At 31.5% G+C, this 72089-nt stretch overlaps 4 protein-coding genes, 1 long non-coding RNA gene and 1 other non-coding gene across 9 annotated transcripts; 1 reads left to right on the top strand and 5 right to left on the bottom strand.

The window, feature by feature from the left end:
• Positions 1–21441: 21441 nt before the first annotated feature.
• Positions 21442–23918, bottom strand: LOC18601953 (cytochrome P450 71D9-like). The gene is made up of 2 exons (XM_018120397.2): positions 22893–23918; positions 21442–22268 (listed from the first exon to the last, which is right to left on the bottom strand). The coding sequence occupies exons 1-2, from the start codon at positions 23796–23798 to the stop codon at positions 21645–21647; spliced, it is 1530 nt and encodes a 509-aa protein (XP_017975886.1). The 5' UTR covers positions 23799–23918; the 3' UTR covers positions 21442–21644.
• Positions 23919–25946: 2028 nt separating this feature from the next.
• Positions 25947–26039, bottom strand: LOC148763241 (small nucleolar RNA snoR8a). Its single transcript, XR_016026091.1, has one exon. It is a non-coding gene; the product is annotated as a small nucleolar RNA snoR8a (small nucleolar RNA).
• A 15565-nt stretch (positions 26040–41604) lies between these two features.
• On the bottom strand, positions 41605–42066 carry LOC18601952 (uncharacterized). Its single transcript, XM_018119262.2, has 2 exons — positions 41964–42066; positions 41605–41879 (listed from the first exon to the last, which is right to left on the bottom strand). Exons 1-2 carry the CDS (start codon positions 42064–42066, stop codon positions 41605–41607), a joined length of 378 nt encoding a protein of 125 aa, XP_017974751.2.
• An 8771-nt stretch (positions 42067–50837) lies between these two features.
• On the bottom strand, positions 50838–51108 carry LOC148763240 (uncharacterized). Its single transcript, XR_016026003.1, has 2 exons — positions 51057–51108; positions 50838–50950 (listed from the first exon to the last, which is right to left on the bottom strand). It is a non-coding gene; the product is annotated as an uncharacterized LOC148763240 (long non-coding RNA).
• Positions 51109–55750: 4642 nt separating this feature from the next.
• LOC18601951 (eukaryotic translation initiation factor 5-like) lies at positions 55751–58714 on the top strand. Its single transcript, XM_007033058.3, has 2 exons — positions 55751–55880; positions 56734–58714. The coding sequence occupies exon 2, from the start codon at positions 57098–57100 to the stop codon at positions 58460–58462; it is 1365 nt and encodes a 454-aa protein (XP_007033120.2). The 5' UTR covers positions 55751–55880; positions 56734–57097; the 3' UTR covers positions 58463–58714.
• A 229-nt stretch (positions 58715–58943) lies between these two features.
• On the bottom strand, positions 58944–63190 carry LOC18601950 (uncharacterized). 4 transcript variants are annotated; one of them, XM_088805423.1, is made up of 9 exons: positions 62948–63190; positions 62075–62123; positions 61683–61938; positions 60786–60857; positions 60618–60685; positions 60374–60524; positions 59828–59908; positions 59657–59746; positions 58944–59558 (listed from the first exon to the last, which is right to left on the bottom strand). In XM_088805423.1, exons 3-9 carry the CDS (start codon positions 61935–61937, stop codon positions 59469–59471), a joined length of 807 nt encoding a protein of 268 aa, XP_088661549.1. In that variant the 5' UTR covers position 61938; positions 62075–62123; positions 62948–63190; the 3' UTR covers positions 58944–59468. The 4 variants fall into 4 exon arrangements, with proteins under 4 accessions (XP_088661549.1, XP_017975291.1, XP_017975294.1 ...); XM_018119802.2 differs by having other exon boundaries at positions 62075–62104; XM_018119805.2 differs by having other exon boundaries at positions 60374–60503; positions 62075–62104.
• Between the last annotated feature and the right edge of the window lie 8899 nt (positions 63191–72089).

The following is a 72089-nucleotide window of genomic DNA, read 5'->3' as shown; positions in this document are numbered from 1 at the left end:
CGGAGTAATACCCATTATCTTGGCTAGCTTACACCTATGCCCAGTCTTTTGTCCTCTCCAATATATTTTGTCCGAATTATCAAGATCAATTTATAGGAGAGCTTAATACTTTTCAATTGTCGGCACCATATCCACCTTATTAAACACAAAACATCTATACGACAGATCCCAGAATTGTACGATGGCCTTCAACGATTGATCATCAATCTAGACTTTATGAAGCTGGGCTATGTGGCCATATCTTTTATCGAAATTCGCTAAAGTCATGGCCTTTCACCTTTCTCATATATCAAGTAAGTCGGTAAAGTTGTTCTGTTTAAGATCAAGGTGGACCCTATTAGGTAATGATGAAATGTGACCTTTTGCCAAGCAATCTCCCTCGCTTTGTTGGGCGCTCGCCATGTGCTGAGTCACCTCATATATTCCTTCATAGCTTGAAGGTGGCCATGATGACTCCATGAATGCAATTGGATCTATTTTGTCAATGGCTATCAAGTGACAAAGACTTTTCCTATATACAAGATTATGATACAAATGTGCATATGCAAATAAAAAAATGACAACAAGCTCAAGTTAGTATAGTAAATAAAGATTTCAAGAGTAATTCTTATTAAAAGAAATGAATGATAATAATTAGTATCATGGGTATCCATAATGTCATTAGACGCTATCTACTCCACGATACCTTCATTATTTTATGGTGAAAATTTAGAATGGAGGGAATAAAAGGAATTCCTTCATGTGTTGCTAGTCAGAGGGTATACTCTCACGAGTAAGGCTTTACCTAAGAAAAGGTTACTCACGGTATTTTATATACTAAGTTCGGGTTGAAAATGGAATTAGAGGTTCCCAAATCTTTCCTCACTATCATCCATACAGACTAGTAAGGCACCCTGGTCCTCACCCATTACAAGCTTCAAACGGACTAAGTTCGATTTGAGTGAAAGTCTTCACTAGCCCATGCGAAGGTTATCACCTCACGAGAGCGTAGCTACTAAACTCCCTCCTAATAAAGGACATAGACCAGGTAGAAGGCTTATACATAAATGTAAGATGTGTCGTGTGTTTGAAGGAATATATTAACCTTGGACCAATAATCTCACATCCCTCTATCCTAAACTCCCCATAATTATTAAATGGCAATAACAATAATGAAATAATAAATGCAACAAATAATAATAAAGGTAAATGCTCGAGATTAAGAAAAACACTAAATTATTTAAGACTTAGGATAACTTATAATTAATTAATGGCTTGACTCTCTTATTTTTCCCCAGTGGAGTCGTCGACTGTCGTAACGTATGGGTCTGGGAACCCGACTGCTAGACGTGGGAGAATAAATTTGTTAGGAGTCACCACCATTCTTTTTTATCTAGGTGTGATTGGCCACCTATTAACTCGATTCTAATCGACGAAGTCCTAAATTAATTTTAAATCCATCGAAAGAACGAGAAACTGATCTATAATTTTCTTTAGAGTCGAGTTCAGGAATACGGTTTTGCACAATGAAGGATTAGCACCTCGGTAGCGCTCGTTCCACGAACGGTACCATTTAATCATATGTTATCCTATTGAAACCTAAACCATTGATGTTTCCTTAATCCTAGTTTATTAGTTAATTCTTTATTATATTAGTAAATTAAATCTTTTAGTTGGTTTTACGGGTGCACATAATGCAGTTGTAAAATGATGTCATGATTTATCAATTTTTAAATAATGAGAGCAACAACCTTGTATTGAAAAATCATTCGTAAACCATCCCAACACTTTAGTGAAGTCTCAAAGTTTTCCTCACCTAGGGATATTTTCGAAAAAACTTGTCTCTACAAGCTCTTTGAGGAAATCCCATCGTCGGAATTCCTGTCTCATTAACAAAATATACGTGATATGCTATGACAAGATAACATTATAAATGATGTCTACATGAACACGCTTAAACATAATTTAGTTAATTTATAATTTATAGAACAATGTATTTAATAATTTAGGGTAATTTACTACCTTATTTATCTATTTATTTTATTGTATATATCTCTTTTGGAAACATGCTATTTAAATCAATAACCTTTATTTAATATTATGGGCTAATATATTTTAATTAACTATACATTTCGTATTTAATAAATAATTAATTAATTTTTTTAATTTTAAATTTTAATTTAATTAATTTTATTTAGCGATAGTTGTTTAAGTTAATGAACTAATTGTGTCAATTTAAATTTAGATACAACATTATATAAATTTATTTCTTTAAACATTTAAAATGATTATTTGAGTTAATGAGTATTGGAATATAGAGTTTGAATTTATCCCGACTCTTCGGTGAAAATCTTCCTCGAATCCCGCAACTAAAAAATTCACCCCGAAAGAGGCAACTCTTTGCCCTTTCCGAGTGAAATTCCATCATCAGATTAACTCAAATTAACCATTCTATTTTTTATATTTGTAATTTAATATTATATCGTATATTCTATATATTTATAAATACCTAGATAAATTTTCTAATATAAATATTTCATTTTCTCTTGCCTTTACAACCTATTTCCATTTATGATAAATATATTTTATTTTCAATTTCTATTTCTTTTCATTTATAAAGGTCCATTTCTATCATTTATTTATTATATATATATATTTAAAAAACTAGGTATTTTCTATTCTTCAACTTAAATCTCTTTTATTTTTGCTGAACATTTATTTTTTTTCTATATTCTTACCTTTGCTAAATATATCCCCATAAAGATATTTTGTTTATAGATTTACTTTTTATTTATATATATACTCTACTTAGCGAAACCTCATTTTTTTTATAAACTAAATAGTCATCTAAATTTATATTTTTTATATCTATACATATCTTTTTTTCTTACTTGGATCTATTTTTACCAAATATGTAGCTGATTTTATATATATATATATATGTATATATAATATTTTAACCTAAATCTATCACTATCATTAGTTAGCCTTTCATTTCTTTATATATGCATATATTCTAACTCACTAAATCCACTCATTTATAACTAAACATTTATCAATGTTTCCATTTATAGCTTTATATATTTTTTATGTGCATATATTTAAGAAAAATGATAAAACTATTATATAGCTAATAAACAAAGAAAATAATAAAAGACCAATTCAAGAAGATCAAACCCAAATCAACTATTCAATGAACAGACTCATTACCTATTGAGCTGAAACAAACCCAAAACTCCAAATGGATTTAGGCTCAGTTGGGCTTCAAGGATCGTCGCCGGCCTGGTCTGGTTCCAGATGCTTAACTCCAAAATGCACCCTCTTGGGTGGGAAAGGAAAGGACTTCCCTCTTGCAGCTATGAGCGACGTCATTTAGGGACCCCCAATCCCAACTATATAAGCTATTTTTTATTGTCCCTCTCGCTTTTTCTTCTAGACTTGATAATTCGTATTTTTATATTATAAATATGTTAAACACGATTAGATATGAAATATTTTAAGATTAAATAAGAATACAACATGTTTAATATTCATATCTTAAATTTAAAATACGTACACGTATACGTTTAATAAACATGTAACAAGACACGATACGATTAACACGTTTATTAAATGTGTCAATATATGACACGACACAATTAATAATACGTTTAACACGATTAAATAAAAATATTTACAATCAAATATAATTTTATTATTTAAATTTAAAATTTATAATTATAAAAATAATTATAATAAAATAAAAATAATAGTAATACTATCAAATATAATAAAATTTAATATAAATAATATATATATAATTCATTATCATATAATATGATAAAATACATCATTAACATCTAACTTTCAAATAGTAATAATATAAAAAATTATTCATAATTTTTAGTCATAATAATTATATTATTACGTTTATAAAATTAAAAAATTTTATTAAATTAATTATTTAAAATTATTTGTATAAAGTTAAAATAATCTTTAATTATTAATTTTTAATAAGTTAATAAATGTGTCATGTATATACGTTTAAATATGATAACACGATTAAGTAAATGTGTTTAAACGTATTTTAAACGTGTTTATTGTGTCTGACATTTTTGTGTCTTAACATGTTAGACATGATTAGATACGAAACATGTTAATATTAAATCCAAAATCTATTTAATTCGTATTTTCTAGTATCATATTAATATATCATGTCTAAAATTATCAGATCTATTTTCTTTCTTTTTTTTCTCTCTCTTCTGCTGCTTGCTCTCCCTTCTCTATAAAAGGCTCCCATTTTTGGCTCTTTCACCAGCTCTCTCACACAACTAGCGGCACTAAACAACCTTTCCTCTTTCATCCTCACCGCCGCTTACTCTTCCTTTCCTCTAAAGAGCTCCCATTTTTGCTATCTCACTTGCTCTCTCTCTCTCTCTCTCACAATTTCAACCCCTAACCTTTCCTCTTTCACCCTCACCGCCGACGGCACTAAACCCTTGAACTTCACTGCCCCTTCCGATTCAATCCCCTTCCAAAAACCTCCAAATCTAACAACTCACCGTGAGATGAAAAAAAAAAAAAGAAATCCCTTCCCCCCCGGTTGCTTCTTACTTTCAGTAGCTTTTCGTTTTTCTTTTATGTTTACTGGCTGTTAGGTTTTTCTACGGTTTTTGATTTTTTTTTTTATCCTGCTGGGGGTTTTCAAAATTTGCTCTCTGTCTCTCTTCTTCTGATGAGTCGAATTATTTAGCAATATTTCTTACTATATTATATACAAATCAGTTGGGCAAATCTGCCATAATTAAGTAATAACAAGTGGCTTCATGGTAAAATATGGAGCTACTTCCTTGGATTCATTGATAAAGCTGAACAGCTGCCGCTAGCCAGGGTGGATTTAGTATTTGCCAAACAACAGGGGAATTTAGGCACTAGAATTTTGAAGCAATATTAAAACGTATATGAAATTATAGAGGAATTTGGGTTTTAAACGTAGTATTTATAAACTCTATTGTAATATCGATGGGTATCCATATTTTCATTGTAATTTGAATTCTGAATATTTGTTTTTTCCTAACTGATAGTCTGTATATGGCATTGGAATTCAAGAACTCCACAAGAAGGTTGATTTAACTGTCAAGCATCCATTCAATTACAATAAATAAATAAATATTTATAATATACATGATAACTATATATATTTATGTATATTTATGTATCTACTAATAACAATTTTAATTTAAACAACTTTTGAAAAAAACCCAAATTGAATTTAAATTTTCTCTCTCAAATGCATTTCTTCTCAAATTGAAAAAAAAAATACATAGTACTGAGCTTTAATGACATTTTCATGGCTCAAGTGAGAATTAATACAGCATTAACGATGTTTTTTTTATCCAAATTCAGTCAAGCTCGAAGAAGATGGAACTTAGAAGTAACGTAGAGCCCAGCTTGACTTCAAATTATGCATAAATAAAAAGTTAATAAAAATTATATTTTCATATTATATAATCTAATATATATATATATATACACGAGTAAAATTTTAATTAAAGAATTGACCAAACGTACTTTATATGTGTACACATGTACACATTCCATATGTGATAGGTAATCTTTATATTCTTAATTTTTATGGCATCTGAACAGTTGAAAACTCAATCATTTAATTAGAGAAGTTGTCATTAATTTTTTTTTATTTAGGTGCGATTAATCATCTAATTAAATTTATCTTTTCTAATGAGATCTTATACTTAATTTAGGTATATTAAAAAAGATAGATTCTGATCTATAAAACAGATTTAGATTCGAATATATGATTAATATGATATGTGTGAGGAAAGTATTAGCATATATATATTAAAATTTTGATTTAGGAGCTGACCCATTGTAGTTCACATCTGTACACATGTAGACACTCCATATGTGATAAGCAATCTCCTTATTCTTAATTTTCATGGTATAAAAGCTGTCATAACTTTTGAGCTTGAAAACCCAACTATTTGACATGAAGAGTTGCCATCAATTTTTATTATTTAGGGATGATTGACCGCCTAATTGAATCAATCTTTAATGAGATCTTATTCTTGATTTAAGTTCATTAAAAAGGATAGGATTTTGATCTATAAAACAAATTTAGGTTTGGGAATACGAATATGTGTGAGGAAGGTATTAGCACCTCATAACTTCCATTCAAAAAATGGTACCAACTAATCATGTATTCTCTTAATTTTAATCTTGATAAATAAGCTTTCATTTCATGTTTAATTTTATGTTACTCAATTATTTTTTATTTTTGTTTTATTATTATTTTTATATTGAAAACTTTTCTTAAATTTTTTTACCACTCAAGTGAAAACTAAGAATTTTAATTATTAATTTTTTTGTTAGAAACTTGTTTTGAGTTTTTCCAATACTTTGATGAAAATTAAGAGATTCCATTGTTGTTGTTATTTTTTTTTTAAACTTTTTTTTAGGTTTTTCCACCACTTTGGCCATAACCAAGAGTTTTTATTATTTATTAGAAACTTCTCTTGAGTTTGTCCATCAATTTGTTTTTATTGTTACTGTTTTGGAAACTTTTCTTGAGTGTTCCCACCACTTTGGAGAAAACTAAGAATTATTATTATTATTATTATCCTTTTACATTGAAATTTTCTTTTTTTGTTTTGAATACTCCAACACTTTTGACAGAATTCAAAAAAAAATCTCTTACTTAGGAATTTCTTGGAAATTATCACTTACAACTTTTCTTAAAATTCCATCATCAGGGATTTTTGTTTATTTCTATTTTTTGTATTTTTTATTTTCTTTCTTTATTTTTTTTATTTTATATTATTTTTTTAAAAAATGCAAATACTTTATATTAGAATTTTTCTAAATTTTATAACACTTTTGGTAGAAGTTTAGAAAACTTCCTCACATAGAAATATCTTCCGAAACTTTCTTGAAATTCCATCGTTGAAAGATTTTCATATATTTATTTAATTTAAATTAAACGCTTATGATGCAAGCACATAAATATCATAATGTGATTTCTAATTTACACAAAATGTTAACTTTGTTAGTCTTAAAATGATTATAGTTTTGAAACAATAAAAATTATCAAAATTGCTTGAGTGATTTTTGAACTTATTTGAATGATTTTTAAAGTTGTTTTAAATGACTTTTGAACTTAATTTATACATGATAAAAACTCCTATAAATTTGCTTTTGAAAAACCTAAGTGTTTTTATGTGAAAAATGATTTAAAACAAATTGTTTATGAAAAAAATAAGATATAGGATACCATTCAAAGAATGCCCAAGTCCTTACTACAGTGTAGGGATCCATCCCTAGGTTCTAGAACTAGTTGTTAAACATGAAATTCAAAGGAAAATTTAATGTCTAGTTTCTTCACTAAATTATTTCCAAAGATAAAAAAGAAGAGAAAAACATCAAATCATCAAGAATCAAATCTTCAAAAAAAGAAGAAGAAGAAAAAAAGAAAGATAAAGAGAAACCAAGTTAGAGTAAGCAAATTACATTCTTTCACTTAGTTTTTAAGTTATTTTTGAACTTCAAATTTTTATACTTTCATTTTTATTCATTGTATACATCTTTGCACCAATAATACTTTTCCAACATTTTACTTACTTAGCAAACTCACCGTTTAAAGGTATCTTTGCTTTATCTTCTAAAAAAGAGGAAAAAAAGTTTCAAACTTAACCTTTGAAAAGTAGTATGTAAAGGTGTTGCCAAATATCCTTGTGAAGGCAAGGTTGTGCTTGATGCTTGAATAATATAAAAGTTCTAATTTAATTTTGAAAAGTTAAAGAGGTTATGTTGTATTCTTAAAAAGACAAAGTTGTACTTGAACCTTTAAAAAGCATTATATTGATTTATTCAATAGTGGATTTAAACTCTTTAACTTGTTAAGGGAGAGAATGTAAGCACCTAAAGAGAGGGCCTAACCTCTATAATAAATCATTTGTGCAATTTTTCTCTTTACTCTTCACTATTTACACTTGTACATTTTACTTTTTAGAGTTAGGAAATCTTGTTTTTAACTTGCTTTTTCATTGATTTCTTTATCAAGTTATTTTTGGCATGTTTTAAAGTAAAAACAAATTTGAGAAATTTGTGCTCAAGTTTACTTTCATTGAAAATTTGATTTTGTTAAAAAGAATTTTTAGAACTTCAATTCAATCCCTCTCTTAAATATTTCCACATTATTATTGAGCTAATATATTTAACAATTTATTATTTTTATATTTTAATAATTATTTAAAAATAAAACTTCTAATAAAAATAATATTTTTAGCTAACCCCAACACTTTTGGCAAGTTTTCATAATTATTGTCATTTTGAAAAATTTAAGAAAATTACCACTATCCTTAAAATTCTATTTTTTAAAACTTTTATTCTAAATAATTATAATTTTTTATTTAATTAAATTTTTTAACTTTCATTTCCTAATTTGCATTTTTTGAAATAATTCCATGGGTTTAAATAGGCACATAAAAAATTAAGAAAGAAATGAAGAAATGATTAAAATTTATTTTTATATATTTTTGTTATTCATAGCTTTTTTTATAATTTTTTCAAGTTTAGGTATGTGCACGAAAGAAAGAAAATAAATAAATAAAATAAATATAAATGGAAACCCCAAACCCCAAAGAAAAAATATTAAAAAAATAAAATTAAATAACCCAAAAAAATGTGTCAAAGGCATACTTAGATGGGTTTAAAACCCAAATCAAATGGAACCCCAATCTGTTGGGCTTGGTTTGGACCGTTCCCATCCTTTTTTTCCTTTTTTCTCCCTACCCCAAACTCCTTCAGACCTTCACCCCAAGCATGTTTGGTAGCAATTCCCCCCTTATTCTCCTTCCACCTTTTTATATTTCGGTTTGGAAAAATCTTGGTTTAACCAAACCCAACTCTCCCATGGTATTAGGATGGAATAGCCTCTAAAATTTATAAGACTAAGATGCCCCTTACCTATTTTTGAAAATTACAAAATTAGACTTTTAAATCTTTTCTTTTCTTCTCATTTTTCCCCTTATCTTTCTCTCTCTTCCAATTCTTGCCTCTTTCCTTCTCTCTCTAAATTCCACTTTTTTATTTTCTCTAAACTCTATATAGTTTTATTATAAAATTTTAATATTTTAATTATAAATAAAATATTTAATATTTTAACAATGTTAATATTTAAATTATAAATAAAAATATAATATTTTAAAATATTAATATTTAAATGATAAATTTATCATAATAATGTTTAAATTATAAATAAAATATTAACGTCTAAAATTTAAATACAATAATCATATTAATATTTAAATTATATATTATTAATATTTTAAATAAATATACATAATAATTTTTTAAAAATAAAAAATTTAAGAAAAATAATCATATGAAATTTTTATTAATATTTTTATAAATTATAAAAAATATATTTTAAATGAAAAATAAAATGCTATAATTTATTATTTATTCATTGATTATTCCAAACCTATTCTTACCGACCAAATAATAAAATAAGTCTTAATAGTAGACCTGATAATTTTAGATACAACACGTTAATACGACACAAGAAGATACAGGGTTAAACAAGTTTGAGTTTAATCTTAACGTGTTTTATGTATAATCTTATCTGATACGATTAAAACATAAAAAAATTTGTGTCTTAACGTATCAGACACGAGTAACACATTTAAACATGTTTAATTAGTCATGCTAATCATGTTTAAATGTATAAACGTGTTTAATCGTATTTAAACGAGTATACATAACACGTTTATCAACTTGTTAAAAATTAATAGTCAAAGACTGTTTTAACCTTACTTAAATAGTTTTAAATAATTATTTTAATAAAATTTTTAAATTTTATAAGGATAATAATGTAATTATGTCATGCCCAAACCCTAATTTTAAATTTTATTTTGTTATATTTGATGTATTATTTTGTTTTGTTATAATTATTTTTATAATTATTGGTTTTAAATTTAAATAATAAAATAATATTTAAATATAATATTTTTATTTAATCGTGTTATTAATCGTATTGTGTCATATTTTGACACGTTTAACAAACATGTTAAACGTGTTATGTCGTATTATACGATTATTAAACTTATACGTGTATGTGTATGTGTTTCAAATTTAAAACACGAATAGTATTCATGTCGTATTCGTGTTTAACCTGAACGTATTTTATATCTAATTGTATCTGATACGTTTAAGATACGAAAACACGAATTGCTAATTCTACCTAATAGCAATTATCACCTTATTTCATTTCATAAACCAACCATTCTTATTTTGTTCATTTTTTCATCAAAAAACTATTTTATTATATTCCGAATTAAATGTGCAATAAAAACTAAACAATAAAAGCAACTTCTCATTTTTCGGTCCCTCTTTCTCTCTCTACCTCCTTTTTTTAGCCCATTCCCTCAAACCATATCCCTAAAGTACCATTTTTCTTTTTCTTTATTTTTTTATATTTTTTAACAAAATATCCCGAATAAAATGAAACGTCTACAAAAGTTGAAAGCCACTACCTCTATTGATTGTTGATATAAATTTCAATCAAACTTAGTATATATGGTATAGATATTGAAATATATCTAGGGATCATTTAGTTTTAAATAAACCTGGACCCATACGAAAATAAAGAAAGACCCTACAAGAAGGAGACCTCGAAGGTAGCTGATTTGGATCCAAAACTTTTTCAGATCATCTTTTTCTTCTACTAAAGAAAATTGATTTAAAAAATTGAAAATTTGATTAAACAATCAATATTAAATTTTAAAAAGTAAATTAATCCAATTTTTCTAATAAATTATAAAATCATTCAAAGTTTATAGCATCCACTATGTAGACATCTAGTTATGCTAACTAACAAAACATGAAAGTTGAAAGAAAACAAGATATTGGAAATGTCCATAATTACGCTAACGAAGAAAAGTTGAAAACCATGTAAAAAAATTGGCAAAGCCTTAATTTTTATAAAGGCACTAACTTAATTTTTATGGCATCCAAACAGTCAAAAGCTCAACCATTTGATTAGAGGAGTTGTCATTAATTTTTTTTATTTAGGTGTAATTGATCGTCTAATTAAATTTATTTTTCTTAATGAGATCCTCTACTTGATTTAGGTACGTTAAAAAGATAGATTTTGATCTATAAAACAGATTTAGATTCGAATATATAATTAATATTACTATGTGCGAGGAAAGTATTAACATAAATATATATATATATATATATATATATATATATATATATATATATATATATATATATATATATTAAAATTTTGGTTTAGGCGCTGACCCAATGCACTTCACATGTGTACTCATGTAGACACTCCATATGTGATAAAAAAATCTCCATATTCCTAATTTTCATGGTATAAGAGTTGTCTTAACTTTTGAGCTTGAAAACCCAACCATTTGATGTGAGGAATCGCCATCAATTTTTATTGTTTAGGGGTGATTAGCTGCCTAATTGAATCAATCTTCAATGAGATCTTATTCTTGATTTAATTTCATTAAAAAGGATAGGATTTCAATCTACAAAACAAATTTAAGTTTGGAAATACAATTATGTGTGAGGAAGGTATTAGCAACTCACAACTTCTATTCAAAAAATTGTACCAACTAATCATGTATTCTCTTAATTTTAATCTTGATAAATAAGCTTTAGTTTTATATTTAATTTTATGTTACTCAATTATTTTTTATTTTTGGTTTATTATTATTTTTATAATAAAAAAATTTCTTAAATTTTTTTACCAATTAGGTGCAAACTAAGAATTTTAATTATTAATTTTTTTGTTGGGAACTTGTTTTAAGTTTTTCCAACACTTTGACGAAAACTAAGAGATTCCACTATTATTGTTGTTGTTATTATTATTATTATTATTTTTTGGAACTTTTCCTAAGTTTTTCCACCACTTTGGCGATAACTAAGAGTTTTACTTTTCTTGATTTTTTCCACCAATTTGGGGAAAATTAAAAGTTTTTTTATTGTTATTTTTTGGAATCTTTTCTTGAGTCTTCCCACCACTTTGGAGAAAATTAAGAATTATTATTATAGTAATAATAAAATCCTTTGATATTGAAATGTTTTTTTTAATATTCCAACACTTTTGACAGAAATCGAGAAAAAATCTCTTACTTAGGAATTTCCAAGAAAATTATCACTTACAACTTTTCTTAAGATTCCATCATTGGGGATTTTTGTTTATTTCTATGTTTTATATTTTTTATTTTTCTTTCTTTATTTTATATTTTTTTTAAAAAATGCAATTACTGCATATTAGAATTTTTTCTAAATTTTACAACACTTTTGGTAGAAGTTTAGAAAACTTCCTCACATAGAAATATCTTCCAACACTTTCGTGAAATTCCATTGTTGAAAGATTTACATATATTTATTTAATTCAAATTAAACGCTTATGATGCAAGCACATAAATATCATAATGTGATTTTTAATTTACACAAATTTTAACTTTGTTAGCTTTAAAATGATTATAGTTTTGAAATAATATTGCTTGAGTGATTTTGAACTTATTTGAATGATTTTTGAAGTTGTTTAAAATGAGAACTGAATTCTTGGATTAATTGAGAATCAGTTACATTTATTTATACAATGCCTAAAACCCACTGTAACGTATATAAATAAAAGAAGACTTATTACAAGAGGATAAATACTTTGTCTATTTACAAACTAAACACGTGTAAGCTGATACTTGTGTAACCACTATATTTAACACTCCCTCTCAAGATGAGTATTATGAGCATGAATGTTCAAAATACTTATCTTGCTGAGTAAAAATTGAAATTGTCCTAGTAAAAGCAATTTAGTAAACAAGTCAACTAGCTGATGAGAAGTTTGTATATAACTTGGTTTAATGAGTCTTGAAATCACCTTTTCTCTTACAAAATGACAATCAACTTCTATATGCTCTGTTCTCTCATGAAAGACATGATTCTTGCATATGTTCAAGGTAGATTGATTATCACAGTACAATTCGACTACTCTTGAATGAACAATTCCATAATTTGTCAACAAGAATAGTAGCCAAACAATCTCACTGCTTATTATAAACATTGACCTATATTCTGCTTCAGTAGAACTTTTCGCTACAACACTCTGTTTCTTTGACTTCTAACTTACGAAAAAGTCACCAATGAAAATAGAATAACTAGTCGCTGATTTTCTTATAGTCAAACAACCAGCTGAATCACTATCACAATAAGCCCTCAGTTTCAGTTGTGAATAAGCATACGTTAGAATTCCCTAACCAGGAGAACCTTTCAAATATCTAAGAATTCTAAAAGCTGTCTACAAATGTACATTCCCTGGTTTATCCATAAATTGTGTTAGAACTTATACCCCATACACAATATCTAGCCTAGTAAAAGTTAGATTTATTAGTTTACCAATGAGCTGCCTATACACAGTACCATTAGCTAACAAATCATTTTTATCAATAGCAGCTATCTTATGATTATATTCCATTGGGGTTAAAGCTGGCTTATAACTTAATAAACCATGTTCAGTAATAAGATCGAGTGCATACTTTCTTTGACACAACAGACTTCCCTTAGGAGATCTAACTGTCTTAATACCTAAGAAATACTTAGGTGAACCAAGATCTTTCAGCTTGAATTTAGACCTCAAATACTATTTCACTTCAGTTTCAACTTGTGCAGTGGAACTAGCTATCAAAATATCATTTACATATACACGCAAAGCCACAAACTCACCATTATCATACTTATTTGTAAGAATAATCAGCCTTCGATTGCACAAACCCATATTGAATTAAAGTCTGTAAATTTGGCATTCCACTATCTTAAGGCTTGTTTAAGACCATATAACGATTTATGGAGTTTACAAACAAACTTAGCCCTTGGTAGACACTCCCTTTGAATGACAAATCCCTGAAGCAGCTCCATATACACATCCTCAACAAGGTCACCATTAAAAAAAGCATTATTGATATCTAATTGGGATAAAGACCAATTATGAATAGATGCTAAAGTAAGAAAAACCCTTACAATTGTCTACTTAGCAACAGAGCTAAAAGTGTTTTGATAATCAAAACCTCCCCGTTGGTTAGTTATAGCCTTTGGCTACTAACCTAACTTTGAACTTGTCAATACTACCATCAGCAAGGAGTTGAAGTTTGTATACCCACTTGCAACCAATTACTAGAAAATCAGAAGGAATAGCAACTATTTCCCAAGTTTTGTTCTCAACTAAAGCATTCAATTCATCTTGCATAGCATTTCTCCACTGACCATGATGAACAGTTTGTGCATATGTGGTAGGCTCGGGAATAAAAGATAAACTAGTAGTGAAAGCCTTGTGTGTGGGAGAAAGTGCGCTAGTTGACAAGTAATTACTAATGGGGTATGTTGTAACATTAAATGTTAGTGAAGGTAAATCATAATGATAAAACTTTAGGTATTTAGGTGATGATCTAATGCGACTACTTTTCCTAGGAATAACAGAAGTTTCTGGTTGTGAGGAAATAAAATCTGGCTGAGCATTAAAATTAGATGAAAAATCTGAAAGAAAGAAAAAGAATCTGGTTGTGAAGTAATATTTGAAGGTGAAACAAAAGAATTTGGTTGAGTATCGGAATCAATAGATGTAGGAAAGAAAATTGGATCATCAAAGGAATATGATGAAGGCAAAAGGAATATAGGAAGAAAAATCTTTGTTACCTGAACATTTAAAAGGAAAAATAGACTCATGAAACACAATATTCTTAGAAATCAAACACTCATGACTTTCTAGATCATATAGCTTGTAACCCTTGACACCAAATGAATAACCAATGAAAATGCATTGTTTAGCTCTAAAATAAAATTTAGTTTTGTTACTTTGTAAAGTACTAGCAAAACATAAAGAGTCAAAGACCTTGAAATGAGAATATGACGGAGATTTGTGATATAACATTTCAAAAGGGGTTTTGTTATGAAGTACTGAAGAAGGTATTCAATTGATAATATTCGTGGTTGTAAGAATAGAATCTCCCTAAAATTTAATAAGGAGGAAAGCTTGAAAAAGAAGAGCCCTAGCAACATTCAACAAATATTGATGTTTTCTATTTACAATGCCATTTTGCTGTGGAGTTTCCACATAAGACATACGATGCACAATTCCAGTTTTAGAATAAAACTCCACTAATCCAAACTTTGGTGCATTATTTGTTCTTAAAACTTGGACTGATGTATGAAATTAGGTGTCTATCATTTGACAAACTGTAGGAACTATGACACTGACATCAAACTTAACTCTCATCAAGTACAACCAAGTAAATCGAGAATAGTCATCAACAATTGTTAAAAAATAATGATGTCCTAATAAAGATGGTGTACAATAAGGCCCCCATATGTCTGCATGAATCAATTCAAAAGGTTTTGTAGTTGACTGTGTATGTAAGGGAAAGGGCAATTTGTGTTGTTTAGCTAAAGGACATATATTGCATTGAAAATCATCTTTACAAATCACATATGAGAAACATTTATGAATCTACTTTATTCTTTGTGGTGACACATGACCTAGCCTATAGTGCCACATATCAATATCATGACTCAAAGAATTACGAACAACCTTTGAACAATCATCTTGTGTCAAATCTGACTTAACAAACTCTGTATTAGCAAACTAAAGACTATGAATACTAGATTTAGGAGAAATAGAAATAGAACCATTATTAACAGAAATTAATTCTAAGAACTATGCATTCAACTATCTTTGCATGATATAGAGTCTAGCAACGACTCTAACATGCCCAATCGTTGTCCACGTAAGAAGATTCTGAATAAGACAATTATTGTCAGCAAAAAATAAGCATTTGCTTTTATCTTTGGTAAGCTTACTAATCGAAACTAAATTGAATCTGAATGAAGGAACTAGAAGAATATTTTCTAGTGTTAAGTTTTGAGAAAGTTGAACTGTTCCTAAATGTGTCACAACAACTTTAACTTTATTTGGTAGCTCAACAAACATGTTATGAACAGGTCTAGAGAAAATGAAATGATGCAAGGAACATGCAATGTTATTTGTAGCCCTTGTGTCTAAAATCCAAGTGTTATGATTCAATGCTGGCAACATATGTACGGCAGAATTTACTAAAGGATTAAGTGATGAAATCATACCTGGCAGTACAGAATTTATAAGAGAAGGCTTGTTCCATTGAAGATTTGTCACCGAGTGATTTTCTTTTGCACTTGCTGCATCACTTTGTTCAAAGATTAATGTCATAAGCTTTTGAATTTGTGCTTTAGTCAAGGACAGTTGTGAAATCTAATTGGTTGTTATTCATCATATTCATCTTGCTCAGAACTATCAACTACACTATTAATTGATGAACCTCTCTTCATAATGTTCCCTTTTGACTTTGTGAACTTAAAGTTCTTTGGAAATCCTATAATGTGATAGCATTTTTCTTTAGAGTGCCCTTTCTTATCACAATGTGAGCATACCATATTAGTATTTTTCCTTTTCCTTTCAGTTACAACATCTACCATAGTTGAGTTTTCAATAGGAAATTGTAAAACCAAAAACCTATGTGACTATTCCCGAATCACTAAACTATAAGCTTGGCCAATACTGAGAAATGGTTTAAGCATCAAAATATGTGATCTCAGACCAGATAATGAGTCAATTAAACCATTTAAAAAAAAAACAAAATGCAACATCTTTATTCTGTTGATCAATATACTTTTGATAACAATTATTTTTGCAACCTCTATAATCACATTAGGGTAGGGGCCTAAAGTTCTTTAATTCTTGTGAAATTAAGTTCAATTCTGTAAAATAAGCATTCACTGACCTTGTTCCTTGCAAGATATCCAATTAAAATTGAAGATTGCAGATCCTAGTCCCGTCTAGTTGAGAAAATTAGTTCTTCAATGTCTCCTAGATTTCTCTAGCTAAGTCCATGTAAAAGACATTTGATGTAATTTCAAGTGTTAATGATTCAAGCAACCAGGTGACTATCAAACTCTTGCATCTGGACCAGTGTTTAAACAATGAATCTGCCTCATTTGGTTCTTTGATTGTTCCATCTATAAATCCCTTTTTCTTGAGAATTGAGAGTGTAAGCAAGAAAGCTCGACTCCATGACATGTAATTTGTAACAGTGAGTTTAGGATTTATCACCACCAATCCATGAAGATCGGAGCGATGAATATTGTCACGACTCGAAACTCCTATTGGGCCCGTGACAATCGCCGCGACGTTCCGATAAGCACTCATTACCCTGAATGCCGATCGAAACCCCGCAAGGCTTAGCATCAACTTTCGCATCTCCCTAGTGAGCGATAGTTATTAAATCTTGCATTTCAAGAAATCATAAGTTGTTTCCAACTCAAAATAATAAAATATTATTTTCTAGCTCACAAAGGCATTTTTGTCATTTTTTTTTGAAATTTTGAAATCCGTAAAAATGTAATTCAGTCTACCGAGACCAATCCAAAACTGTTCATATATTTCATGCCAACCTCAAAAATTTAGCCATCATGCTACCATAGTGTCATAAGCCTCAATTTCAATAACATATAAAATCATAAATTCAACACAGTCTCCATATACTCAATTTTTCCAAAACAATATTTGATTTTAAAACCAGTATAAATCTCATTTTTATTAAAAAACATTTTAATTGAAAAGCATAATATTTTATAATTTAAGCTCACCATTCAATAAAAGCATCAAACAAGTATAATAATTCTAGATATTTAAGACGATAAGTTGTCCACTCACAGTTCTAGGAGTCGATGTACTCCTAATCCCAGTCTTCAAGCACAATCTCTGTACTTTTATCAGTGTAATTTGCTCACCACCTATCCACAATGTACAATACATAATTCACCACATTAATGCTTGACCATTATAAAATCAATTCAGGCTCGGTGTATATGCATGATATGACATGCAACTTATCCGACTACAGCTTAAATGTGGTGCTGACCTAATTCGGCCTATTATCTCCAATTTAACTCCAAATCAATTCTTCTCACTTTTCACACTCCAATTATACTTAAATTACCTTAGTGACTGTGAATGTGGTCCAATTTATCAGTTCGGATCACAAATTATGCTTTTACCCCTAGTGGGTAAAAGTTTTAATTTTTTTACACCAAAAATTCCATTTAATTTTCAACCTCATAATTCATCATTTTTCCATCTAATTCTCTTAAAATAAAGTCAACCTCATCCTCACACACCATTGGCTAGATTCGACCTAGAGATATTCATGGAGAAAATGAATATTTTTCTTGTTGTTTTACTCATAAACATGCTAAACTAACACTAAACACTAACATAGTTTGAAATCAAATTAATCTAACAACATTCTCTCTCTAAACCCATATGATCAGATTTGAATCCATCATCAAAACACATAATTTAACCATGGAAAATAAGGAGAAATGCATGAAAATGATAAATCTTAAGCTAAGCTTGAAAAATCATACCTTTAAACACTTGATTCCTTGAAAAATCACACTTTTTCTTTGAATTTTCTCACTCTAGGGTTTGTTCTTATTTCTCTCTCTCTCCTGCTGGTTTTGGCTGACCCTCCCAATGAAGAATTCTGGAATTTTCAAGCCTTTTAATAGGCTTAATAAAATATTATTATTTTATTTATCTTTTGAATATTTTATTATTTTATTTTTTTCTAGCCATTTTTTTGACTTTCTTTTTCTACCACTCAATCCTCTTCACTTATCCATGTCTTCCATGAAATTTCTAGATTTTTCCAAAGTTTTGGTGGAGTAAATTTTTAAAAATTACACTTTTACCCCCGTAAAGTGAAAAATTACATTTTTACCCTAAAAACTGAAAAATTGCCCATAGATATATTTTTCATCCCTTATACTCATACCATTCTCCAATTTGTCAAATGTGATCTAAATTCTCTCAAAATATCAAATTTTGTCCGCGGATGGAAAAATTATAATTTTACCCCTAGATAGTGAAAATTTCGATTTGACTCTGAATTGATCCTCGAACTCCTAATTACCATTTTGAGTCATCCCTGAACTGTAAAACTCTTAATTTCACCTTAAAATTCCTATTTGAATTAGTTCGAGGCTTAATCGACTCAATGGTAGCATTAGGGGTAATATCGTCTTTTAACGATTTTTCGAACTTCTTAAATATACAAACATTCCATCGAGCATGTGAATGACATTATAATTATTTTACAAAGCAGGGTTTGACAAATATAGTATGGTGAGAGGATTTTCTACAAGTGAAATTTGAGATTTTGTTGATGAATATGCCATTTTAGGGTTTCGATTAAACAAGAAAAGAAACAATAGATAAAGCATAAATTGTAAAAGAAAATGAAAGAAATGAGGAACACCAAACGAACTAATCAAGAAATTGAAATCTCAATGATGTGAACCTCGATTCTAGCTTCGAGATGGCTTTGATACCATTTTCATTTATCTGGAATAGTAAGCTAGAAAAGAAGAATTCTATAGAAGAACAAAAAAAAGTACCAGAAAGGGAGTAAAATGAGAACTAAATTCTTGGATTAATTGAGAATCAGTTACATTTATTTATACAATGCTTAAAACCCATTGTAATGTATAAAAAAAAAAACTTATTACAAGAGAATAAATACTCTATCTATTTACAAACTAAACACACATAAACTGATACACATGTAACCACTATGTTTAGCAAGAAGTAAGGTAGAGCCCAGCTTGACTTCAAATTATGCATAAATAAAAAGTTAATAATAGTTATATTTTCATATTATATAATCTTAGATATATATATATATATATATATATATATATATATATAGATATATAAGAGTAAAATTTTAATTTAGGAATTGACCAAATGTACTTCATATATGTACACATGTATGCATTCCATATGTGATAGGCAATCTCTATATTTTTAATTTTCATGGTATTAGAGCAGTTGAAAACTCAACCATTTGATTTGAGGAGTTGTCATCAATTTCTTTTATTTAGGTGTGATTAGCCCTCTAATTAAATTTATCTTTCCTAGTGAGATTTTATACTTGATTTAGGTACATTAAAAAGGATAGATTCTGATCTATAAAACAGATTTAGATTTGAAAATCCGATTATGTGTGAGGAAAGTATTAGCATTTGATAAATTAATAATCTTGATTAAATAATATTTTGGATCGATTCCGACTTGGGACCAACTTGGTAAATTAATAATTTGCTAAATTTATAAGATAATACATTTAAAAGAAACACATAGGTCTCACTTGATATATAAATTAATAATCTCTTTATACATCAAAATTATATATGTACATGACTCAATTAGGATGCTTTTGTAAAATATAACTCCAATGTTACTTGTTTCTTCTCAAAATTGATGTCTCTTTGGATTTTATCTCTAACTTTTTTTAGTGCATTAACTTTTATCCATCGTTATTGATTTCTTTACACCTTTGAGATAGAGAATCATTATATTTAATTTTACCGTTTATGATACTATATGTTCTTTGTTATGAATGTTTTTACTTGACTTAATGTTCATGAAGTATATTAATGAAGTATTCATTGAATATAATTTTAGTTTGTTGCAAAAATGGATAACTTCATGACTTTTAATAAAACTAATTACACTCATGAACTCATTTCAGTTAAACAATACATAGTATAATGATAATTTGTAATTCGGTAATTAAGTAATTTTCATATAATTACAATACAAAATACATGTATTAAGTTAAATGTTTTGAGGAAAAAAAATAAAAATACCTTGATAAATTAATTTTTAATTAATTAATGTATAAATTAATAAATTATTAATTTATCGATTAAATAATATTTCAATTAATTAATAAATTTCATGATTTCGAGAATATTAATTTATAGAGGTTTTTTAGTACAGAGTGAAATTTTAATTTAGGAGCTGACCCGATGTATTTCACATGTGTACACATGTAGACATTCCATATGTGATAATCAATCTGCATATTCCTAGTTTTCATGGCATAAGAGCTTGCATAACTTTTGAGCTTGAAAACCCAATCATTTGATGTGAGGAGACACCGTCAATCTTTGTTGTTTAGGGGTGATTAGCTATCTAATTGAATCAATCTTTTCTAATGAGATCTTATTCTTGATTTAAGTTCATTGAAAAGGATAGGCTTTTTATCTACAAAACAAATGTAGGTTCGGAAATACGATTACTTGTGAGGAAGGTATTAGCAACCCACAACTTCCATTCAAAAAATGGTACCAACTAATCATGTATTCTCTTATTTTTAATCTTGATAAATAAGCTTTAGTTTCATATTTAATTTTACATTCCTCAATTATTTTTGTCCAATATGGATCGATCTCTTATCTTTTGGGATTGATCCTGAAGCTCCCCTGCTGGCTTTTGGCTGTTGTTGGTGTTGTCTGATGCTGGTGCTTTCATACATTCCCTTCATAACGTAGTTGTAATACTAAATATTTGCGCAAACTTAATAGTATAATTTAAATTGAAAATTGTTGCAACATATAGCTTGGTAAAAAGTCTAGCTTGGACTTACAGCTTGACTTCTTAGTCTTGAGTATACAATACATGGCATTGAACTTGCTTATTGTTGCTTACAATATAAATTCTGTAACTAAGAATAAAAGATAAAAGGTAGCGAGAATTTGTTTAGCACAGTTTACTCGCTAGGCAAAGGATGGTAAGGAATGGGAATTAAGAAGAGATCATTCTTTCTTCTTACAGTTATGCCAAAACATTCAGTCATGTCCAAGTCTTCACAATTGCTTCCGTTTGGGAGCTTCCAATCAAAATGGTATAGCAATTGTGCAAGGGGTAGCTCAATGTTGGGGAGTGCAAATGATATGCCTGGACATATCCTCCTTCCAGCACCAAATGGAATATATTCGAAATGTGTGCCCCTAAAATCAATAGGACTGTCCAAGAACCTCTCTGGGTTAAAGTTTTCAGCATCTTTCCAATACCTAGAATCTCTTCCTATGGCCCATGCATTAACTATGACTTTACTCTTTGCAAGTATATCATATCCACTAATTACACAATTTTCATCACACTCTCTTGGTACTAGAAGAGGTGCAGCAGGATGTAACCTCAAAGTTTCTTTAACTATTGATCTCAAGAATTTCAATTCATGAATACCAGCTTCATCCACGTTACCTTTTCTATCAAAAACCTGTCTCACCTCGGCTTGTGCTTGTTTCATCACTCTTGGATTTTTTAGCATTTCTGACATTGCCCACTCCATTGTTGTTGATGAAGTGTCACCCCCAGCCACCAGAATGTCCTGCAAGATGATACATTATCATTAACTTTTTTTGATGTTTATGTTATCACGAATTTTGTATAAACATATTGTAATTTTCTGATAGAAACTTAATTTGAGTTGGAATAGACAGATTGTCAACTTCACTTCATTGTGCGTACAATTTTTGATAAGCCAAAAATATTTCATTAAAGATGGGTTACTTTAACTTCGTAACCCTTCAAAAGTTTACACGTCACCCTATAAACCTGCACAGATCACCCTGATCACCTTGGACCCTGCACTATAAACCTATATTCTTCCTTCACAAAAACAAACGCCAAAACCCTACTCAAGCCCATACACAGCCGCGGCCATCAGCTCAGAGCCATTCCAAAGACATGTTAAGCTCATTGTGCGTACAATTGAAAAGATGATTTTACTTCAATCCATATAGGCAATTGTTCTGAGTGGTGCATCACCATTAATTTATAGACTATAAAAGATAATTCAACAAAAATAAATAAACATTTCAAGTGATCAAGTTTGTTCTTAGATAGCTTCTCAAAAAACGAAAAAGGGGTTGTTCTTAGATAGCTTATGGCTACTAAAGAAGTTATGATAAAAGTTGATCTGTATAAATACATGAGAGAAAATGATACTAACCAAGATAATTGCTTTTATTTTGTCATTCGTCAGAGGAATTTCAAGATCAGAACTCTGTTGAAGTTTAAGAAGAACATCAAGAAGATCTTCCTCTTCTTGTTGATTGCCCGTTTCTGATGTCCTGTTTGTTTTCTCTTTGTGCTCGTTAACTATGTCTTCAAGTATCCGATCAGAAGCCAGTTGCAGCTTCTCAAGTTTAAGCCTCACTCCACTGATCAGTTTAAGCAGCTCATTAGAAGGATACATATCAGCTAAGCAGAAACCACCTGCGAGCTTTATAGCTTCCATCATAATTCTTATGAATTCTTCTTGGTCTTTGCTTTTCTTACCAAAGGCTGCCCTTGATGTTATCCCATATGTCATTGAGAAAATTTTCTCACTGAGATTAACTGGGGATCCTTCAATCAAAGATATGGTTTTGATGAGAGCAGAAACTTCTTCTTCCCTAATGAATCGAAATGACAGAACGCGACTTGGACTCAAAAGCTCCATCGTGCTGATTTTCCTCAACTGTCTCCAATAGTTTCCATAGGGTGAAAACACAATGTTTGTAGAATCATATGACATTATCTTAGAAGCAAGAAGATAAGGCCTTTGAGCAAAGATGGTTGCGTGGTCTTTCAAAACCTCTTTTGCAGTTTCCGGAGAAGATATTACAATGGTGGGAACTTCACCAAGTTGTAGATGCATCAAAGGCCCATGTTTCTTGGCCAAATCTCTGAGGGTATGATGGGGCAGAGAGCTAATGAGCTGATGCATGTTACCTATGAGAGGAAGTTTTCGTGGTCCTGGAGGAAGCCTTGCTTGGGGGTTTTTGGCTTTCCATCCTTTCAGAACTTTTACTACCATGAACACAAAAAGAAAGGTGAGGAGTGGGGTGGTGAAGGAGGGAAATTGAAACTCCATGATGCTCAAGGAAAACAGAAGAAACGCCACTGCTTCTTTTCCCCCCTTGGAAAGAAAGACAAAAATATGAGGTTCTCTCTCGCTGAATTGTAATTACTTGATATCATTACAAGTCTTTGAATATTCGAATTGATGAAGGTGGAATTATACATGCAAATCAGGACATTTCTTAAGAGGTGAATTTTTTATTAAGCAAACAAAAATCTTTTCCAATTAAAATAAAGAAATAGGTTTGAAACCTAACAAGCTATCACATTATTGCATTTGTGATTTGGACTCTTTTTCTACCAGGGAGGGCAAGGCTCTTGATAAAGACAAAAAAAACCACCTTGAAATGAAACTCTTAGTAAACCACCTTGAATTATTTGTTCAATGTACACCCACACTTTTGAATTTTTTTGTAATTGTACTTTTTCTCAAAACCCTTACCATTTCTTTATGTCATGAAAAGTCTTTTATAGATCATGTTAGAAACTTGATGATGGTATAATGATAAAGAAAACGAATAAAATCAATTAATGCCTTTCAAAAAAAGAATTGTGCAGGGAATCGCCTAAAAAAGTATAAAAAAATAAGGCTTTAAAAAACTAGAAGTATGCCCATGCGTGAGCTTTTCAAAACGTTCCAGAAGGAACAGCATCCATAATCCAAACAAACCCTATGCATCATATAATTTAACCAGCATTGGAATTCAGAGGCACCGACTCCAGTCTAATCGAACATCTGAACAAAATCAGACTGGCTTGACACTTTTGACTTGAATTATTATCTCTTTATGTTGAATTTAATTTCAATGTCCCCAGTTGCTTTCGCAATCAATGTGGACTGCTTTGTTTTTTCTTTTAATGAAATTAAATGTGACAGGGAGGGGAGGGCAGGGCCGATGGCATCCCATTTGTTTTTCAGGATTCTATAAGTTGGTACGTGTATTTCTCTTTCTCAGCTGTAAATCAAAGTAGTTAAAATCCTATTTTTTATTACTTTTATATTGTTCTTTAAGACAAAATTTCTGCTTTGGGTAAAATAAAAAAAATTATATTAGGCGGAAAATTCATTTTCGTGATAGAGATGTGCAACTGCGTTTGTAACAATGACAATAATGAAAGATGTTAGCAATTCAAATACGTAAATGCCTTTTTCCAGCCTTTCATTTGACATCTGACTCCAAGTGATGTGTCACTTTTGGTGACATGATATATCACATAGCACCGACTGATGATATAGTAATACCATGTGACATTATATAAAGATGTTGTAGTATTAGCGTGACATTAACATATTAACATGTCAATATCACATGATAAATTCAAAAATTTTTCAAAAAAAAATTCTGTCATATTATAAGGGTTAAAGTGAATAAAGATATATAATACAAGATTTAAATTGAACAAAATTTAGATGTTGAGAGACTAAATTGAAAAAATATTTGAAAAATATAAAGTTTTAAGTAGATTATTGATATGCTTATTAATAAGCTAAATATTTAAGTGTAAAAGATTTATGATATTAAAAAAATATATATTTTCTTAATTATTTGATTTTAGAATTTGTAAATTAATTTATTTTTTTTACAAAAATTAAGTTTGAATTCTCCTTCTATAAAAAAATTTTTGAAAAAACTTCATACTTAAAGTCAAATTTAGATAAATAACTTGCATTACATTAAAATAAAATAATATAACATGACTAAATAAGTTGATTTGGTTACAACTTTCATAATTTACAAATACATATTCTTTGAAAATTATTCAACTCTTACCCAATTTACCTTTTATTTCAATTTGTTTAAATTAGCAAAATATGTTGATTTAGTTACAACTTTTACAATTTACAAATACACATTCTTTTGAAATTATTCAACACTTACCCAATTTACCTTTTATTTAAATTTACTCAAAATTTCTTATAAAATGATTTTTTTTAAATTCAAATACCACAATCAAATTTTGCTAAATTTAAATTTAAATTATTAACTAGAATCTATAAAAAAATTATTAATAAAATAAGATGGTACAAATATTTACAATTATACTTAACTTTAGCAATCATAAATATAATCTTTAATCTAAGAAATTTCAACTTAAAAAATATAACTTAAAATATTAAACAAAATAAAAACATAAAAAATAAATAAATAATTGAAAGGATGGAGTTCAGATTCTATGGTTGTAATAAGATGTTTGTCATATCCAAATTAAGCAAATGAAAACGAGGAATTACTTTTATAATCGTCGCTAACTTTATATCTCCGTTCTTCATTTTTTTTAAAAGAAAAAACTAAATTAACATATTTTGCTTATTTGACTTTAGCTTAAGTTAAAAACTAACTTAAATAAATTTCAAATTTTTATACTATTATAAATAGAAAAAAATTTATTCAGTCATTTTATATTATTTTATTTTAACACAATACAAGTTATTTATCTAAATTTGACTTCAGGTATGAAAGTTTTTCAAATTTTTTTTTATAGAAGAAGAATTCAAACTTAATTTTTGTAAAAAGGATAAATTAATTTACATATTCTAGAATCAAATAATCAAGTAAAAAAATATTTATACATATATTTTAACACCATAAATCTTTTACACTTAAATATTTGGTTTATTAATAAGTATATCAATAATCTACTTGAAGATTCATATTTTTTAAATATTTTTTTTAATTTAGTCTCTCAACATCTCAATTTTGTTCAATTTAGTCCCTGTATTATATATTTTTGTTCACTTTAGTTCCTATGATGTAGCAAATTTTTTTTTTTGAAATTTTTTTTGATCTGTCACGTGGCATTGACATGTCAGCATGTTATTGCCATGTCAATACTACCACATCACTGTATAGTACCACATGACATTGTCATGTCATCACTTTGGTGCCACGTGACACGCCACGTCATCATCTCAACGCTACATAATCAAAAAGTGACATGTCATCGATGATGTCATCGCTGACGTCAATGATGATGTCATCTTTTTAATGGCAAAATTGGATACCGTTTAGGGGTAGAGACTAAATTTATGCAATTCTCAAAATCAAAAAATTAAATTGCTTTGATTTTAAATAGAAAGATTAAATTGAACAAAATTAAAGAGTACAGAGACTGAATAAGTCTTTTAACCATATAATATTTAATTTTTAAGTATTTATTTAAGGAGTTCTTTTTATAAATGGGCTTCACGCATAAAGCGTTTCTACAAATAAACTTATCTATAATTTTAACTGTTTTTAGCCAAGAAAATTAAAATTTGTACAAAATTGCCTTTAGTGAAAACGATTAATTTGTTTGGCTCTGCGTCTCAACCCGAAACCTATTAATGGGTCAAGTATGTTTAGGTCTGTTCTTCAAACCGACTCATATTCTGTGAGCTTTCCTCGCCAAACCATTCATCTTTAGAGTATTTCTTACCAAAAAGAAAAACGTTTAAGCATTTTGAGCATTTTGGAGTAGTTTTGATACATAAAGAAAACCTTTAAGTGTTTTGAGTATTTTTAAGTTTGAAGTGATTTTTGATATATGAAGAAAACTTTTGAACATTTTGAGCATTCTTTGTCAAGTAGACATATTCGTTAATTATGTTGTTAAATAGAATATGGTGCATCGTTTGAAGTTGTTGATCTTGTTAAATGGAATTCAATAGTTTTGGTGGTTTTTAGGCATTGCGTAATCGATTTTTGGACATTATGTGACTAGTTTTTAGACATTGCGTGACTAACTTTAGGCATTACGTGATTAGTTTGTAAGCATTGCATGACTAATTTTTAAGTATTGCATAACTGATTTTTAGATATTGCATGACTGGTTGATATGGCATTGCGTGACTAGTTAGTAAAGCATTGCGTGACTTGTAAGTAAGGCATTGCGTGACTAGTTAGTAAAGCATTGCATAACTAGTTAGTAAGGCATTGTGTGACTTAGGCATTGCATAAAAATCAATCACACAATACCTAAAAACCAATTATGCAATGATTAAGTTATGTAATGTCTAAAAATTAGTCTCATAATACTTAAAAATCAGTCTAATCAGTTTCAACTTTTCAACTTTGGGATCCTATGAATAAACCAATAAACCCAAGAATCTAAAACAAATATATATATATATATATATATATATATATATATATATATATATATTTGCTAAGCCATGAAATTGTGCATTTTATAAAAGAGAGGTTATAAAACTCTAGCCTTGCTCACTCCCTTTATGCAAAAACAAAATATTCCTTAAACAATTTCAACTCAAAATCCCATAAAAAGAATCAAAATTCCCAGCAAACATGCTTAACAATCATCCTAATCTCAAAAACAATAAAACCATGAACCACCATAAAACCCATCAAACATACTTTAGTTGTTCCTTCTCCCTGAACCCATCATCTTAACCAATCCGATCCAACTCATCAACATAGGCATCTCCATCATAGCACACGTTTCAAAGGAAGGCATCACTAGAAAACATTTAGTTATCACATTCATCATGCTGGTTGCAATTACCATTAAAGAGCAAAATCGTTGTTCATTGCCCTTGAAAACCCCAAGATCCACTATCCAAAAAAATAAAACAAAATAAGAAATAGTTTGATGTCATCTCTGCTTTTTCAATGGCGAGATAGACAATATTTGACCAAAGAGAGAAATCAAGATTTAATTTTGAAATTTTTGTCTGGATGGCAGGATATAAAAAACTAAAACCTTTTTAATTGGTCTGAAACTATTTAAAGGGTACTATTGTCAAGTCATGTCAAAAATTGATTAAAAATAGTTAAAATTATAAAAAATGATATTTTTAAATTGAGTTTATGAAGAGGGTTATCTTTCACAATTTTTTCTTTATTTAATATGTTTATTATATCACTTACTCTTTGTAGAGTTATATAGTTATCTAAATATTTGATATTTTAGTAAAGTTTTTATAAATTTGTTATAAATTGAGTTTAATATATGTTTATTTTCAATATAACTTTTCATGTACAAGCACTATATCGACATCAATTTTATGGAAACAACAAAGATTTCAAATATAACCAAACTTGCAGCGTACAAGTTGGACAAGAACGTTTGAGACATAGACTACGTTCCATTTCATGTTAAAATGGTAATACTAATAAGAATAGCTTCTTAATTTTCCATAATCACTAAAGTTTATCTTTTAAGAAAAAAACAAGTACATTATCTTTTTCGTCATTTGATTTTTCAAAATTTTTATTTTCATCATTCATTTTTAAAAATATGATTTTGATTATAAATATTTATAAACATTTCGTTACTCAACTGTTAAAAAATAATAAACCTAGCTATCACTTGATAATCCACATCATCAACTTTGTTCAAGTTATATGCCCCTTTGTCATCTGTATATATCCATATCAATTGCTTTGTTCAAGTTATATTTCAATCAGTGAAAAGGTTGAGGAAGTGGAGAGAAAAATGAAAACTGGTTTTTTAGGTGAAAATGAGAAGCGGTCGACAGTAGATCTAGACTTTTTTTTAAGGGGAATTTTTTTTTAGCCTTTAAAAATAACGTGTTTTGGAAATAAGCCTGTAGATAATTTTAACTATTTTTAGCCACCAGAATAGATTTTGGGACAAAAATGCCCTAATGAGCCAACTTCGTTGAGGCTCACTCTCAAACAGTCGAAAAATGGGAAAATAAATATGTAAAGAATTTGTGAACATTTAATTTTGTGCAAAACATCCATTTTTTCACAAAGCTTATGCAAAACAAAATAATGTTGCATGAGATGGATTTTTAGAGATTTCAGACATGGCATTCAGATAATAGAAGAAGAGTGATATTAAACCGAACTAAAAACTAGTCGTGATGAATCGAAAGCTTAGAGAATGATGTGAAACCAGAGATCCCTGATACAATGGTGAATCAAAAGAAGAAAGATGTGAATCCAAAGCATGAAATGATTGTGCTACAACAGGCCATATGTGATAGGGTTGTGGTAGGGCAGGGTTTAGAGTTTGTGAAACAGCATGTTGGGAATGTATGACACTACATGGTGGGATTGTGTGACACGACTTGACACTGCAGGGTTTAGAGTTTGTGACATGTCATAGAGGGAATCTGTGAAAAGGCAGGGTTCAGAGTTTATGACACGCCATGGAGGGAATTTGTGACAAGTCAGCATTCAGAGTTTGTGACACGACATGGAGAGAATCTATGACAAGCTAGTGTTTAGAGTTTGTGACACGCCATAGAGGGAATCTGTGACACGACAAGGTTCAAAGTTTGTGACACGCCATTGAGGGAATCTGTGACACGGCAACGTTCAGAGTTTATGACACGGCATAGAGGAAATCTATGACATACCAGCGTTCAAAGTTTGTGACACTCCATGGAGGGAATCTATGACACGGTAGGTTTAGAGTTTGTCAGACTGCATGGAAATCTGTGACATGGTAGGGTTTAGAGTGTGTGACATGACATGGCAATTTATGGGTGACACGACATGGTTAGAAAAAGGAAAAAAAAAGCTGGAAAATAACGAGGACACCGATTGGACTTCCATTGATGAATTCAATGAATAAGTGAATATTTATAGAGAAAATTGTGAGGCAATTTCATTTTAATTAAATATTTTCCAAAAATCGCAAACGTCTGTGTGAACGAACTCAAAAACAATGTCAGTTATCAATGAAGAGGTCAGTCAGTTTGAAAATAAAACTTTTAAAACTTTCTTCTATTCGTTAATTTTTTGTTGGGTTTGTGTGATATGTTCGTGTTTTTTCAATCTTTTTCAATTGTTATGTTTAAACTATTTTCTTCCTGGTTTTATGGTCGTACCAAAGTTTTGAACTATAACAGATATGACGTGTAGTAGGTTAACTGTTTTTTAGGATTTTTAGCGTTTCACGACATTGGTTATTTTAAGGCAGTTCGTGTAACGAGTTAATAATTACATTGATTGGCGTGTCACACGCCAGGGGTATTTTGGACCAGTTCGTGTACGAACACATTAATTATGGTGATTAACGTGTCAGCGTTGGCGTGTTACAACATTTGACTTGATACACATGGTGTATTACAATATTTTACGTTATATGCATGGGGTGTTACAACATTTTACGTTATATGCATGGTGTGTTACAATATTTTACGTTATATGCGTGGCGTGTTACAACATTTGACGTTATATGCATGGCGTGTTACAACATTTGACGTTATATGTATGGCGTGTTATAACATTTAAAGTTATATACATGGCGTGTTACAACATTTTACATTATATGCATGGCATGTACAACATTTGACGTTACATGCATGGCGTGTACAATATTTTACTGTATATGCATAGCGTGTTACAATATTTTACATTATAGCATGGCATGTTACAACATTATGGGTTAACTCACTCGTACATGCGTGCCATGCTTTGCAGATGCAGTCCAGACAGTATGAGGATCTTGACAGTTTACTTATTGTGCTGAGGGAGAAGTGGGCGTTCAATGTCGCTATTAACACTCTCAGTAAGTGGTCGCAACTACATTACATTAACAAGACTCTCCAAGAGAAAGGGGAGTATGATGCAATGAAGCGTACGTGCTTCAAAATGCTGTTGGACATATATCCATAAGACTACTTCTTCACTGATCTCCTGCATAACATCATGATTCGTCGAATCATTGTGACAGATTCAATGGAGCATGAACTATGGTTTGTCATTGGCAAAAGCAAGCCGCGCATATCAAAGCAGGAGTTCTACCTTATCACCAGACTGAAGTTTGGTCGAATGCCCGATGTGTTCACATGACCGTACGAGGTTGTTGCGAAGGAATTCATGGGCAAAAATGGAACGGGCAGCAAAGCGTTAAGTTGCAAGCATTGCTTGATACGTTTCGTAGAGGCAACTTTCAACGACTAGGAGACACAACCAATATGGTACTCATCTTAATCGCGAATAACATTTTATTTGGTCAAGACTACCATAGACAAGTGACACCTTGGCTCTTGTCATTGGTGAAGGAGATCAACGCTTGGAATGTCTTCCTATAGGATCACTATGTTTGGAGGCTGACCTTTGACTTCCTTTTGAAGGGGTTCGAAGTGCCTGCCTCAAAGTACAGAAAGATCATTTATGGTACAACATTTACAGATTCGCGTGGGTGATACAGGTACTGTCACGTAACATTTTTCATTTTCCTTTTGACATAATAATTTATGGTTGCAATCATTTATCATTTATGGTCTGATAATGGTTACATTTCACTTGCAGTTCTGGGCAATGGAGGCAATTTCGGCCTTATGAAAGATAGATGCCCCCTCTACTCTGAAAGACAACGTCTACCCACGCATGTACAAATGGCAATGCAACTAGAAGCCAAAAGACTTCAATAAGGCAGTTGAGATGTTGGAGTCATCTTAAAAGGTGAGTGAATAGCTATTAATTTCTACTATGAATTTTTATAATAATTTTTCTCAAAATTTAATCACAATCACTATTTTGCAGTTGTGGGCAGTGGAGACCTTGGAGCCCACCCCGGATAAGGCCAGCTGGGATTATTTTATGGATATTGATGTCCCGTTATTTGAGGGCCACCAATACATGCCAATAAGGCACATGGAGGATCAGGAGGACTAAGGCTTAGGTGCGAGGGAAAAGAGTAGAAACTTGAAGCACAAAAGAGCCAATGGTTCCATGAAGCGGAGGCGCACTGTCGCTGCTGTCGTTGATGAGCTGTCAGTCCTTGAGTTGATGAAGGAAGGTGACGACCATGGCAATGGCAGTGGAGAGCCGGTAAAGATGGTTCTAACGGTTTGTGCTCAGCAATTTCATATGTAATTATCGATTAACATATCTTTGTTTACAGTTGGACCATGCGATGACAGCTCCACAACCACCGATAGGTCATTCTCAGACTCACAATGCTAACGAGGAGTCGGTAAGGACAGTTATAACGGTTTGTGTTCAACAATTCCATATGTGATTATTGAATAATATATCTGTGTTTGCAGTTAGACCATGCGACGACAACTCCTCAATCACTGAGAGGTCCTCCTCAGACGCACAGTGCTAACGACCCATCGGTAAGATTGGTTCTAACGGTTTGTGTTCAATATTTCCACATATGTTTATCGAGTAACACATTAATTTCTATTATTACAATTGAGAGAAGCAACGACAGCTCCTCAACCACCGATTGGTCCTGCTCAATCGCAAAGTGGTAACGAGCCGCCGGTAAGGATATTAAAGTTCTAACGGGTAATGTTCAATAATTTCATATATGATTATTGAATAACACAGTAATATATGTTATTGCAGTTGACCCATTTGACAATAGTCAATGACGGAGTAGTCATGAAGCATCAGTTACGACAGATCATGCACCGGTATAAAAAAGAAATGTCGAAGCTGAAGGCTTCAATTCAGTCGTTGACTTGGTGATGTAGACGTTTGAAGACTGTGTCATTGCTCGAATTCTAGACAGTCTGAAATCACAGGTATGTTATTCTATCTTTGCTCATATATTGGTCATTTACATTAATAGGTGTAGTTCTATTTTTGTTCTCGATTTATGTTTTGTGGTATTATATGAGCTAACGGATTTTCCCATTTGTCTCGTTCTGTAAGGCAATCCTTCATCTCACGGTGCTGGTGAAGACCACGATGATGCTGATGATGAGTACCATGATGAACCTGGTGTGCACATTCACGATGACATTACTTGTGCTAACGGAGACCCTATTCTTGAGGTCGATCCAGTTATCAATGCATCTGGGGAGGGGAGGGGGACCTTTACTTAGTCGTGGCTGAAGGAGAGCATCTTCCTTAGGTCGATGCATTAGTCGAGGTAGCAGCTGAAAGTGACCATCTTCCTCAGAGCACTCCTGAAGCTAGCGGCTCACGGTTGTCGTCACTAGAGTCATCTGATGTCCATCATTGTGCAGCACAAATTTTAGACCCAACTAAGTAGGCACGGGTGAAAATGGTGAGCAAATACAAGGCAAGCCTATATGTCAATCGCTCATTGAGTCGTCGAGATGTAAAAAGCACAACAGTTGAAGCGTACGAAGCTTTCAAGAAAAATGAATGTGCGAGGTAAGCTCATAAATAACATTACAAATATTGTTTTTTACAGAAACATTAATCCACCAAGGCTTTTCAAACTCATTCTGTTACATATGCAAGCATAACATTGGGATCTTAGGAGATCAAGGGGCTGACTTTTTCACAATATTCGAGGATCCCAAAGAAGAAATGACTAGTGAACATGTAGATGCATGCCTCAACGTACTTTATAAGCGAATGATAAAGCCGAAGTCGAAGCTATACACTACCCATGCATGCGTGGTTGACACGATATTCTTCGTAAGTTTATTTGAAAATTTTTAAATTCTGAAAATACTAAGTTTTTTATTGCATTAAGTGTAAGCTAATGTATATATGCTTCACAGAACACCATCCATATGCTACACACTGTATTTCCAACTGAAGATGTCTGATTGACTATGAAAATTCCAAATAAGTTGTGGTGGTATATGGAAGGTGAGAAGTCGATATACGGCAAAAAAGGAAAGATGTCGATTTCATCCTCGCGCTTTGCAATGTGGGTGGGCATTGGGTGGTAGCGAAGATCGACTTGGCGAAGTGGACGATTAAGGTGGTGGACTCCTCAAGAACTTCGAATGCTAATAATAACGGAGTGCGTACGGCTCAGATGACATCTCATACCACAATTATGCCAATCATCTACCACCAAGTCGGTTATTTCAACAAAACATGCTAGAAGACACAGGATTTAATGCCGATGCCATTGGAAATTCATTTGCCAAAAACTAAAGTGCATCGGCAAAAATTATAATATCAGCTGCAGTATGTTCATGATAGGGTACATTGATGGTATTTTGTAATCGAAATCGATAAGAGTTAAGCATAATATGATTGCAAATATGCGTCGCCAATACGCTCTAGAAATTTTTTCCAACAGTTGTGAGAGTAAACCCTGAACATATCGACCCTTGTCTATATATTTTTTTTGTATATACAATTAATTTTATTAATTTTAATATTCGTACATTTTATACATTACTGGTACCAAGTGGCGTGTCATCCCATTGGGGCATGGAGTGTCACCCCTGAATACTGGAACAAGTCAGCATGTCACGCCAAGTATCTGCTTTCACTCAACGTGTCATCACAATTAGGGCGTGCCGTGTCACCCCACAATACTGCAAGAAGTTAGCTTGTCACCACCAAAATCTGTAGGCACTCAACGTGTCACGCCAAGTATCTACTTCCACTCAACATGTCACCACAATTAGGGCATGCTGTGTCACCCCATAATACTGCAAGAAGTCAACATGTCACCACCAAAATCTGCAGGCACTCAACGTGTCATGCCAAGTATCTGCTTCCACTCAGCATGTCACCATCGAAATCTGCAGGAACTTAGCGTGTCATACCAAATATCTGCTTCCACTCAGCGTGTCACCACAATTGGGGCGTGCCATGTCACCCCACAATACTGAAAGAAGTCAGCATGTCACCACAAAAATCTGCATGCACTTAGCGTGTCACGCCAAGTATCTACTTCCACTCAGCGTGTCTCTACAAGATGTCATTGACATCTACCAATTACATCATAATCTCAACTCTCACACCAGATAATAAAAAATGCCATGTGGCATTTCTTTTATTAGCTTAGCATAATAAATTTTTTCCTTCATATTTGTCCTTATATTTCAATTTTATTTTTAAAATTTTTTAATTTAATAAAAAATAATTATGATGATTCATAGATGAAATTTGATTGGATGATCCATCCATTTTTTTAAATTTGTTTGGTCAAGTCATATGTTTTAATCTTAAATTTCATATGATATGTTTTTCATTAGTCAAAAATTTTCTCTTTCTATACTTGCATCCTTTGAAGTAAACTCTTTTGTACAATATTATTATTTTTTGTTAAGTGATTGGCTTAAAGTTTTATATGGAGGTATTAATAAGATAAAATAAATGTTGTAATTGAAAAATTACAAAAACAAATTGAATATTAGGATTTAGAAAGCTACTAAAGTTAGATGAATTAATTTTATATCTCTTAAAAGATTTGATTGTAAGAACATAAAAAGTTAAATCAAATGAAATAGAAAGGAATTAAATTAAAATCATGAATTGTTTAATACAAGTCATAATAAAATGTGAGAAATGGGGTAACAGTTTAGGGACTTTGCAAGTCTATTCAGTATTCAAAACTACAGACAAAATTAAATGAATAATCAAATAATGTATCTATAAAATTAATAAAAAAAAATAAAGACTCATCTACAAGAGGAAACTAACAAACACAAAATCCAAATATGAATGAATGTAAGATACTACAAGAGCAAATTGTGACAAAGGTATTACACATGGGTTACACATTTAGTTAGGCTAATAAGCTGTCTTCATCCACAAGACACCCTAGGTCTTCTCGCTTGGCCTCGCCAAGATCCTTCGTATTGAACAGTTGTTGCGTGTGTGACTGGTTTGTCTGCAACTTGAATATGCTTTCGGTCGACGCACTCGTGGAGGTGCCAATTGACTTGGAGATGGTGTCGGATTTATGGATGGAACTGCAAATGGGGATAGGCCTGTACCTCTTGCATTGCAAACATCTTCATACTCGACTGCCTTCATCAGTCGACGGAATCCTTCTCCTCCTAAGTCTTATCACTTCGCCTTGCAAAGATGGTAGCAAGACAACAATTTGTTTCACATGAGGGGAGATGTCCCACTCACTAAGATGCCCTATCGGACGAATGGACCCCGCATAACCCTCCACCAAAATGGTTGTCTTGTAGTAGTCAGCACAAAATTCAATGGCTTCACGTTTGCATTTACTAAAAAATACAATGAACTCAATGTTCAAGCACAATGTAAATACTATGTCAATTAGGGTTCAAATAAGAAATAAAGATATTCTGACCTTATTGCTGCAATGGCATGGTTGCATGGCAGTAAATCTATTTGGAACTCACAACATGAACACGTCTTCACAGACAGGTTTACAAGTTCGTCCATCTTCTCGTCTTTAACTTTGAACTCTACTCGATTGATAGGTTTAACCACAAAGCGATGTGCATCATTGAACCCTTTGCTCAACTACCTAGCAACCTAAGGGCTGAGGGGCATGGTCACCTTGATGACCTCCTCGTACTGGTCATGGAACCAGCGCTGGAACATGTCTCAAATGAACTCAATCAAAACAGTGATTGGCATTTGTCTTGCATGCTTCAAGCATGAGTTAACACATTCCACAATGTTTGATATCATCATTTGGTATCACTTTGTCGGTGAACAAGCACGTGCTCATCTCTTAGGCCCTATTCTCATAAGGTCAGCATGAGCTCCCTCATGAATCTGCTTGAGCTGATTTATATGTTTGTTGAAATTGGAAACCTTATAGCAATCTCGAGTAGGGGTGAAAATCATAGAAACGTCGTTGCACTTGAACTTGTTTTTAAAGTTTTTCTTCAAGTGGTACTCGCATAAATTGTGGTGCGTTTCTAGGTATGCATTTTAGATTGCTTTCTTAATGCTGAGATGCTGATAAAAAATGAACATAGTGTTTTCAGGACAACCAACCGCATCACGCAACTTGTTAAGAAACCACGTCCATGAGTCTTCGTCCTCAACATGGCCGATGCCAAATGCAACTGGATATACGCACTCGTTCTCATTTTTGCATACAGCGACAAACGAAACACCCTTGAACCTGCCTTTCAGATATGTCGCATCAATTGCAACCTTAGGACACATTACATCCCTAAACCCCCGAATACAAGCCCCATGTGCCCAAAAATAATATTTGAATCTTTCTGCCTCATCAGTAGCCACTATAGTGACTGTGCCAAGATTTTCTTGTTCCAACATATAAAAATACAAGGGTAGTAGTTGAAATGACTTCTCCAGGGGACCGAAAACAAGCCTCTTCGCATCCTCATTCACTTACCAGGCCTTACCATACAGGCATTCCAATCCCCACTGAATCTTCATCTCACCAATTATGTCCTTAGGTCTCAATGCTACTCCATTAGCTTGAAGCTTGTGTGACATAAGCTCACCAATTATCTTCGTACTCGTAGTTGCAAATCGCCTTTGCAAATAATTGACAGTACACGTGTGTACTTTGTGGAACGTCCGAACTTGCCAATATTCTCCTCCTTCAGGTAACTTCGTTGCACGCACACTGAACTTGCATGCCATGTCCTTACAACCAACCTCATAACAAGCTTTACATGACTTTTTTACTTTTATCCCAAATTACTCTTTTAGAGCCAACATGTTCAAAGCTCATTTCAACTCGACCTTCGAGAAAAATATTCTTCCTTTGTATAAGCGATCATCGGCATATGTCGACTCTTCAGTTGTAATTGTTTGGAAAGAAAACCTTTTTGCACTTAGAATTACCCACATACGAGATATTCCTGCATTTCCCCTTTCTTGATTACTGTCATGGAGCAATGTACCAAGAGAACGAATCCCGTTCTCATCAGCGATGGGATTATTGTATATGGGGTCATCACACTGAACATCTCCTACATCAACACCTTCAACAGGTTCTGTTTCACCTTTAACATTATTGCAAATTAGAATGTCACTATCATAAAACCAATCATCATCTGAACTCTCATCATGCCATTCATTAGGCCCATCATCTGAATTGTCATCAAATCTATCTTCACCGACAAGGAACGAATCCTCATTTCCCTTATCAGATGTAATATTATCCTCAACCGTTGTAGGGTCACCCTCCAATGTCGCAATGTTGTCCTCAAGTGTTGCATTCTCATTTGAAAATGCCATTACACCCTGTATAGTTTCACTCGATCGTTGTATTGTTGGACACAAGTAACTAATTGGTTCAATACACATCCTGATTAGAATTGTGCAACCAATTGTTCTGTGAATGTCGTGTGTCTACCAGGCTGCACAAACTCTTGTGCATACGTCAATTACCATTGTTGTGGGTTACGGACCGAATGCTGTAGTATATGTGAAGCATTGTATATCTCATTTTGATTGAGCTGATTACCATGTTGTTCAACTTCTTTATGTGACATAACATTTGTTTGGCATCCCTTAATATTGACATACACAGTCGGAACATTCCTCTGTTCTAGCAGAATTAAAGCAACATCTTCTATTCTAGTAGAATTAATGCAACATCCTCATCGTCCTTGATAATTGGCCGTGATAGCTCTCCGGGTGTACTGATCAATGCATGTAACTTAATCTCGTCAATTTTTGAGTTTACCCGAACAACATCTTCAACCAGCTTCATCAATCCCACAAACGACAAATCACTCCTAATCCCCCGCATTCATGACTCACCACCCTTGTAAATGTCATCCACCAACTTACCACTGTGTCTTATCACAAGTTGCACAATTTAAACCCCACTGAAATTTTGAAAACAACAATAATTTGTCTATCATTTAACACATTACATGACATGCCGTGTTCTAGAATTTGTCAATCATTTGCCATTGTTGTGGGTTACGGACCGAATGCTGTAGTATATGTGAAACATTGTATATCTCATTTTGATTGAGTTGATTACCATGTTGTTCAACTTCTTTATGTGACATAACATTTGTTTGGCATCCCTTAATATTGACATACACAGTCGAAACATTTCTCTGTTCTAGCAGAATTAAAGCAACATCCTCTATTCTAGCAGAATTAATGCAACATCCTCATCGTCCTTGATAATTGACCGTGATAGCTCTCCGGGTGTACTGATCAATGCATGTAACTTAATCTCGTCAATTTTTGAGTTTACCCGAACAACATCTTCAACCAGCTTCATCAATCCCACAAACGACAAATCACTCCTAATCCCCTGCATTCATGACTCACCACCCTTGTAAATGCCATCCACCAACTACCACTGTGTCTTATCACAAGTTGCACAATTTAAACCCCACTGAAATTTTGAAAACAACAATAATTTGTCAATCATTTAACACATTACATGACATGCCGTGTTCTAGAATTTGTCAATCATGTTGTAACACACCATGCATATAACGTAAAATGTTATAACACGCCATGCATATAACGTAAAATGTTATAGCACGCCAACTCTGACACGCCAATCACTATAATTATTGTGTCCTTACATGAACTGGCCTAAAATACCCATGGCATATAACACGTCAATTAGTGTAACTACTAACTCATTACACGAACTGTCCTAAAATAACCAATGTCGTAACATGCTAAAATAACACTAACACATGTTATAGATGCATGGCGTGTAACAACTCTGGGCAATGTTTCTAATCCATGTTTTAATTTACACCAAATGTTTCAGAAATTTAAGTGTTGCAGCAATAAACCCAATAACATACCTTGATGTCATCTTTGCTATAGGGTCTGTTAATCTACAATAATATGGCCAGATGTCGAGAGATAGACCACAGCCAAATGATGATAGTGCTCAATAGAGAGTTGACATAGCTCATATAGTTCAGAGAGCTGAGAGAGCTGATGACGATGGTGCTTAACAGAGACTTGACAAAGTTGAGACAGTTCAGAGTGTTGAGAGAGAAAGATGAGCGAGCTCAAACAGTTGAACATTTATTTATTTCTATTTTCTCTTTGGTGGGAGGGAGATATCGAGACCTTAATTTAAAACGATGTTTTTAAGGGCATTTTGGTCTGCTCATGCTTCTTTTTGGCTAGAAACAGATAACTTGATATGGGTGGTTATTTTTTAAATCACCTTATCAAAAGGTCCATTTATCACAATTTTTTCTTTTTTTAATCTCCTATTTTTAGATCTAAGAGAAAACGAAAAGTTTTTTTTTTTTAAAACAAGTAATCCCATCAAAAGATAAGAGAGATCGAGAGGAATTTTTGTTGATTTTAGCTAAATTTTCTAACACAGGTGAGCAACGGCCAGCTACGAAGGAGACGGTGACCCCTAGTCAAAATCTGGGATGGTAAGGGTGGCTAATTTTTTTAGTGAGAAGAGCAAAGAAGGAAAGAAGAAAAAAGAAAGATAAAGGAAGGTGGGCTGCCCAAAGGTGAAGCCTAGAAAGGAAAAGTATGGGATAGCCAAGAGGAAAGAGCTTAATGAAAAAGAAGAAAGTGAAAGAGGTCTAGCAGAAAACAAAAAAGGAAGTGGAAAAGGGTCCAAACTTGTGGAGGTCTAATAATTTGAAAAATAGTAGACTAAAAATGAGTTTATTGGGGCTTTTTTCTTTTTATTTTTAGTGCATTTCATTTTATAATGTTTCATTAAAATAGTTAGCATGAAATTAATGAATTAAATGTATTTATTTGAATTAAATCAATCATGGAATTTTTCACTTAAAATGTAAAGAGTCACAATTTCGAGTTAATTTTCCTAAATGAGAAATTTGATTAGAACTTCACCGAAATGATGAGAGAGTCTTAATTTTATGTTTCAATGTTCCTTAATTCAAGTAATTGTACTTTAAGTAAATAAATTTTTCTAAAATAAAAAATATGACTATTTAAAAGAAGATAAAACATGTAGAATTATTAAATTTAAATTAAATAATAATTTTTGAAAATAAAATGAATACTTAAAAATAACAACGAATAAATATTTTACTCATTATGCATCATCAACATTTATTTATGAATTGCATTCATTTTGGATGGATATTTTTACAAACGATTAAAACTCTGATGATTGGACTTCCTTAGGAAACTTGTAAAAATAAGTTTTCTTGAGGAACTCCTTAGATGAGAAAACCATTCTTTCAAACAGCAATTTACTTTGATAAACTAGATGACTTTCCTTTATTTCAGATGAGTCATTATTTATGCCATTTTTGATCAAGGTTAAAACCCTTGATTCAAATGAACAAAAAAAGAAACAAGGTAAAGGAAAAGTGTGCCACTAAAGAAGGTGAAGCCAAGAGTTGCTGCCACCAAACTTACAAGCCCAAAGAATTCCGATATCTCCAAGCCTCTCTTGAGTTTATACTTATACCCTGGTGTATAATTCCAACCATACTTGCATCTGCAACATCTCTCTAGTTTCTCCTTGATCTTAACCTGGTCTATCCCTTCTCTAAGGACACCCAGATTCGCATCGACATTGTTGCTTAATCTACCTGCCGTTACAGAAGCATAAAATCTAAGTAACGTGAAATGTAAATTACCTTAAAATCTCTGCTTTGGTATGAACAAGTCACTACCTTCATCTCCACGGCTTTCAGCTCTGACCTGCAATGCCTGAGGTCCAGTATAGTGCTTGAAAGATGGTCTTATTATGGCATAAGAAGGTAAAAAAGAAGCCATTTTGCTTCCCACTATACTCTTCATTTTCAATCATCTGCAACAAATTTGAACCAAGGTAACAGAGAAATTCACGAAGCAGAACGTTATACCAAAAGCATTATTGATTTAGGCTTTCAATTTCCATTTAAGTCGTGTTGACAAGAAGGTGAGCCTGCGTGGTTTGGCAGCTTGGCTAAAAGTAAAAGGATACCTTTATATGAGAAACAGATGACTGTCATGATAAGTAGTTTCTATATATAGTTAATTCATGACAAAATTTAAAAAAATGTATGATTAAATTGAATGGTAAATTAGAGATTGATCGTTATTTTAATTAATATACTTGCTTAAAGGGGGTCCAATCCTAGTATCAACATATTGATGAGAATTTTGTAATGACTTTGTTGGACCTAAAGAAGATTCAAGCTGTCAGGCACAAGTTCTCACCTATAGATTAGTTCTGGACAAAATATAATAAAAATTTGCACGAGTTAATGGTGAGAAATATGGGTGAATTAAGAAGAAAACATGTATATTTTGTTAATGAGATTTTTCACCCCACACCTTTTTTCTTTTTTAGATATTCTAAAATTATTCTTTCTTCTGTTGAACACTTGATACTTTTATTTTTTATATATATTTTTCATGATTTATTTTATTTTTTCCATTAGAAAACATGAAACATCACTTTTATCAGAAAGTTTAAAATTTTAATATAAAATATACCAAAGTTAAACTTTCTTCTCAAATCTTATTCAAGTCAACCCTCCCAAAAAATGTAAATTCGAATTAAATATTTATTATTGGAATTTGTACTATTTATAAATAATATTATTATTTCTGTCTCTCTTCTTCTGATGAGTCGAATTATTTAGCAATATTTCTTACTATATTATATACAAATCAGTTGGGCAAATCTGCCATAATTAAGTAATAACAAATGGCTCCATGGTAAAATTTGGAGCTACTTCCTTGGATTCATTGATAAAGCTGAACAGCTGCCGCTAGCCAGGGGTGGATTTAGTATTTGGAAAACAACAGGGGAATTTAGCCACTAGATTTTGAAGCAATATTAAAACGTATATGAAATTATAGAGGAATTTGGGTTTTAAACGTAGTATTTATAAACTCTATTGTAATATTGATGGGTATCCATAGCTTCATTGTAATTTGAATTCTGAATGCATGTTTTTTCCTAACTGATAGTCTGTATACGGCATTGGAATTCAAGAACTCCACAAGAAGTTTAATTTAACTGTCAAGCATCCATTCAATTACAATAAATAAGTAAATATTTATAATATATATGATAATTATATATATTTATGTATCTATTAATAAAAATTTTATTTTAAACAACTTTTGAAAAAAACCCAAATTGAATTTAAATTTTCTCTCTCAAATGCATTTCTTCTCAAATTAAAAAAAAAATATAGTACTAAGCTTTAATGACATTTGCATTGCCCAAGTGAGAATTAATACAGCATTAACGATGTTTTTTTATCCAAATTCAGTCAAGCTCGAAGAAGATGGAACTTAGAAGTAACGTAGAGCCCAGCTTGACTTCAAATTATGCACAACTAAATAGTTAATAAAAATTATATTTTCATATTATATAATCTAATATATATATACGAGTAAAATTTTAATTAAAGAATTGACCAAATGTACTTTATATGTGTACACATGTACACATTCCATATGTGATAGGTAATCTTTATATTCTTAATTTTTATGGCATCCGAACAGTTGAAAACTCAATCATTTGATTAGAGAAGTTGTCATTAATTTTTTTTAGTTGAAAACTCAATCATTTGATTAGAGAAGTTGTCATTAATTTTTTTTATTTAGATGTGATTAATAGTCTAATTAAATTTATCTTTTCTAATGAGATCCTATACTTAATTTAGGTATATTAAAAAAGATAGATTCTGATCTATAAAACAGATTTAGATTTGAATATATGATTAATATGATTATGTGTGAGGAAAGTATTAGCATATATATATATATTAAAATTTTGATTTAGGAGCTGACCCAATGTACTTCACATGTGTACACATGTAGACACTCCATATGTGATAAGCAATCTCCTTATTCCTAATTTTCATGGTATAAAAGCGGCCATAACTTTTGAGCTTGAAAACCCAACTATTTGACATGAAGAGTCGCATTGTTTAGGGGTGATTGGTCGTCTAATTGAATCAATCTTTAATGAGATCTTATTCTTGATTTAAGTTCATTAAAAAGGATAGGATTTCGATCTATAAAACAAATTTAGGTTTGGAAATATGAATATGTGTGAGGAAGGTATTAGCACCTCATAACTTCCATTCAAAAAATGGTACCAACTAATCATGTATTCTCTTAACTTTAATCTTGATAAATAAGCTTTCATTTGATGTTTAATTTTATGTTACTCAATTATTTTTTATTTTTGTTTTATTATTATTTTTATATTAAAAACTTTTCTTAAATTTTTTTACCACTCAAGCGAAAACTAAGAATTTTAATTATTAATTTTTTTGTTGGAAACTTGTTTTGAGTTTTTCCAATACTTTGATGAAAATTAAGAAATTCCATTGTTGTTGTTGTTGTTATTTTTTAAAAAAACTTTTCTTAGGTTTTTCCACCACTTTGGTGATAACCAAGAGTTTTTATTATTTATTAGAAACTTCTCTTGAGTTTTTCCACCAATTTGGCGAAAATTAAAATTTTTTTATTGTTATTTTTTTGGAAACTTTTCTTGAGTGTTCCCACCACTTTGGAGAAAACTAAGAATTATTATTATTATTATATAAAATCCTTTTACATTGAAATTTTCTTTTCTTGTTTTGAATATTCCAACACTTTTGATAGAATTCAAAAAAAAAATCTCTTACTTAGGAATTTCTAGGAAATTATCACTTACAACTTTTCTTAAAATTCCATCATCAGGGATTTTTGTTTATTTCTATTTTTTTATTTTTTATTTTTCTTTCTTTATTTTTTTATTATTTTATATTATTTTTTAAAAAAATGCAAATACTTTATAATAGAAGAAAAAAACATCAAATCATCAAGAATCAAATCTTAAAAAAAAACCAAAGAAGAAGAAAAAAACATCAAATCATCAAGAATCAAATCTTAAAAAAAAACCAAAGAAGAAGAAAAAAAGAAATAGAAAGAGAAACCAAGTTAGCGTAAGCAAATTACATTCTTTCACTTAGTTTTTAAGTTATTTTTGAGCTTCAAATTCTTGTGCTTTCATTCTTATTCTTTATATACATCTTTGTACCAATCATACTTTTCCAACATTTTACTTACTTAGTAAAACTCACCGTTTAGAGGTATCTTTGCTTTTTCTTGTAAAAAAGAGGGGAAAAAAGTTCTAAACTTAACCTTTAAAAGGCAGTATGTAAAGTTGTGCCAAATATCCTTGTAAAGGCAAGGTTGTGCTTGATGTTGAATAACATAGAAGTTCTAATTTAGCTTTAAAAAGTTAGGGAGATTATGTCATGTCCTTAAAAAGGCAAGGTTGTACTTGAACCTTTCAAAAGCATTATGTTGATTTATTCAATAATGGATTTAAACACTTTAACTAGTTAAGGGAGAGAATGTAAGCACCTAAAGAGAGGGCTTAACCTTTATAATAAATCGTTTGTGCAATTTTTCTTTTTACTCTTCACTATTTGCACTCGTACATTTTACTTTTTAGAGTTAGGAAATCTTGTTTTTAATTTGCTTTTTCACTGATTTCTTTATGAAGTTACTTTTGGCATGTTTTAAAGTAAAAACAAATTTGAGAAATTTGTCCTCAAGTTTACTTTCATTGAAAATTTGATTTTGTTAAAAAGAATTTTTAGAACTTCAATGCAATCCCTCTCTTAAATATTTTCGCATTATTATTGAGCTAATATATTTAATAATTTATTATTTTTATATTTTAATAATTATTTAAAAATGAGACTTCTAATAAAAATACTTTTTTGAGCTAACCTCCAACACTTTTGGCAAGTTTTCATAATTATTGTCATTTTGAAAAATTTAAGAAATTTACCACTATCCTTAAAATTCTATTTTTTAAAACTTTTATTCTAAATAATTATAATTTTTTATTTAACTAAATTTTTTTATCTTTCATTTCCTAATTTACATTTTTTGAAATAATTCCATGGGTTTAAATAGCCACATAAAAAATAAAGAAAGAAATGAAGAAATGATTAAAAATTTATTTTTATATATTTTTGTTATTCATAGCTTTTTGCATAATCTTTTTAAGTTTAGATATGTGCACAAAAGAAAGAAAATAAATAAATAAATAAAATAATTATAAATGGAAATAGAAACAAAGAAAAAATATTAAAAAAATCAAATTAAATAACCCAAAAAAATGGGTCAAAGGCATACTCAGATGGGTTTAAACCCAAATCAAATGGGACCCAAATCTGTTGGGCTTGGTTTGGACCGTTCCCTTCTTTTGTCACATTGTTTCTCCCTCACCCCAAACTCCTTCAGACCTTCACCCCAAGCATGTTTGGTAGCTATTCCCCCCTTATTCTCCTTCCACTTTTTTATTCTTTGGTTTGAAAAAATCTTGGTTTAACCAAATCCAACTCTCTCGTGATATTGGCTATTCCATGAGGGAATAGCCTTTAAAATTTATAAAACTAAAATGCCCCTACCTATCTTTTGAAAATTACAAAATTAGACTTTTAAATCTTTTCTTTTCTTCTCATATTTCCCCTTTTCTTTCTCTCTCTTTCCATTCTTGCCTCTTTCCTTCTCTCTCTAAGTTCCACATTTTTATTTTCTCTAAACTCTATCTAGTTTTATTATACAATTTTAATATTTTAATTATAATAATGTTTAAATTATAAATAAAAATATAATATTTTAAAATATTAATATTTAAATGATAAATTTATCATAATAATGTTTAAATTACAAATAAAATATTAACATCTAAAAATAAAATAAAATAATCATATTAATATTTAAATAAATTATACATAATAATTTTTTAAAAATAAAAATTTAAGATAAATAATCATATTAAAATTTTGTTAATATTTTTATAAATTATAAAAAATATATTTTAAATGAAAAAAATGTTATAATTTATTATTTATTCATTGATTTTTCCAAACCTATTCTTACCAACCAAGTAATAAAATGAGTCCTAATAGTAGACCTGGCTATTTTAATCACAACATGTTAACACGACATGGGAAGATACGAGGTTAAGCAGGTTTGGATTTTAACCTTAACGTATTTCGTATATAATCATGTTTGATACGTTTAAGATATGAAAATTTTTGTATCTTAATGTGTCATATACAAGTAACACGTTTAAATACTTTTAAATACGTTTAATTAATTGTGTTAATCGTGTTTAAACGTATAAACATGTTTAATCGTGTTATTATGTTTAAATGTAGATACATGACACATTTATCAACTTTTTAAAAATTAATAATCAAAAACTGTTTTAACCTTATTTAAATAATTTTAAATAATTATGTTAATAAGATTTTTAAATTTTATAAAGATAATAATGTAATTATGTCATACCCAAATCCTAATTTTAAATTTGTTTTGTTATATTTGATGTATTATTTTGTTTTGCTATAATTGTTTTTATAATTATTGATTTTAAATTTAAATAATAAAATTATATTTAATTGTAAATATTTTTATTTAATCATGTTAAACGTGTTAATCGTATTATTAATCATATTGTGTCATATTTTGACGCGTTTAACAAACGTGTTAAACGTGTAGAGTTGTATTACACGGTTATTAAACTTATACGTGTATGTGTACATGTTTCAGATTTAAGACAAATAATATTCGTGTCGTGTTTGTATTTAACCTTAACGTGTTTCGTGTCTAATCATGTTTGACACATTTATGACACGAAAGCACGAATTGCTAGATCTACATAATAGCAATTATCACCTTGTTTCATTCCATAAACCAACCATTCCTGCTTTATTTTTTTTTTCATCAAATAATTATTCTATTATATTCTGAATTAAATACGTAATAAAAACTAAACAATAAAAGCAACTTCTTCTCATTTTTTGTAAGGATGTCAATGGGTCGGGTACCTTATAATTTTGAGATACCGAACCCTAACCCTATAAAAAATCAACTACCCTAACCCTATTAATTATCCGAATAATTTTAAAAGTTATTACCCTAACCCTAACCCTATTACATTTTCACTATCTTGTAATTACCCTAACTCGTTTAAAAACCAGATTAGATTAAAAAATTATTAAATTTTTGTTATGGGTATCCAATTACTCGAACTCGTATACATATATAATAATATTTCTTTACGTATTTCATAAAATTAACTACTAATTAAATTAATAAAAATAAAAATATAATTATATTCTTTTATAATATGATATGATATTCATATTATTTAAACATAGTTAGTAATCTAATAATTTTTTATTTATATTTATTCATATAATTACATTAGTTATTTAACTAACTATATTTTAAATATATTATTTTGTCAATATACAACAAAGGAAATTGCTTGTCCAGATAGTGGAGACAGTGAGTGCTTTCTTGCATGGATTGGGTTAGAGTTATGATGCAGCAATTTTATTCAACTATTATAAACGGGTATCCAAAGTGCGATACTCGAACTCAATCTGAATTCGATTCGGGTAGTAAAATCACTACCCGAACCCGTTTCCAATCCGTTTATTGGGTATCCTAAATCAGTATAACCAAGTCGGATACCAACGGGTACCCTAATAAGGTATCCATTGACATCTCTAATTTTTTTATCCCTCTTTTTCTCTCTACCTCCTTTTTTTAGTCTCTTCCTTCCGACCATATTCCAAAAGTACCATTTTTTTAAATATTTTTTAACAAAATATCCCGAATAAAATGAAACGTCGACAAAAGTTGAAAGCCACTACCTCTATTTGTTAGGATAGTGTTGAATTGTGATTTAATTAGGATTGTTTAATTCTAATTAAATTAGTATACCTTATAAAATAGTCTTTAAATCTAGTTAGACTAGAATAACAATTCCTAATTATATTAGGATAAGATTCCTAATTATATTAGGATAAGGTTATTGTATTTGACACTATAAAAGGACCCTATGGGTTAAAGAATAATGATCACCTAAATTTAGAGAGAGTGATTTAGGTGTACGTGGGATAAGGGTTATGAGTTTGAGACTGTTCTTGTAATCTCTTGATTTTTCTCTTAGTGGATTTTTCTCTGTTGCTGTGCTCGTGGACGTAGGTCATCAAAAGACCGAACCACGTAAATTCTTGTGTTCTTGTGGGTGTGCTTGATTTCTTTCTTTCTTTATTCTATTGATTGGGTTAGATCTTGGGCAATTCTTTAGAGATAATTCCGCAATTTCCCAACAAACTGGTATCAGAGCTTCAAGGTCTTGAGTCAATCTGAATCTCGGTATGGCAACTTCGTCTACCAAGTATGAGATTGAAAAGTTTAATGGAAGAAACGATTTCAACCTGTGGCGTGTTAAGATGCGTGCATTGCTAGTGCAACAAGGACTGTTGAAGGCACTAAAGGGGAAAAGAGCATCTTCCCTCGAATTTATCTGATGGTGATAAAGATGACCTTATGGAAAAAGTACATAGTGCTATTCTTCTTGCTTTGTTTGATGAGGTGCTAAGAGAAGTCACGGATGAAGAATCTGCTGCTGTTGTGTGGTTTAAACTCGAAAGTATTTATATGACCAAGTCCTTGATGAATCGGCTTTATATGAAGCAACGATTGTATACTCTCAAGATGAGTGAAGGTACGTCCGTTAATACCCACATGGATGAATTTAATAGAGTTATTCTTGATTTAAAGAATATCGATGTTAAAATTGAGGATAAAGACTTAGCCCTAATTCTTTTATGTTCTTTGCCTCCATCGTATGAAAACTTCGTGGATATTATACTATACGGCCGAGACACTCTCACTTTCGAGGATGTAAGGGCATCTTTAAATTCCAAGAAATTAAATAAGAAAGTTGGTGGTATTCGGAATGAAAATCAAGCAGAAGGTTTGGTTGTAAATAGAGGTAGAGGTAAAGAGAAAGGCTTAGACAGAAAAGGTAAATCTAGATCCAAATCTAGATCAAGAGGAAAGACTTGTTGGAACTATGGTAAAAAAGGTCACTTTCGTCAAGACTGTACTAAATTCAAGGGTGATGAAAAGATCAATAAGTCTGAAAATACTGCAAACGTAGTTGAAGATGATTTTGATACTTTTAAGGAAGCTGATAGTGTTCTTGCAGTTACTAATGGTAACCTCAAGGACACATGGATCTTAAATTCGGCCTGTTGCTTCCACATATGTCCTAGGCGTGATTGGTTTATAACTTATCAATCTGTTGATATGGGCACTGTATAATTAGGAGATGATTTCTCTCTTTCAGTTGTTGGGATTGACACAATTCGAATCAAGATGTTTAATGGTATAGTAAGGGCACTTGAGGTGAAACATGTACCTAAAATGAAAAAGAATTTGATATCCTTGAGTTTGTTAGATAAGAAGGGTTGCAAATATAGTGGCCAAGATGGTGTCTTGAAGGTATCTAAAGGAGCTTTAACTATCATGAAAGGTAAGTTATCCGGTGGCCTTTATCGTCTAGTGGGAAGTACGATTATTGGAACTGCTTCTGTAGTCTCATCCCATGATTCTGATGATGATGTTACACGTTTATGGCATATGAGATTAGGTCATATGAGTGAGAAAGGAATGACAGAATTGAGTAAGCGTGGTTTACTATGTGGTCAAAAGACTGGGAAGATAGATTTCTGTGAACATTGCATCTATGGCAAACAACACCGAGTGAAATTTAGCATTGCTACACATCGAACCAAGAGTACAGTAGACTACATCCACTCAGATTTATGGGGTCCTTCTCCTGTGGCATCAAAAGGTGGATCATTATACATGTTAACATTTATTGATGATTTTTCAAGAAAAGTATGGACGTATTTTCTGAAGGCTAAAAGTGAAGTGTTTACCACCTTTTTGCAATGGAAGGCATTGATCGAGAAGCAGACAGGGAAAAGGATCAAGTGCTTTCAAACAGATAACGGTTTGGAATTTTGCAAAGGTGAGTTTGATCTATTCTGCAAGAATGGGGGAATCATTAGACATCGCACTGTCATCAAAATACCACAACAAAACGGTATTGCAGAACGGATGAATAGAACACTTATTGAAAGAGCAAGATGCATGCTTTCTAATGCTGGTTTATCTAAAGTATTCTAGACAAAAGCTATCAACATGGCTTGCTACTTGGTAAATCGGTCTCCATCAACTGCAATTGAATTAAAGACTCCCGAGGAAGTTTGGTCAGGTAAACCCGCTGATTACTCTATATTGAGAGTATTTGGTTGTCCTGCTTATGCTCATGTAAATGATGGTAAGCTTGAGCCGAGCGCAAAGAAGTGCATATTCCTAGCCTATGCATCTAGGGTAAAAGGTTATCGACTGTGGTGTACTAATCCGAAATCCCCCAAGTTTATGTTAAGTCGGGATGTTACCTTTGACGAGTCTGCATTACTTCATGGGATAAAGTCTAGAATTGCAATCTCATCAGACCAAGAAGTGGACAAGCATGTGGAGCTTGAAATCAATGCTCCTAGGACAGTGCAAGATGATAGTGAAATCCAAAATGAATCACAAGAGGAACAAGAATCAGTATCTCATATACAACAACGAAGCATTACTACAGACAGATCTAGAAGGATTTCAAAAGCTCCTCAGAAGTTTGATGATTTTGTTACTTGTGTGGAGCGTGATTTTGATTCTTATGTTTTATCTGTAGCGGAAGAAGTAGAGACTAATGAGCCTTAGTCTTATCGTGAGGTAATTACTTGTATCGAGTCTTCTCAATGGCTAACTGCTATGAATGAGGAGATTGAGTCTTTACACCGAAATCAAACATGGGAGCTTGTGAAACCACCTAAAGGCCAAAAAGTTGTGGGATGCAAATGGGTCTTCAAGAAAAAGGAAGGGATCCTAAGGGTTGAAAATGCTAGATTTAAAGCACGACTTGTGGCAAAAGGGTATGCACAAAGAGAGGGAATTGACTATAATGAAGTATTCTCTCTTGTCGTGAGGCATAGTTCAATTCGTGTGTTGCTTACTATAGTGGCATATTTTAACTTTGAGTTGGAGCAACTTGATGTCAAAACAGCGTTTTTACATGGTGAGCTTGAAGAGCGGATCTACATGCAACAACTTAAGGGATTCGTTGTTCCAGGTATGGAAGATTGTGTATGTTTAATTAAAAAGTCATTATATGGCTTAAAACAATCTCCTAGCCAATGGTATAAAAGGTTTGATATGTTCATGGAGGCACATGGGTACACTAGAAGTGTACATGATGGTTGTGTCTACTATAAAAGGCTTCCAGATGATTCATTTATCTATTTGTTGTTGTATGTGGATGACATGCTTATTACCGCCAAAAGTATGTCAGACATTGATGTTTTAAATGAGCAGCTTAGTGGTGAGTTTGAGATGAAAGACTTAGGTGATGCAAAGAAAATATTGGGTATGGAAATTGTCAGAGATAGACGAGCGTCGAGATTATGTTTGTCACAAAAAAAATACATTCAAAAGGTACTAGAACGTTTTGGAATGCAAGATGCTAAGTCTGTGACTACTCCATTGGGACTACACCTAAAACTTTCAACTGGTTTATCACCACAAACGGAGGATGAGAAGGAGTACATGACTTGTGTTCCTTATGCTAATGTAGTGGGTAGCATTATGTATGTTATGGTATGTACTAGGCCTGATATTTCACATGCTGTTGGTATGGTTAGTAGATTCATGGATAAACTAGGAAAAGGACATTGGCAAGCTGTGAAGTGGATTTTTCGATATTTAAAAGGCACTATAGATATTGGCTTAGTATATGAAGGAGGTGCAAACACTAGTTGTAATGTGATTGGCTTCTCCGATTCAGATTTTGCTAGTGATCTAGATAGTAGAAGATCTCAAACGGGGTATGTGTTCATTCTCTCAGGATCTGCAATCAGTTGGAAAGCAGTTCTTCAATCAACCGTTGCTTTGTCTACAATTGAAGCTGAATATATGGCTGTGACCGAGGCAGTGAAGGAGGCTTTGTGGCTTAAAGGCTTGGTTAGTGATCTTGGTTTTGAACAAGCACAAACATTTATGTTTTGTGATAGTCAAAGTGCTATACATTTGACTAAAAATCAGATGTTTCATGAGAGAACCAAACACATCCAAGTCAAGTGTAACTTCATTCGAGAGATTATTTCTAAAGGTGACATTGTAGTAAAGAAAATAGCTACAGATGAAAATCCGGCAGATATGCTAATTAAGTCAGTTTCTGGGATAAAGTTCAAGCATTGTTTGGACTTGATCGGTGTTCATAGTGCTTGAGGCCCTTTGGGGCATTGGCGGTGTCGACAGAGATTGGCTCGTAAGGTGGAGCTTGGTGAATTCAAGCGTAAGGTGGAGATTTGTTAGGATAGTCTTGAATTGTGATTTAATTAGGATTGTTTAATTCTAATTAAATTAGTATACCTTATAAAATAGTCTTTAAATCTAGTTAGACTAGAATAACAATTCCTAATTCTATTAGGATAAGATTCCTAATTATATTAGGATAAGGTTATTGTATTTGGCACTATAAAAGGACCCTATGGGTTAAAGAATAATGATCACCTAAAATTAGAGAGAGTGATTTAGGTGTACGTGGGATAAGGGTTATGAGTTTGAGACTGTTCTTGTAATCTCTTGATTTTTCTCTTAGTGGATTTTTCTCTGTTGCTGTGCCCGTGGACATAGGTCATCAAAAGACCGAACCACGTAAATTCTTGTGTTCTTGTGGGTGTGCTTGATTTCTTTCTTTCTTTCTTTCTTCTATTGATTAAGTTAGATCTTGAGCAATTCTTTAGAGACAATTCCGCAATTTCCCAACACTATTGATTGTTGATATAAATTTCAATCAAACTTAGTATATATAGTATAGATATTGAAATATATCTAGGGATTATTTATTTTTAAATAAACCTGGACCCATACGAAAATAAAGAAAGACCCTACAAGAAGGAGATCTTGAAGGTATCTGATTCGGATCTTCTTTTTCTTCGACTAAAGAAAATTGATTTAAAAAATTGAAAATTCGATTAAACAATCAATATTAAATTTTAAATGTTAAAAAATAAATTAATCCAAATTTTCTATTAAAGTAAAAAATCATTAAAGGTTAATAGTATCCACTACGTGGACATCTAGTTATGCTAGCTAACAAAACATGAAAGTTGAAAGAAAACAAGAAATTGGAAGTGTCCATAATTACGCCAACGAAGAAAAGTTGAAAACCACGTAAAAAATTGGCAAAGCCTTAATTTTTATAAAGGCACTAACTTAAAATTACAAGGCAAGAGCAGGGAATATTACATTAAGGAAAAAATAGAGTTGGTTTCATGTAAAAGAATTAATCATACGGTATTTAACATTACAAACAGGTATACATGCATATATCAGAGATTGTATTCATTGAAGAAGCAATAAATTAATAGTCATACGGTATTTAAAATAAAAAACGCATAGTTATATACATACATATTTTGATAGAAAATGGAAATGCAAAGAAATTAAAATACAGTAAAAGAACGCAATAAAGGAATATATGAATACCAAATCAGTATCCAATCTTAATTTATTTTTGATTGAATGAATTTTTAATTTTTGAAAAAGGGATAGATTTTAGAAGAAAAATAAAAAAAAATAAACTAATTTTGTGGGACATGAATTGTACTTTTGTTAATAAATTGAAGCGAAACATATCCACGGCCAACCCAAATTTCTCTTTAGAAAAGAAGCCCAACCTAACGTAACAGGCTTTTGCCTCAATTGGGGTAGGTGGGGGGTGAACTTTAATAGAATAGGCGCCCATCTTGCTCTCCTTATTCAAGATCCTAAGTCAAGATATCACAACTTCGATCTTATATCAGTAATTCTTGGGTAACAAAGAAAGAAAGAAAGAAAGAAAGAAAATATTTTGGTACGTGCAATATTTGATTTTAATAATAGTGTATGTATTTTCTTTTTAATAAGATAAGTTTAAATGTTTTATTTTTTTATATCAAAAAATATTTATAAAATTTAAACAAATAAGATTTATGAATCCCCATTGCATTGATATACGCATGGAAAATAAAATATTATAAAATTAATTAAAACCGCATGCCATCAATTAAAAAGGGTGAATGCACTTGTTTCTGCAATTTTTAATTATTGTTACTAAAACATCCAATCACCTCTCATCTACTAGCATTTAAACCCCAAAATGCATAGAGTCATGAACCTAATTAACTTTTTTTTTAGAGCATGAACCTAATTGAGAAAAAAAAAATGGATATCCTTAATTTCGTGTGATTCTTCATTTTTTGCTTATTTGGTTTACACATATATTAGTAATTTAATTTTATTATTATCCCCTGTAAAAGAAACAAAAGAAAATGGGAAGGGCTTTTTGGGAAATAAAGGTATTTATTTCATTTTCAGCGTTGGCGATTTTCTTTGCTTTTATTTGATTTTAAATTTAAAGTCGACAAATCAAAAGGAGATCCACGTCGAAACACTATGCAAAAGCATGGAACCTAATGTGGTCCCTGCTTTACGCAAGCAAAATTCCTGGCCTCATCTCCAACCCCTATATAAACAACCTCAAGCTCAAAACCAAGCATCCAAAGGAAAACCAAGTTCCCCCAAAACCCTACCCTCGCTTATTTATTTCTCTTACTTTAAAGGGAAAAAGAAAAGAGAAATTTCTATTTTTATTTATCCTTCGATTTCAGGTAAAGAATCTGAAAGCTTTTGATTTTTTTCGACGATCTTTTTCGTTTGTTTTTCTCTATATTTTAATCTGTTTATTGGTTTGATACCTTTGATCTTTTTAATCGGGATTTATTGTAGGAAAGAATGGATGAATTGAGTTCAATAAAAACTGACTTCTGGTTGAATCTTTGTCGTCTTTTTCTTTGAGATCTATTTGTTTTTTTGGTTGATTTATTTCTCATGTTCTTAAATATTAAAGAACGGAGATGGTTATATTGTTTAAATAATTTTATAAGGAAAGTCAGTAAAAAAGGTTGGAATCGGAAAAAGAAATTGAAATTGAATAAATAGCTAGTTCATTTGAAAATTTAAAAACTGATTTAGATGTAAAACCAACTTAGTGACATCGTATATTGGTAAGCAGTAATGAAAATTTTCAAAGAAAAAAATTCAAAAGTATTCTTTTTTTTTGTCATAAAATGTAATCATATTTTTAGCCAATGATTCAATTGCACGTAAAATCTTTATAAACTTTTACTTTGAATTTTTCTTATAAAAATTATTGTAACTAAGATTTAGCAGTGTAAGTGATATGAAATTATGCTTCTATTCTATAGATGATTAATATATTATTAGTTAACACATTAATTTTGGAAGTTCCAATTGATAACTAGCATTTTTTATTTGAGTGTTGGAATGAATTATGTTTTCTTTGTATAATAATTATTTTTAAGTTTTTAGTGAGCATGTTCCTGTCTCTAATATCATTAAGCAGCTTCCTTATGCCTTTTCAAATTCAACATGAATTTTTATTATGAATTATGCTTATACCTATGTTGTCTGGACTTATGTTGATGTTGTTTGTTGAGGAAGCTTCCAGGTGCTGCTGCAGTCAGCAGAGTTTCAAGTTGAAGTGTGTCAACGTTCGAAGTTTCTTTTATGTCCATACAGGCCATTCCCTATTTGGGATCAATTGGGTTGCTTGGAGAGTATTGTCCTTCAGTTAGAAAAAAGATCAGACCTTTGTCAGACAAATTTGGCTGTATGCATCTTGGACCATTCCAAGAACACCCAGATTTTCATGGTTGCAGCTGGTTGCAACCTTTCGTGATTGCAGAAGATCAGTCTGCTCTCATACCTTGCAAAATTTTTGAAGACTTTACTGCTGCGAACACTTTGAGTTCTAGCATTTGCTGCCTGTGACATTAAGATATTTTGTTTTGAATTGCTTTTCAAGATGGCTTTGCAGAACATAGGTGCTGGAAATAGCGATGATGCCTTCTACAGGTATAAGATGCCCAAAATGATCACCAAGATTGAGGGCCGAGGAAATGGCATCAAAACAAATGTAGTCAACATGGTTGACATTGCAAAGGCATTGGCAAGGCCGGCCTCTTACACAACCAAGTATTTTGGTTGTGAGCTTGGTGCTCAGTCTAAATTTGATGAAAAAACTGGGACTTCTCTTGTTAATGGATCCCATGATACTGCTAAGCTTGCTGGCCTTCTTGAGAACTTCATCAAGAAATATGTGCAGTGTTATGGCTGTGGAAACCCTGAGACTGAGATATTGATAACTAAGAATCAGATGATCCAATTGAAATGTGCTGCATGTGGTTTTGTTTCAGATGTCGATATGAGAGATAAGTTGACAACTTTCATCTTGAAAAACCCACCTGAACAAAAGAAGGGATCAAAAGACAAGAAGGCATTGAGGAGGGCTGAAAAGGAGCGACTTAAGGAAGGTGAGGCTGCAGATGAGGAGCAGAAAAAATTGAAGAAAGAGGGAAAGAAGAAAGGGTCCTCTTCTAAGGAAGGTACCACTAAAGCTGTCTCTACAAAGAAGAAAGCTGGTGGCTCTGATGATGATCACATTTCACCATCTCACAGTCAAGTGGATGAAAAGGAAGAGGTTGATGAGGAGGAGGATGCTGATGATGTCCAGTGGCAAACAGATACATCACTGGAGGCAGCTCGGCAGCGTATCCAAGAGCAACTGAGTGCTGTGACGGCTGATATGGTCATGTTGTCTACAAATGAATCAGAGAAGAAGGCAAAGGTGACTACTAAGGCAAGCAACAATTTAAATGGTATGTCTTCACCACGGAAAGACAACCACAAGGCTGAGAAAGGCAACTCAAACCTTCATGAGACCCTTGTTGAGGAGTTGAAAGCAAGTTTGAAGAAAGGTGTTTCAGCAAATCAATTGAAATCCCTTTTGGGATCTCTTTCTGGTTCTGGTCAGGAAAAGATTAATGCTTTGTTGGAGGCACTCTTTGATGGAATTGAGAAAGGTTTGGCGAAGGAGGTGGTTAAGAGGAAAAACTACCTTGCTGCTGCTGTTGCTCAAGATGAGGGATCACAGCATCTTCTACTTAAAGCGGTAGAGTTCTTTTGTGGAAAGGTCAGCTTAAGTGCGTTGAAGGAAGTTGCTTTAGTTTTGAAAGCACTGTATGATGCTGATCTGTTGGAGGAGGAGTGCATGCTACAATGGTATCAAGCAGGTCTAAAGGGGGAGAACAAAGACTCTCAGATATGGAAGAATGCGAAGCCTTTTATTGATTGGCTCCAGAGTGCGGAGTCAGAATCTGAGGAGGAATGAGATGGTACCTCTTTCTTGCGGGTGGTTGCCACCAATGGTTGTGTTTTTGCAATTTTTAAGATGTTTTGTGTTACTAATGAGGAGTTGCCAGTAAGTCTGCCTTGAAGTTTGCTTTAGTTGTTTCATGGAGTGTCATATTGTGTTTCAGTGTCTAGTATTTGGGTTTCTGCCATAATGTTGATCTGAGTGTGGACAGTTGAATGACATTATCCAAAGTTCATTTGTTCAAGTGAATATCCGTCCTTCAAATCATATATCAGTTTGTTGTGTTCAATTTCCTGGTGGTTATGATTTACCAAAACAGATAACCTTTTTGGGGTGTGCTGGTTTTGATGACCTGACCCTTACCTGGGATTTATTGAATTTTACTTAAACTGAAATCCCCTTGGAAACATATTATGCTTTACATAAATCTATTTCATTATCAGTGGTGCAATGCTTGATTCAAAGTTGCCTCTCGTTGTGGTTAGCAATGGATGAGTTGGTCGAAAATATATCTTCATTTTGGTAGAATTGAAAACAAAAACTACTTCAGGTTGCTCTTTCTTGGATGCTTTTGTGCGAGTACAATTTACTGGCTTAGGGTGTGAGATTATATAAATTTACAGTATATGAGTAATATACAAGGTTTCTGCAGCCTTTAGTAGAAATGAGAGAGAGAGAGAGAATGAGGAGCATTTTGTTGCCAATCTGCTGTTGGTTGCAAGACACTTTCTCATTTTCTTCACAAGTAACGAAGATGGTCTTTGAACCTAGCAATCTTTGTACGCTAAATTTATATATATACCCATTTGAATGTTTTCGTAACTGTTCACAGTAGTAGTAGAATATGCATTCATTCTGACCAAACATGAATCCTCTGCTGATTTCATCTTATGATCCTGGCGCTTGTGCTCCGCTATGTTAAAGATGACATCACCTGTGTATATCCCCTTCATTTTTTTTCTTCTCCCTCTAGCACTACCAGTAGATTCCTAAAGAATGAGAGGAAGCTGCCGCATTGCGTTTAATGCATACCTATAAAACGTGAGTGTGGCTGCTGCAGTTGTGGTAATTCACTTTCTTCATCTGACGCAGCTAGGGAAAAGCGAGGATCCTTCAACATAGTAAAATCATCATATGCAATTAGCTGCTGACAAACTAACAAGCAATTCTTGAGTAGCAGAAGCTGATAGCAGTGAATGTATTCCCAACCTGATGGTGTCGACGACGTTGGATAGCCGTGAATGCCTTAACCATGATATATATAGGCAACAGAATCCCAACAGTTCTCAACATTAGTAACTGCAACACACAGCGGAAAGTTAAAAAGACACTCATTTGCTGCAACACTCTGCCTAAATAACTAGTTTCATGTGCCCTCACAGTGAACAATGTCAAAGAGTAGTCCCCAGCTCCACTGATTATGATTGGAAGAGTGTGGCGCAAAACCAGAAGAACCATGAACTGCACATTAGCATTTATTAGCAAATCTTGCATGACAAGAGTTCGATAATCTAATTCTCTACTACCAACAGAATAATCAGTGTAACTGTCAAGTAAAAGCTAAACTATATGGTTACAACTCAGACATCATAACCAAACATTTTCACCACCAATATGAAAGGACTGGCTACATAGCAAGGGCACAACAGGGCCCATCGTCCAGCCACCTTACCTCCTCTGCAGCAGGCGAGCCATCTGGTAATCAACCATCTTTCCTGCATCTTTTCTGCAAGTTTCTTTTTCTTTTTAATTAATTGCATAATCGCCTTGTTTCGAGAGGAACTTATTTTTAAGAAATTTTCAATGTGTACCATATATACATGAGTTATATATTTCTTAAAATTAATTTCAAGCCCCCCCTCTCCTTCTGAATAGGTAAAAGAGATGAACTATAATTAAAACTACACCCAAGAGAGAGAGAGGTACAATTATAGCAATGACACGGCAACAAATCAGGCTTCGAGAACTGGGAGCCGAATAATCATCAAAATCTGATTCCAGAAAATCACGATCAGTAGTAACCATTGTTATAAAACGAGGAGCTGGCAGGTCTCTCCTGGAAATTTCCCAATTTCCTCTGAGATTATTATAATAATGTTTTAATGAGTGAAGGAAAGCAATCATATCATATAAAGCAGGCTAGACTTTAGACAGAGAGATCAAGATATACCTGAAGTTCATAGGAACACCTCCATAATGAAATAAAGGAGGGGGTGCTGTATAACCAGGCCTAAATTGCTGCATTTTCCGAAAGAGAGCGTAACAATCAGTTTCTTTCAAATTATTCATGGAAAAAGATTTGCAGTTAACGAACTGACAAATAAAACAATGGTTGGACCTGGTGGCAAATCTCACAGATGGTGTCACCCTTCTCATTGCACCACCTTTGAACGCATTTGCGGTGGGCATACTGCAACAATCAAGGAAACAGTAGCACAGGAAAACAAGTTATCTCACTTGCAACTACCCAAAACAAGTGGCAAAGTTTGAAAAGCCAATGGAAGAAGGAGAATGCTCTCAGCGCATGCTGGGACTGCGCTTAAGAGCTTTGCATGCTACTACACTATAACCAGTTGATATAGGAATATATCATACATGTAAAGCATCGTAAACTTGTCCTGAGCTTTTTTCTTGAGATGCACATTTCCAATATTTATGCCAAAAGGAAACCATGCAACCTCTAAAATTGTAACAGAGCTTCTCAAGAACACTTTATAATTCCATTACTTTAATGGCTCCCATATTGTTTTCAAGGCATTTGATCATCTTCACTAAAAAAGAGAAAATACCAGCCTACATGCAAGTTGACATTGGATTTTAGGAATACAGAGGCTAATGATTTAATTGATCTAGACATAAGACGTTGGTCTTACAGTCTCCCAAAGTAACTTCCAAAGCCGAACATATGACACCAGATGACGCTAAAATGTGGATCTGGCGAATGAACAAACTTTAAGATGATAATTAATGGTTTTGAGAAAAGTAATAAACATTTTCAGAGAAGCTAAAAACACAGGCGACAGTTTTATGAAACTACTGATGCTTAAGAACCCATTAGCATTTAGCAATACATGCGAACATTTTTCCAACTTAACTGCATTAGAATAATTCAGGTCTTAATTTAGCAGCATTTTGGCAAATTAAAATGATACAAAAGCGCATTTGATCTACGCATAGATTTTGAGTATTGACATTAAAATTTTAAGGAAAAGGAACCATTTGATCAGCAACTGACCTTCAAGCTGCCACGGCAAGAACAGGGTATCTCCATGTTCAAATCTTCATCCTCATCGTGGCATATCCTACATTCCACCAATTTACTTGGAGATGAACCAACATTCTCATCCATCCTATGAGATGAAAACTCAATCATATCATCTTTGCTTGCTGAGGACATGCCTTGCTGTGATTGGTTTTTACTCTCAATAGCAGCTTCAAGAGTGGATTCCGTTAGTAGCCGATCGACAAGCAACACAAAATGATCTCCCATCCTTCAATCGATACCAAAAAAAAGATAAAATTTGCAGAAACTGGGAGAAGTTAAAATGCAGACTAAATCACGTGCAATATAATTGAATTCCATACAACTACCAAAAAAAAAAAAAGGAATGGGCATGGTGGAAGTACCTCTAGAACAGTTTAAATTAAAAGCTGAATCTGCAATGGAAACAAACCCCTTTTCATTTCATGAACAGAAAAGTCATATAAATGGAATCTTATAGGACTAAAAATGCAGATAAAAATATAAATGGAAAAGTGAAAAAAACTTCCAGTTTAAAAGATGACTAATAAAAATTTCTACCAATGTGTTAATCAAGACCTTTTTATCAAATAATTTTTCGCTTACTTGATACAAAATTTTCATAACCTGGAATCCCAAATCAACATAAAGTATAAAGATCTGCCTTGGTTTTCTTGGGAACAAAATGTATAATAAGAAAATGCAGCACTCCTTAGGAACAAATAGAGTAAATAAAAGTGGTCGAAGCCAAAATAAAAGTTGGCTACAAACCAACAGTCAAAAGAATAATCTTTAAACCGCATCAAACATAAGGATTTTTAGATGTATTAGGCACAACAATGAAAAAATAAACAAGGAAAAAAAATTAAAGGAAAAGGAGCCTTTAACTGGAAACAGAAAGATATAAAACACATGCTATAAAAGCTGAAAATATCCCAATAAAGCAAAATCAAAGGAAAAATAAGATTGAATAAAAACAGGACAGGAAAAGCTACAAGGAATGAGATGAACATGGAAAATCCAGAAAGGAAATTAGAGAAGAACAAAAACCCGGAAACCAAAAAGCAAAAGAACTTGACTATATGGAAAGAGTAAGAGAGAGAGAGAGAGAGAGAGACCCATGTTTCAAAAAAGGCATCAACTTGATAAATGAATAAGACCCCTTTGAAGTGGAAACAAATATAGTTGATTAACATGGAAAAAAGGTATTAATGCAATGGAAAGGAAAGGAAAGGGGAGAGAGAGAGAGAGAGGCTTACAAGTAAGGAAATGGGATTTTCTATTGAACAAGAAAGCAACGATCTTGTTCTTTTTTTCCTTCCTGGGTGGTTGCTTCTTCAAATGAAGCAAGAGATTGAGTGTGGTCGTTATCAACACCACCACCACCGCCACAACTCCATTTTCATTTCAATTTTCAACCCAAAAACAAAGCAAAACATGAGATTCTAACGGCAAAAAGGCCAACACGATTGCTTGCCTTGATTCCTCTTACTAAACAGGTTTTTCTAGTGGCTAGTTTTCTCTTTTTTTTTTAACCATTATAATTTATTGATAGAATTATCTCGTGGGACCACGTTAACTTGTAGTGAGATTCTGCAGTGACGCCAGGTGTGCTGAATCTGCTGATTTTGTCAGGTGCGATTGGGGCCTACTTCGGTGTGGTAGTTGGGGCCACTTTGGAGCCTTGGAGGAGTGATCATCGCCGTAAATCAGCGGCTGATGTTCTTAGTCTTGGACCACATTTTCGTGGGGTCCTTTGTTCTGCAAAAACAATGTTAAAATTAAAAGAAGAAAACACGAGATAAAAATGGAGATAATTGATTACTCGCACAAAGGGTTGTGTTAAATGATTCCAGATTCTGAATACTTCAATTTAAGTTGCTAATTATTTGAATTTAAAAGTGAAGAGGCAAAAAGTATAATGTTGTGGGTAAACAATATTTATATTTTTAGGTCAAATTAGGTAATCAATCTTTGTATTCTATTAAATTGGTAAATTTAATTTTTATATAATAATTTGTAAAAGATAAATTCATGAACTTTTTAAAATTGATAATATCAATTCAATCATTAACAATGTTAAACTTTTCACGTTATTTATGCTGACATAATATTTAATTGTATTATCTTGACATATTTTTACTTATGTAATATTGAATTTGATAACATTACATTTAAAATAATGTAATAATTATATTGACATGATATTTATCAAATACAAATATAAATTTTAAGTGATGATTAAATTGTTTATGTGACACTATTATATTGTTGACTTAAATAATTGAATTGACATTATCAATTTGGCAAAGTATAAGAATTCAATATTTGCAAATTGTTGTGCATAGAGAAAATTAATCTACTACTTTCAACAAAATGCAGAGACTAATTGTATCAAAGATTTTCTCATCTCAAATTGTTCAAACATTTTAGCAATTTTCTAAGATTGGATGTCAAATATGTTGTGTTTTGGATTATAAATGAATCATATAATTTTAGTGATTTAAAATTACGATGGGGGTTTAACTTTAGTAAATCCCTATTTACTATCTACTTTATTCTTCTTTTGTTCTTCCCCAAAAATTCACAATTTCTTTCTTTACCTTTTACTCTATTTCCAAAACCTAAAGGCCTAGAATGCATCTCTCACTCTCTAGCTTTATATGTTTTCCTCCTTCAATGTTTGGGTGAGAGAAGCAATAAGTAAATTTAATGAGTTAGGAGATAGAGTGGGTTAGGAGAGAATGCATTATTATTTTTTTCGTTTTGGAAAACTACACTACTTTTCCTAAAAGAAATAGTAGTTCTGGCTGCTATGACTATGACTATGACTATGACTCTCCAAGATCCTTAGTTCAATTTTGCTCATTAATTTACAAAATAATCATAGTTCTTCTTGCCTTTTCACTTTAATATTCACTTTAATGACAAAAGGTGAAACAAACTTATACCTTTATCATCAAGAAGAAACAAACACACACACAACCTTCAATAAAAAATAAGAAAGAAATTCAGAATACAAGTTCTCTCAATTTAAGATACCATTGCAAGCGCAACCCACTTGTTAACTCCTTAATTAATCTACTTAATACTTCAATTAAAAGGAAATTTAATGAGTTAAATTACCTGTCCACTAGATCCTACTGCAGACTTAAACATGATAAATAAATTTCATATTATACAAGATAATTGTAACTAAGCAGCACTATTTCGGCCAAATACATGATGCCCATTATATTTAATTACTTCAGTCATTGTGTAACCCTAATCTTATTCCCAAGCACTCTCTTTCATGAATATAATGAATGTTGGCAGCATAGAGAGGGAGATAATGGCTTCAGCATCATACAGCACTCTAATTTATTTGTTAATATTGTACCCTAAAACTTTGTTCTCAATCTAGTCTTCTGTAGTGCATGCTTAACATTGATGTTTTACAAAAATGTCCAATCCAGTCACAAAGACCCCCACCCACCAAATTGGAACTTCACTCTTTTAATATTGTTGAATTAAATGCTCATATTTTTTTTTGTGCAAGAGATTATATGATTACAAATATTTTGAACTATTTCAATCTTTTGATGTCTTTTTTTTTTTTCTAAAATCAGAAAAATTCTGATATCTTGGTTCGTAGAAGAGATGTGGTTATCAATTATTGTCATCAGCTCCCTTTCTTAACAGTTCTTCAATCCTACATTAAATTCAGAGAATGGGCTGTCCCTTTTATTAGCTTCACTAGACATATTCTAGACCTACACAGTTTGATGTGGTGTTTCTGTTTCCAGCATAATTTATGTAGCATCAACATCTTAAGATATACACAGTATATATTTTTTTGGTACCGATCAAACACAAAAAAGTTTACCTACTCTTTTGGTAAATAATTAATTAATTAAATAAAAAAGGAAAGAATTAGGCCATTAATATACTTTTATGGAAATAAGATAGAAAATCTATGGATGCATTTGCCCTGCCTATGCTATATTCTGTGCAGGAGTTTGAATAATAGGGCAGGCATCCAAAAAAAGAAACCTCCATTTTACAAATAAAATGGACTATATTTAATAAATATTATTAATTTATGGTATATTTATCATCTGTCATTGCGTTCGAATCAATATAATGACATAATTTGTAAATTAATAGATGTCAGATCGAGACAATAATTTTTTGTGTTCAGGTACTCAAATAGAACCTTGGCTTAGAAGAAGTAATGTTGTTCTACACCCTTTAATTTTGGAGGTTAGTTGAAACTTTGCCATCTTAGGAGTCGGGGACCACAGTACTGGAGGATATTCACATATATAATTCCCTTGGTCCCTTTCAAAGTATTTTTTGCTTAAATATTTAAAAGCAATTTTGTGGGGATCTATACAGGCCATTGTTTCATTGTTAAGTCTTGATTCATTTCGAAATCTTAATTAAGGAGAGCCATAACAGTCCATAATTCTTCACGAATGCTTGTACCACGCATGCAATAGGGTAACTATCTAACCCTTTATTAACCCTCAAAACTGCTAGAAATTAGTAGATATTTGTACCTTAAAACTTGGAGCTCAAATCAAGAGATTTTGATTAGCTTAGTTAAATATATTGTTTCTGGATTTGATGTCGTAAAACCCAAAAAGAAAAAAAAAGTCACACCGTTAAAATGTTGAATAGAGAAATGTGAGGTTTATGGATGCAATACTTTGTGAACAGCTGACATTTAAATTTGGTATATAATGAAATGGTTGTTATTGATAATTTACATTAATTGCTCTGGAGATGAGAAGATCACTGATCATGAAGTTTTTTTTTTTTTTTTGAAATTAAGGCAATGTATTTGTATAATTCATCAACCAGAGTTACAAAGTGTCGTGACATGGCTTTGGCCTTTTTCAATGGCCAAAGACTTATTACAGCAAAATACAAGCCTAGATCCTCAGGAGAAAACGAGGAGGGGTTGGATCGTGATTCCCAAAATTAGTCACAAGGCATCCCGCTCAGCATATCTTTACAGAAGAAAACAGCTACACATAGAGCCATAGCAGGTACAAACCTGGTCCCTCCCCAAACAATCAACAAGCCAAGCACACAGAAACAGTGACAGAGAAAACCCGAAACTGGGACAATCCAAAAGAAATCCTAAAACGAGGCTGCACAAAGCCTCTCGGTGCCATCACCACACAAATCAGGAAGAGCCAGACGTTAGTCATACACAAGCACATTTCTCACCACTGCTGATGAAGTTAACATGATCCCCACAAGATTTAGAATCTGATTGTTAGGTCCCAGCACAATTCTTGCATTTCATGTCTGGTTTTAGCGGAATTTTCCTTGTTTACATAAAGTTCATCTTTTCTTCTCTTTTCATTTATTTATTCTTCGATAAGTTGTCTTAACACACCTCTCCTTCATCTACCCACTAAAGTGCTTACATTCCCTGAATCACAAGAAACTCTTAATTATATTATGATAAGCCCCTTTCTGAAGCTTGCAATGCTGATCTTTTGTTTGGTTTTGATATCTTATCTTGATTAGTCTAATTGTTGAATGATTACCCCGTAAACTTTGCGTAAGCTCATTGAATAATTAATTAATCAAGCACGGACATAAAATTCATAATAGATCTACAAGTGATTTTGTTAATCAATAGATTTTTATTATGAAGCCTCAGAAATATAAAACGTTACAAATCACCACTACATCTTTATCAAAACTTTTCTTTCATTGCGTTAAGCAACAACCCTAAGCAGAGTTGGAGTAGTTGTTAGGGAAATGTACTTTTTAGAGGTATTGTTGGCCAGTGCTCTAAACCTACCTGTTAAAAGATTATATATTTATAATAAACATTTTTATATATTAAATACAATAGTTGATACGTAACATGATAATATTAAATCAGAGTTTAATTAGGTGGCTGTTTCTTGGATTCTTAATTTTCCTAAAAAATCATGGAAATTGTGAAAATTATTTTAACAAATTAATATGTTTCGTAATGTTATTGGTTGTGTTTTTTTTTCTTTGGAATATCTTAAAAGAAGCTAATCATTGTGCTGATTATCTTGTAAAAATGAGATTGAACAGAAATAAATATTTGTACGTAGCAAGTTGTTGGAGGAATATTGTACGAATCAGGTCGACGTAAATTTACGTGAAGAGGGGTTTGTTGGTGATGGCATTTGCAGTAAGATACTGAGCTAGGGTCAAATCGTACTGCCCGGTGCTATTGTTTTGGTGTAATACGTTATGAACAAGGTTGTTCCATTGTTTTAAATAGTGACGATGTAAACCCATGGTTGCTTGACGAGTCTTACTAGTCCAACTTCTGGAAGGATTTATAGTATTCTAATGAAATCATGGTGTAACCATGATAATTTCAATATTTTGAATGGATACTTATTGCTTATAATAATAATAATAATCCAAATCAGTGTTCTTTGAACACTCGCTATTTCATTAACAAAATCAACTTTTTCTTTAAGATAAAACGTACAAAACAAAACTAGAAATGGGATTGGTTTCTTGGCTAATTAACAGCATTAAACCTTTGGCATTTTACTAAAAATTTCATTATAGAGTTACATAAAATTAAATAAATTTGGCTTTAAAACCCTTAAATTCTAGCAAAAAACGCCAAGCAAAGAATCTCCACTAATGTTCTGTTTTTGCAGCAAGCAAGTGTCGGCACTGGGCAGATCAAATCATGCATTTGCATGAACTTATGTGTGGCATATATTTAATGCCCACATGGATATCATATCCAAGTGCTAAAAGCCATACAAAATCACTGCAATGGAAATCTCATGGGAGTGCATGCAGATGTGTTAGCATGTTAAAGTTTCGGTTGACAAGCCCTGACCCATACATAGTTTTATATCTGTTCGGATGATGACTGAACCCTAACTAACAGATCATATTCATTCAGTAAAATCTCTCTCTTTGTACCATTCTATAAGCTTCCCTCTCTCTCTTTGTAACACTTTAATTGGCTGAGAATCTCATTTCTAGAGGTGTTAGTGTGGAGATTTGGACTTAACTACGAAAGAAATTTTACATGGTATAGATGCAATTCTCTGTATATATATCATAGATCCCCGATATGGAAATGGAATGAACTGCTCTGAATTAACTCAAACACCTCTAACGACTATGAAAATTTTGAAGTTAGGTAGCAGATGGAGAGTCTATCAATATACTTTTTCTTCTTGATAAAGGAGTCCATCAATAATCTTGTCATTCTTATTTGAAACATTACATTTAATGGCCCTATAACTACTACTAAAATCTTTTTTCGTCATCAGTAATAAATTAACAAAAAAAATGAAAAATTTACGTTTATATTATTCCTAAGAGGAAAGATCAAGTTACACGGTCTAAAAAACTAATTAGTTTTACACCATTCTATAATTTCATGTATAATTAATATTTTAATAAATCAATCATTAAATTTAATAATTGATTCATACCCATCAAGCACGTAAAGTTTCAAATCAATCCGATATTTTTATAATATTAATTAATCTAGAAAAGTGTTTGTTTCTAATATATATTTTAATGGTCAGAATTTTTATTATTATTAAACAAATAATTAGATATTTTTGATTAATTTGAAATTTAATATGCATGATCTACGTGAATAAAGCATGAAATCTAATAATTAAAATAATCAAATATAACTAATATGAAAAATAATGAAAGTGTATAAAAGTAATTTAGTTTTACACCAATGTAAGTGGATACCTCCTCTATGGTAAACACTTTAATAATTAAGGAATGAGAAGCTTACAATCCCTTTTTAAATACCTTTACCTCAATAAAATGCTAGTACGAATTTATATTGAATATCATTTATGTACCCTCCATTCATACTTGAAAGTTTGGATATGAATTGGTCAAAATATGAATTTGGTTCCACTACTAATTTAAATTTGACATTTTTCGTCTTTTTACCTCAATTTTAATGAATTTCATATTTTAACTTTTTTTTATAAAAAAGTGATTTAAGAACAATTGATTGTAATGTTAAGTTCAATCGCTTACATGACTTTTTTATTGATGACGTGATATGTCAATTTAAATTTTCTTTGACATGCGATACATGTTAATACAAAACAACTTTATTTTTAACGAAAAAAGTAGTAAAATTTTTTTATTAAAATTTAATAAATATATTAATCATTATTTAATTACAAAATTTTTATTTTTAAGATTAATATATCCTGCATAATTAAAAAATTAATTCATCTCAACATATCAAGTCATCATCAAAATATGATGTCATTCAAATTAAAGGCAAAATTTTGACATTTTTATCAATTGTACTTAGTTCAAATTTTTAATGAAAATTTAAAGATTAAATTCATTAAATTGAGGATAGACGGACTATATCCATTGAATTGAGATAGTAAAAAGATTAAATTCAGATTTTAACATTTATCTAATTTTATACATGTTATTAATGATCCAACAGGCCGGAAAACCTTCATAGCTGCCCAACTCTTGGAGCCTAATATGACATTGTTACGTGACTTGGGAGAACCACTCAAACCGATTCCAAGCCTAAGGCTCTAAATTTCTTAAGGAGCCTACTAATTAGACTGAATGATCAGAAAATTGGAACCGGTGGTGTTATTTTTTTTATTTAATCAATTTAATTTGATTTAATTTAACGCCCTTTTATTTATTTTAAAATGAAAATTTAACATTAAATAAATGCCAAATACATATCAGTAAAAAGGCATTAAAAGAGGATATTAATTTGATTAAATAGTTAGAACTTTAATTAACAATTAAGAGGTAATTAGGTTTCAAATTTTATCATTTACAAAAGAAGTTTTAAAAATAAAAACAAAAACTTTAACAATAAAAATAGATTTAAGTAGTTTAAAAATCGGTCAAAAAGCGGTTCAATTAAAAGGTTGACCATTTCGTGATCAATTCAACTTTCCAAAGGTAGGATACCCTAAATTGGACCGAATAGACCACCAGTTTCCAATTCAACCAATCTGTTTGACTAATTCGGTTCGATTTATTTCAACACTTATTAGGTTATTAATTAAGTAAATTGGGTACAATTAATTAGATTTTTTTTACATCTTTTTCTTTAAATTCTCTAATGAAAATAAAATAATTGCTTTAAAATCGTTATCTTAAAAAAATAAAGTGGTTAAGTCAACAATATTGAGAAATCTGAGAAAAATTATTTAAAAAATACTATCTAAATTTTATTCTAAATTAATCAATATTAAGTTTGTAATAAGAGAATTGTATTGTAAGCAAGTTATTGTTCGGGCCAATTGAAGGTTACATGTTATCACGATAGTAGAAATACAGGGAAAAAAAAGAAGAAAATATATTTTCAAGACAAAAAATTTATAAGATTTATGATAATTAGAGATAGGAAAACATTTTATTATTTTTTAAAGAAAACATTTTATTAGCTTTTTTAAGGAAAAATTTAATTTGTATAAGCAAGTTTTCTTTGTTTAAGAACAACATTGAAAACCTATATATGAAATTAGACATTATTGTGTCCGGGGCCTTCAAGCCTATGTTCTTTGTTAACAAAATTATATAAAGAATTATATTAGGGTAAAATTAATCAATTTTTGTTGGAGGGTTAAAGAGACAGAAAACTTTATATAAACAAATACCATATAACATTGAGAAAGCACTAACATCAATACCGCTTAAATGATAAGTATAATGCACAATAACTATAAAAACACCATTATATAGGATCTTTCATAATCAAATTATATATTGTATCCTCCAAGTCAAAAATAATTAATTCAACTATATACCATTTGATTCCTTAAATAAGAACTAAAAAGGATGATGATCAAAGACGAATAAAAATTAATTTATAAGCTTTAAGTCCTAAACCCCTTAATTTGAAAGGATGATACTTAACTTTCAGCGTCATTAAACCAATTAATTTATCAAAAGTTAGAGGATACTCTTATCAATATAGCAAGTATATAATAAAAAAATATAAAAAATTTTAAAAATTTTGAGGAGCCATGACCTTCCCAATATAGTACCCTCCCCCCTGAATTATATAATGATTAGAGATATGATAAAATAAATAAAACGATAGTGAATATATCTGCGAAAATTAGCGCATCTTAGTGGTGGTGCTCCTATAAACGGTAACGTGGGTTCTGGTTGATTGATGGTGATGGCTGTGTTTGCTATCTCTTATGCAGGGATGTTTCTTAATTTGGTTTATCTGGTCTGTCATGGCTGATTTCATGCTTGAACCTTTCTTGACTTAATAACCAGTCCGTGTTGCTTCTTTGGGTCTTTTCTCTGCCAGTAATTATTGTGGCGTCTCTGATGTGGATAGTGTATTTTGTAGTTGTTGTTGAATATGGTTAGCTTTCATGTATAGTGTGTAGCTATTGTATAGAATTT

Source organism: Theobroma cacao, chromosome 4 (assembly GCF_053813885.1).
Source record: "Theobroma cacao isolate CCN51 chromosome 4, ASM5381388v1, whole genome shotgun sequence".
NCBI classification, from domain to species: Eukaryota; Viridiplantae; Streptophyta; class Magnoliopsida; order Malvales; family Malvaceae; genus Theobroma; species Theobroma cacao.
This window is presented reverse-complemented; position numbering and strand designations above follow the sequence as displayed.

Bases quoted from the DNA above. Each gene is read 5' to 3' on its own strand.
- LOC18601953 (XM_018120397.2), bottom strand. From the start codon at position 23,798: ATGGAGTTTCAATTTCCCTCCTTCACCACCCCACTCCTCACCTTTCTT. The intron at 22,269-22,892 runs GTTAGTATCATT...ATCATCTTGCAG, and splicing joins AAATAAAAGCAATTATCTTG to GACATTCTGGTGGCTGGGGG.
- LOC18601952 (XM_018119262.2), bottom strand. From the start codon at position 42,066: ATGGCTTCTTTTTTACCTTCTTATGCCATAATAAGACCATCTTTCAAG. The intron at 41,880-41,963 runs GTAGTGACTTGT...CTGTAACGGCAG, and splicing joins TGAAAGCCGTGGAGATGAAG to GTAGATTAAGCAACAATGTC.
- LOC18601951 (XM_007033058.3), top strand. From the start codon at position 57,098: ATGGCTTTGCAGAACATAGGTGCTGGAAATAGCGATGATGCCTTCTAC.
- LOC18601950 (XM_088805423.1), bottom strand. From the start codon at position 61,937: ATGGGAGATCATTTTGTGTTGCTTGTCGATCGGCTACTAACGGAATCC. The intron at 60,858-61,682 runs GTCAGTTGCTGA...TGATTGTTGCAG, and splicing joins CTTGCCGTGGCAGCTTGAAG to TATGCCCACCGCAAATGCGT. The intron at 60,525-60,617 runs GTATATCTTGAT...TAATAATCTCAG, and splicing joins GGTGTTCCTATGAACTTCAG to AGGAAATTGGGAAATTTCCA.